The sequence below is a fragment of the Hyla sarda genome, chromosome 8 (genome assembly GCF_029499605.1).
Source record: "Hyla sarda isolate aHylSar1 chromosome 8, aHylSar1.hap1, whole genome shotgun sequence".
In the NCBI taxonomy this organism is placed as follows: domain Eukaryota; kingdom Metazoa; phylum Chordata; class Amphibia; order Anura; family Hylidae; genus Hyla; species Hyla sarda.
The window spans coordinates 6,902,038-6,974,126 of record NC_079196.1 but is presented as its reverse complement, the minus strand read 5'-3'; the positions used below and the strand labels follow the sequence as shown (position 1 = coordinate 6,974,126).

Here is a 72,089-nt window from a genome sequence, read left to right as displayed (position 1 = left end):
GGGGTCACTGTATATATATGGTATGTCGGGGCCATCGTAGGTCGGGGGGGGGGTCACTGTATATATATGGTATGTCGGGGCCATCGTAGGTCGGAGGGGTCACTGTACATATATATGGTATGTCGGGGCCATCGTAGGTCGGGGGGGGTCACTGTATATATATGGTATGTCGGGGCCATCGTAGGTCGGGGGGTCACTGTATATATATGGTATGTCAGGGCCATCGTAGGTCGGGGGGGTCACTGTATATATATGGTATGTCGGGGCCATCGTAGGTCGGGGGGTCACTGTATATATATGGTATGTCGGGCCATCATAGGTCGGGGGGGGTCACTGTATATATATGGTATGTCGGGGCCATCGTAGGTCGGGGGGGTCACTGTATATATATGGTATGTCGGGGCCATCGTAGGTCAGGGGGTCACTGTTTATATATGGTATGTCGGGGCCATCGTAGGTCAGGAGGGGTCACTGTATATATATGGTATGTCGGGGCCATCGTAGGTCGGGGGTCACTGTATATATATGGTATGTCGGGGCCATCGTAGGTCGGGGGGTCGCTGTATATATATGGTATGTCGGGGCCATCGTAGGTCGGGGGGTCACTGTATATATATGGTATGTCGGGGCCATCGTAGGTCGGGGGGTCACTGTATATATATATGGTATGTCGGGGCCATCGTAGGTTTTGGGTCACTGTATATATATGGTATGTTGGGGCCATCGTAGGTCGGGGGATCACTGTATATATATGGTATGTCGGGGCCATCGTAGGTCGGGGGGTCACTGTATATATATGTTATGTCGGGGCCATCGTAGGTCGGTGGGTCACTGTATATATATGGTATGTCCGGGCCATCGTAGGTCAGGGGGTCACTGTATATATATGGTATGTCGGGGCCATCGTAGGTCGGGGGGTCACTGTTTATATATACGGTATGCCTGGCCATCGTAGGTCGGGGGGTCACTGTATATATATGGTATGTCGGGGCCATCGTAGGTCGGTGGGTCACTGTATATATATGGTATGTCGGGGCCATCGTAGGTCGGTGGGTCACTGTATATATATGGTATGTCGGGGCCATCGTAGGTCGGGGGGTCACTGTATATATATGGTATGTCGGGGCCATCGTAGGTCGGTGGGTCACTGTATATATATGGTATGTCGGGGCCATCGTAGGTCGGGGGGTCACTGTATATATATGGTATGTCGGGGCCATCGTAGGTCGGGGGGTCACTATATATATATATGGTATGTTGGGGCCATCGTAGGTCGGGGGGTCACTGTATATATATATGGTATGCCGGTGCCATCGTAGGTCGGGGGGTCACTGTATATATATATGGTATGTCGGGGCCATCGTAGGTTGGGGGTCACTGTATATATATGGTATGTCGGGGCCATCGTAGGTCGGGGGGGTCACTGTATATATATGGTATGTCGGGGCCATCGTAAGTCGGGGGGGTCACTGTATATATATGGTATGTCGGGGCCATCGTAGGTCGGGGGGACACTGTATATATATGGTATGTCGGGGCCATCGTAGGTTGGGGGGGTCACTGTATATATATGGTATGTCGGGGGGTCACTGTATATATATATGGTATGCCGGGGCCATCGTAGGTCGGGGGGGTCACTGTATATATATATGGTATGTCGGGGCCATCGTAGGTTGGGGGTCACTGTATATATATGGTATGTCGGGGCCATCGTAGGTTGGGGGGTCACTGTATATATATATGGTATGTCGGGGCCATCGTAGGTCGGGGGGTCACTGTATATATATATGGTATGCCGGTGCCATCGTAGGTCGGGGGGTCACTGTATATATATATGGTATGTCGGGGCCATCGTAGGTTGGGGGTCACTGTATATATATGGTATGTCGGGGCCATCGTAGGTCGGGGGGTCACTGTATATATATATGGTATGTCGAGGCCATCGTAAGTCGGGGGGGTCACTGTATATATATGGTATGTCGGGGCCATCGTAGGTCGGGGGGACACTGTATATATATGGTATGTCGGGGCCATCGTAGGTTGGGGGGGTCACTGTATATATATGGTATGTCGGGGGGTCACTGTATATATATGGTATGCCGGGGCCATCGTAGGTCGGGGGGGTCACTGTATATATATATGGTAAGTCGGGGCCATCGTAGGTTGGGGGTCACTGTATATATATATGGTATGTCGGGGCCATCGTAGGTCGGGGGGTCACTGTATATATATATATATATATATGGTATGTCAGGGCCATCGTAGGTCGGGGGGTCACTGTATATATATGGTATGTCGGGGCCATCGTAGGTCGGGGGATCACTGTATATATATGGTATGTCGGGGCCATCGTAGGTCGGGGGGGTCACTGTATATATATGGTATGTCGGGGCCATCGTAGGTCGGGGGGTCACTGTACATATAAAATGTGATGGAACTTTTTATAATTCATTGTATACAGTTCAGTTACATAAAATCAGATAACCCCTTTAGGGTCTATTCACACGTACGGTCTCCTGTGCAGGATTACAAGTTTTGTTAAGTGATTTAGTTTACATTGAATTTCATAAAATCCTGCGCATCAACTCTGTGCAGCATACTGTAGGTGTGAATACACCCTATGGGCACATTCACACTTGCGCATTATACACTGCAGGTTTTCTTCAGTAGATTTTGCTGCCCCATGACTTCAATGGTTAACAAAATCTGCTACAGCAAATCTGCAGCAGAAAACATGCACATGTGAAAACATCCTTAAAGGAACACTCCGGTGGAAAACAAATGATTACAAATCAACAAGAGCCAGAAAGTTCTATAGATTTGTAAATTACTTCGATTTAAAAATATTAATCCTTTCAGTACTTATCAGCTGCTCTATGCTCCTCAGAAAGTTGTGTAGTTCTTTCCAGTCTGACCACAGTGCTCTCTGCTGACACCTCTGTCCATGCCAGGAACTGTCCAGAGCAGGAGAGATTTGCTATAGGGATTTGCTCCTACTCTGGACAGTTCCCGACTTGGTGTCAGCAGAGAGCATTGTGGTCGGACTGGAAAGAACTACACAACTTCCTCTGGAGCATACAGCAGCTGATAAGTACTAGAAAGGTTAGATTTTTAAATAGAAGTAAATTGCAAAACTTTAGAACCTTCAGCCACCAGTTGACTTGAAAACATTTGTTTTCCACCGGAGTTCCCCTTTAAGAGCTTAATCCAATCGGACACATTCTTCCAGTGGGGAGAAGATGAAAAGACTCCGAGAAGTTTCTGTCAGGTTGAAGAACTTCTGTAAACTTAGACTTTGCTGTTCTGTCCCCGGGGGCCCAATCATGATCTGAAGCGGGGAGTGAAGGGAGCGTCGCTCTGGGTAACCATCCGTCAATCACAGGGGTGATACATGTGATACGACTAGAAACCATGGAGCCCATTATCTCCTATAACCGGATCCTACAGAGGGTAATGGCCGCCCACATTGTCGTCTCCCCGCTCTCTATACTTTCCTCTCTGATTTTCCTCCCCGTGTTCTGCATTATTATTGTGTTTATTCCTTTCCTGGTAGTTTTATATAATATTCATGGAGCCCTCAGTATCTTATAGAACGCGGCTCCATACTGTGATCCGGCCGCCTTGAAAGGAGCCTTGAAGGATGAGACGACTTCTCGGGAACTCTCGGCTCCGTAGTCCGGGTCATGGGGACCGAGTGTTCTCCGCACTACGTCTTGTACAAACAGCTGCTACTCTGCGCCGATTTGACACCGACGAGGAAACTGGAAGATTCCAAATGACAGGAAATAATCCCTTATAATTATCTCCTTTATATAATGAATGAAGATGAAAACCATTTGGAATTATAACACATTCACATGTATTCATGAAAGATCCCCTTAAAGGAGTACTCCGGTGGAAAATATATATATTTTTAAAATGAACTGGAGCCAGAAAGTTAAACAGATTTGTATATTACTTCTATTAAAAAAATCTTTACCCATCCAGTACTTTTTAGCAACTGCAGCAGTGGTCGTGATGTTGTGACCACGCCCCCTCATGACGCCCCCTCCATTCATGTCTATGGGAGGTGGCATGGTGTGGGGTCATGAGGTGGCGTGGTGTGACGCCACGGTCACGGCCTCAGGCTCTGAACATACTGAACAAAATGTTCAGAACACTGGAGCACCGGAGTACCCCTTTAAAGAGACTGTTCCTCTATTAATTTATTCATTTTTTTATTTTATTTATTTATCTTAGCTCATTTTGCCCTTAAGAATCCAGCAAAGTTCCTTTTTGCACATACGTTTTTTTTTCTTGTACTACTTAAATAAATAAACACAAAATTGCCATATTCCGACCGATAACTGTTCAAAGACGCCCCACTCATGATGTCACGGCCCCCTCAATGCAAGTCTATGGGAGGGGGTGTGATGGCCGTCACACCCCGTCCCTTAGATTTGCATTGAATGGGCGGAGTGTGACATCACCAGGGGATGGGGCGACCACCGGAACCTGCACCAAGCTTTCAGAACTAATTGTTCCGATTGCTGGGGAATGGAGTACCCCTTTAAAATGCACCTTTATCCCTTACTAAAAAGAGAGAGTTGGATATGGATTTCCGGCTTTTGGTAGTTTCTCACATTTTATCAGCTTCTCATGGGTTTTCCCGTTGGTCAAAATTCCTGAAATAGGAGATAGAGGATAAGATGTCCAGGGGCGGAGTACCCCTTTAAGGCCCTGAATCCAAATGTCCAGCGATCCAGCTCAGTTTACTTCTGGTGCTGTAGAGTAGTGTCAGAGGGAAAATGATCATGGAGTTTATCCCATTTATTTGAATGGAGCAGTTTAGATCAATCTGGCACCAAAATGGAGATGACGGAACGATGGACAATCTGAATGGGGGAGGAAATCTTGCAGTGTTTCCTCATCCGGCCTGTAGAAATAACTGGGCACTTTGCCATCAGTTGTGACCGGTGATACTGCTTAGAATTTTAAAGGAACTTTCAAAAATTTTTACGCATCAGGAAAACCCATAAGAAGCTGAAAAAATTTGAGAAACTACCAAAAGCCGGAAATCCACATCCAACTCTCTCTATTTGGTAAGGTTTAAAGGTGCATTTTAAAGGGGAACTCCACTCTACAGCGTTCAAAACATTTACTTCCGAACACTGGATGCGGGTTCCGGTGGTCGCCCCATCCCCTGGTAACCTCAAACTCCGCCCCTTCAATGCAAGTATAAGGGAGGGGGCGTGACGGCCATCCTGCCCTCTCCCTTAGACTTGCATTGAGGGAGGCAGGGCGACCACCGAGGGGGCAGGGCAACCACCGAAACCCTCACTAAAAGTTCAGAATTCTGAGGAGTGGAGTACCCCTTTAAGGCAAAAGGTTTGTAAATATTTTGGAATGGGAACCTTTAGGTAGGGTAGGAAATAGTAGGAAGCTTTTTAGCCTATTGGTTTCCTGAAGAGACAGAAAGGCAACAATTACGGAAGGATAAGTCCTTTAAAAGCAAAGGGGGTGGGTGGGAGCCTCCTATAATGTCTATAAATTGGAGGACATCCATGTCCGGTCTTTAGTAAAAAGGGCTGAGTAAGATATTGTGCTATAAGAAGGAAAAGGCCTGAAGGCATCAGTGGTAAGGGGCAAGAATTGGAATACAAGAACACTTGAGGTAAACCAGCAGGTGAGGCACGCTGGATGTGATGTCCTAACTAGCAGAGGCATTACTTTCAAAATCTGCAAAAAATAAAGCTTTATAATACAGAAAACTGTCTGCTCTGTTGTCTTCAGCCCAACTTCCTGTCTGGTGAACATCCTGTAATGGACTTCCTGCTCCTGTATACAGAACAATCTAGCAAGGAATTCAGCCAAATTAATCAGGAGTTACAGTCAAGAAGGTGTAGTGGGAGGGAGATAGAGGTGACTAAATTCCCAGCTAGAGTGTTCTGTACACATGAACTGAACGTCCATTACAGGATGAACACCAGACAGAAAGTTGGGCTGAAGACAACAGAGCAGACAGATTCAATCAAAAGCAGAAGGAACGAATTAAGGACCAGAAAATGATAGTAAAATAACTTTATTTACCAATATATGTTCATTTATTTGTCAGTTAAAAATATGTTTTATCTACACTGAGTAATGAATACTACTATGTATGCTTCACTGCACAGAACTGAATGTACAGGGTAATGCATACAGTGTGGCTGCTTATCTGCAGGTGGTCATACACCTCATCTGCACCTGGCCCAGTGGATGTTCAGTGAGACATGAGGCTGAAAGAGTATAAAGTCAGTACTCCTCCAGCAGACTAGTGAGTGCAGCTCTGGAATATAATACAGGGTATAAATCAGGATCAGTACAGGATAATTAATGTAATGTATATACACAGTGACCTTACCAGCAGAATAGTGAGTACAGCTCTGGAGTATACTGCAGGATATAACTCAGGATCAGTACAGGATAAGTAATGTAATGTATGTACACAGTGACCTCACCAGCAGAATAGTGAGTACAGCTCTGGAGTATAATACAGGATATAACTCAGGATGATTACAGGATAAGTAATGTAATGTATGTACACAGTGATCTCACCAGCAGAATAGTGAGTACAGCTCTGGGGTATAATACAGGATATAACTCAGGATCAGTACAGGATAAGTAATGTAATGTATGTACACAGTGACCTCACCAGCAGAATAGTGAGTACAGCTCTGGAGTATAATACAGGATATAACTCAGGATCAGTACAGGATAAGTAATGTAATGTATGTACACAGTGACCTCACCAGCAGAATAGTGAGTACAGCTCTGGGGTATAATACAGGATATAACTCAGGATCAGTACAGGATAAGTAATGTAATGTATGTACACAGTGACCTCACCAGCAGAATAGTGAGTACAGCTCTGGGGTATAATACAGGATATAACTCAGGATCAGTACAGGATAAGTAATGTAATGTATGTACACAGTGACCTCACCAGCAGAATTCTGAGTACAGCTCTGAAGTGGGAGCCAATCAGTTGTGGGTGTGGTTCTGCTTCAGTTCAGCTGTGTGGTGGTGTCTGCTGTGCCTCCTGAGCTCCAGTGAATTACCACCTGTTCCACCTGGGACCTGCTTTCTCCTCCCCAGGGAGGGAGTGGGTTTCCAGGGATGAGTGAGGGAGGCGAGGCCCAGGCTTCTGCCTCCCGGAGTAGGCCGCAGGGAGGCAGGAGAGGCCAGCTAGCGGCCTGTACATCAGAAGATCTGGGGGTTAGGCGATCCACCCGGAGTCGCAGCAATGTCACTCCAACACCCCCCACAGAGGCAAGAGGCCGAAAGGTTTCTGGAAACGAGGATCCCAATTTGGGAAAGCTGGGTGCTGCCAGCAGAAAGCCAAAGTCATCTGGAGGAAGGCAGAGTACTCACGGAGGTGAAGCCGACCTCAGTGAGGAAGGCTGGGGAATGCTGAGGACCCGGGAGTCTATTTCCACCTATACTACCCGGGTCGTAAGTCACCTCCGTGAGTATGAAGACGCCAGCAAAGCTGTGAGGAGGCTTCAGGAGGAACTTCGCCATGTCCGTTCTAGGCTGGAGGTTACCCCAAAGAAGAAGAAGCCTGAAGTCCAGGCACAGATAAAAGGTCTCATGGCTGAAATAAATGCTTTGGAGGAAAGAAAGGAGGAATTGCTGGAGATGAGTGGACCATTTAAAGAAAAGCTGAAAAATCAAAAGCGTTTCAGAGAAATGGATGAAAAGAAACAGAGAAGGTTGATGGGGCTGCAACCTGAGAGCCAGGTGGATGATGAGGAGGAGATAGAGGGGGAACAACAGCCAGATCCACCTGGTGGCCTGTCGCAACAGCAGCAGGCCCCGTACAGTGGGCCCCCTGCACAGTAGCCAGTAGTATCACCTGCCGACTCAGGGGAAGACAGTGACAACAGCTACCAGGGAGGGGCGCTAATGGCCCAGATCCACATGCTGGAATCCCCAGTGTGTCCTCAGAACCTGATGTTTGGAGATGAGCTGCCAGATGAGGCACCTGGGGGTAAGAAAAAGAAGAAGACCAAGCCAAAGCAGCAAGAAGTGGTGAGTTACATCTACACCCCCCTCCCTGTAAACCCTGAGTCGGCTGCAGGGTCAGCTCATTGTGCAAGCCCCGTTACCCAGCCCAGCCCGTGTTCTGTGGTGGACTCGGTGCAAAGGAGCGGGGAGAGTACAGGTACTAAAAGGGCGCAAAACTCCATGCCTGTTTGCAGTAGCAGGGATTAGAGAAGGCACCGGCCGCAAGGCCGGACAGTGAGGGCAGCCCAGCAGTGGGCATAGGGGCAGACTCCGGGGCTGTAGTTCGCTCCCCTGTGGGAGGGGGGGTGACTCAGTGCCTGAGTTAGTCGCGGTGACTACAGATGTAACAGACGCTCCCAAAAGAAAAGAAAAAATCTTATTTTGTATTGGCGCCACTGATCCCATTGATCAGTGGCGCCCTGAAAAGACTGGAGAAATTGCTGATGAGGTGGAGGGCACTAATAAGAAAAGGGCTGGGGCCTCCTCTAGACTGGGTAAGCATGCTGCCCAGTCCCTTAAAGGGCCAGCGGAGGTTGTCCCAGCTCTAGTGCCCCGTGATGCCGAGGCACAACGGACTGAAAATGTATCTTCATCAACATCACCATTTGCCGGTTTACCTGTTGCTGGTACAGCCAGTGTGAGTGATGGGGTAAATGGGGTTGGGGGATGTATGACTGGGGAGAGGATGGAGATTGATGTTACTGGGGAAGGTGTTTTTGGGGGAGGTGGTGACCATGTTATTGGAGTTGGTGCTAATGTTGTCATTGGGGGTGGTGGGGATGTTGTCATCGGCAGTGGTGTAGGTGTAGGGTCTGGTCCGGTTGCCCCCCCAGTGGTGACAGACCATAGGAGTTATGCCAATGTCACTGCTGGGGGAAGTAGAATACTTTCCTCGTCTCCTGACTCTAGGGATGGCTTATTGCAGCGACGTCTCCTGGAAGCTCTGAAAAAGGGGGAAAGGTCGATTAATGTAGAGGGTAGAGCAGTTGATCTGTCCTTCTGGATAGAGAGACACGGTCTCTCTGCCTTCCGAGAGGAAAGAGGGGGTCGATACTGTGTGGTCCCTCCCAACAGCCGGGGCAGGTAGTAACCGTAGGAATGTAGTCCGTCTTCGGTGGCAGGGTGAAGATACGTGTCCTTCAAGGACCAAAGTGGTTGAGCTCTTGCTAAAGATGGGCTTCAAGGCAGTTGATATCTTTGCCTTGATACATCCCTACGGTGCTCCTGAATTCGATATCAGTTTTGTTCGGCCAGAGGGGCTTGAGCTTTTCTGGTCAAATTATGAATTGGTAAAGAATGAGCCTGGCTGGCGAGACTTTGCACTACAGGCATTGTCCCGTCAAAACGAAATCAAGAGAGTGACCGTTTTGACCCGTAACGAATCACTCTCTTGTGTTGACATCATCACTAGTGTTGCTCACGAATATTCGCAATACGAATTTTATTCGCGAATATCGCATATTCGCGAATATAGCGCTATATATTCGTAATTACGAATATTCGTTTTTTTTTTTCACAGTACACATCACAGTGATCACCCCTCTCTGTTCCAGCTTGTGTGGTGTAAAGAAGGCTCTAATACTACTGTGTGAGACTGGTGTGCGAATTTTCGCATATGCGGAAATTAGCATATGCTAATTTTCGCATATGCGAATTTTCGCTTTTGCTAATTTAGTATATGCTAATTTTCGCTTATGTTATTTTCGCATACGCGAATATTCGTATATTTTCGCATATGCGAAAATAAAACGAGAATATTACACATATGCGAATATTCGCGAATATATGACGAATATTCGTCCATATATTCGCGAATATTCGCGAATTCGAATATGGCCTATGCCGCTCAACACTAATCATCACCTGGTTAGGACGGTATGGCGAGGTAATGGGGGTCCCGCAGAAGAACAGGGACGAGTTTGGCATCTGGTCAGGAGCCTGGACGTTTTTGGTAAAACGTAAGCGTTCAGGAAATACAGTTATCCATATTCCATCCTCTGCCTTTCTCAGCAGGGATCGTATCCAGATTTTCTACCGGGGTCAGCCGAAGCTCTGTCACAGATGTGGTGACCCCACACACTTCAGTGCAAACTGTACGGTGCAGAAATGTGCCTTGTGTGGGGGTGTAGGCCATCTTGCCGCATCTTGTGCCGAGATTAGGTGTCACCTGTGTGGTGACTTAGGTCACCCATTCAGTCGTTGTCCTCGTTCTTTCGCTAATGCAGTCTTGTCCCCAGCGGGTGAAGATCACGAGCCGGAATCTGCTGGGGAGGGGACTAGCAGGGGTGGAGGAACTGAGGGGTCAGTGAGGAACAGCAAGAGAAAGACACCAGCCCATCTAAGACGTCTTGATAAACGCCAAAGGGATAGGGTGATGGGGAAAGCCCGAGTTACTGGGACGACCTCTCATTCTGTCCCAGAGGCCAACCTTGCTGCTGAGACCCTGAGGGATGGCGAGCTGAATGAGGAGGTCAGGAGGATCCAGAATGAGGAAGGTGCCATCTCCTCAGATAGCGTGGAGGAGGAGGATGGGGGATGGCAGAAGGAGACACGAAAGCGGGGTACAAGTAGAAAAAAAAGGGAGATTTAAGATCTTCTCCCACCCTGGTCCAGGTGCCAAAGGAAGGCAAAACTGACTCCCCTCTGGTTGGCCTTTCCAATCGATTCCGACCGCTCAGGGACATCTCCTCCTCTTCTTCGGAATGGGAGGATGAGGGGGAGGTGGCAGAGGGGCTTCCAGGGGGCGCCGAGTCCTCTTCCCCTGGGGAGGTTATGTCCTCAGGGGAAGGGACTGGCCTAGAATCCGGAGACAAGGAAAGTAAAATGACGTCTGGTGAGATGGACACTTCTATTTCTCTAAAAAGGGTGAAGAGTTCTTCTGATGTGGAAGGTGAGAAGGGGAGTGGGAAAAAGAAAGCTGTTTAACTCAATCACCCTCGATGGCGGCACCCTCTCCGTTGACGCTGGCGTCCATTAATGTCGCCAGCATTAAGTCAGATACAGCTCGTTTTGCTGCCTATGATTTTTTTGCCCATATTAATGCTGATATTTTATTTTTGCAGGAGACCAGGCTAACAGATATGTCATCTATCTACAAGGCTAAAAGAGAGTGGAGGAATGGGCCCTCCTACTGGTCTCTTGGGGCCGAGCCGTATAGCGGAGTGGCGGTCCTTTTTACTGCAACTGTAGAATGCCGACGGGTTATCGAGTTAGAAATGGGGAGGTGCCTGATCTTAGATGTCCTCATGAGGGGACAAGAACTTTGCCTTATTAACATCTACGGCCCACAGTCTAAGTGGGACCGGAAGTGCCTCTTTATGAGGATCAAGCCCTATCTTTTTACAAGTCGGCAGGTGGTCTTTGGAGGGGACTTCAATGCTGTCACGAGGCCCCAAGAGGCCAGAGACAAGCTGACTTATGATAGCGTCGCCCTTAATAGCATAGCGAGTGAGGCTCGCCTGGTGGATGTCCACATCCGGCACACCCCAGGCCACGCGGGATTCACCTATCATAGGGGTAGTTGTAGGTCTAGGATAGGCAGGTTTTATTTAAAGGAGGAAGCCGTCTCTTCAGCAGTGTCTGTTGTTGAGGTGGAGTTCTCCGATCACTGTTTAATTTTGTTTTCTCTGAATGTCACAGAGACCCCCCCGGATGGGCAGAGGCTATTGGAAGCTGAATTCGTCTCTCTTGGAAGAAGCGGAGATAAGACAGTCCTTTGAGGATTTTCTTCAGAGCAAGGTACCATTGCTGGGCCTTTGTAGCAGTAAGTCAGAGTGGTGGGAGATCTTCAAGGAAAGGGTTGCAAGATTCTTCCGCCAGCTCTCGGGCCTCAGAAGCCTAAACAGGTACCGCTTGTACCAGGGCCTGAGGAAGAAACTTGAGAACCTTGTCTCGACTGGAGGTAGTCGTGACGATATCTCCAGAGTGAAGTCCTTGCTGATGAAGTGCCAGTACGATAGGCACGCATCTTTGGTTTTTGAGAGGGATTACAGGAAGTACCGCTCGCCCGACCCTTACAGAAACTGCAAGATGTCAGTGAATAGTAAAGTAGTCTCAGGATTGATTGATAGTACGGGATCCTTGAAAAGGTCCAGATCAGGGATCCTGGAGGTCGTCAGATCCTTCTACTCACACCTCTTGGGAAGGAAGGATCTAGATCGAGATAAGGTATCAGCTTTCTTGGCTGAAACCGTCCCTGAACCAGGAGTAGACCCCTCTCTTGACGTTTTGACAGAGATGATCCGGGAAGAGCAAGTCAGGATGGCTATTGATGGGCTTGCCCTCAAGAAGTCACCCGGTCCGGATGGCTTAACATCTGAGTTCTATAAGACCTTTAAGGACATTTTGGTTCCCCTCTTGACCGCGGTTTTTAATGAGTGTCTATCCTCGGGCACTCTGCCAAAGTCAATGAGGAGGTCAGCGCTGATCATCCTGTCAAAGGGTAAAGACCCGTCCCACATTGAGAATTGGCGTCCCATAGCACTTCTCAATGCGGACAGAAAGATTCTGGCAAAAGTACTGTTTAACCGGCTGGTGGAGTTTGCACCCCGGCTCCTTTCGGGGGCTCAGCATTGCTCTGTTCCGGGCCGCAGTACATTTAGTGCTGTGCTCAGTGTCCGAGAGGCTGTGGAGCAGGGTAGGGCTGGCCACTGGAAGGGGTACTTGATGTCCTTGGATCAAGCAAAAGCGTTTGATCCGGTTAACCATGAGTACCTCTGGTCTGTCCTTCTGAGATATGGTCTGCCAGGGGGGTTTGTTGATTGGCTTAAGACCTTGTATGTAGGGGCAGAGAGTTTCCCGCTTGTGAATGGTTGGATTGGCCGCTCTTTTGAGGTTGGGTCTGGTGTCCGTCAGGGTTTTCCTTTGAGCCCTTTGCTGTACATGTTTGCAATCGATCCTTTCCTTAGGAGGATTGATTGTGGACCGTTGGCGGGGGTGAGAATGGACCTGGTGGTGCCGGATTCGGCTCTAAGGGCGGTAGCGTACCCTGATGATGTCACTGTGTTTGTCTCCTCACAAGAGGAGGGCAGATGGGTGATGTCAGAGGTGGACCGCTACTCGGAGGCATCCGGGTCCAAGATCAATCAGGATAAGTGTGAGAGTCTCTGGCTGGGAGGGGGAGATCCTGATTTTGATCTCCCGGACGCCCTTCCAGAGCCCCAGGAATCCGCAAAAGTCCTCGGCATCGAATTTGGTCAAGGGGATTACCCCAAACAAAACTGGGAAAGCAGGCTTAAGATCGCAGCTCAGAAGGTGGATCAGTGGAAGGGTTGGTCTTTGAACCTCCGGGAAAGGGTTAACCTGATGAATACTTTCCTGCTCCCTTTGCTGATATATCTGGGCAGTGTCTGCATGTTGCCAGAACCTCTTTGGACCCGGGTCTACAGTGTGTTCTTCCAAATGTTATGGGGCAATAGACTGAACCTAGTGAAGAGGGAGGTTACTTTCCGTACGAGGAGACTAGGGGGGTTGTGTATGGTCAACCCTGTGGTGTTCCTAGTGAATACTTTTCTTAAGACCAATATAGCAAACCTCTGGTCAGAGAGGGCTCCTCCGTGGGTATCCTCCTGTAGGGGATGGTTTCGGCCTTTCTTCCAGGAATGGGAGACAGGAGGGGAAGTGAAGGATCTTCGCACACCACACGGACATCTCCCGGCTTACGCTACCCCGGTTCTGAAGGTTATTCGTCGGTGGGGTTTGGGGATGTGGGAGATTAGGACTCTGTCGAGGAAATTCCTTGACAAGATGGTCCTGTCTTCTCATTTCCAGAGGTCATTGGCGCTCAAGGACTACCCAAGTCGGGATCTGGAGGTGGGTTTAGAGCTTTTGAATTCTATCAGGATCCCCTTGAAGTTTTGGGACTTGACTTGGCGCTGCTTCCATGGGAAACTGTGTGTGAGGGACAATCTGAAGTGCAGGAGCTCTGATGACCGGGGATGTCCCCGCGAAGAGTGTGGAGGCATGCTGGAAAGCATGGAGCATTTTCTGCTTCATTGTCGCTTTAACACAGAGGTTTACACCAGGGTGGGCGCTTCCATTGGTTGGCCTCGGCTGGCCAGTCTCTCCTATGCGGAATGGGCCTATGGGGCATTCAGAAACCTTGGAGGCTGGGACCGGTGCACTTTATTCCTAGTCAGCTCAGTGGTCAGGTATTACACGTGGAATGCACAGTGTTTAGTGTCGACGCAGCATAAAATCCTCCCTGTGGGTGAGGTGGTTAGGTACATTCTCGGTGACCTGGTGAAGGTGCGTTCTCTGGAGTACGAGAGGCTGGGTGCTGGCAGGGCCTCTCATCTGTGGAGGGGCTCTGCATTTAAAGTGCCTTAGCCTGTTGTCTCCCCCTGGTGGTGGGCTGATGCTGGCACATTAGTCTTTTTGTTTTGTGCTGTAGATATATGGTGATATAGGGCTTGCAGGCACTGAACTTGAGCTTTAGGAGTTTGTGTGATTGAAAAGCCTTATTGTTGTTTGTTGTTTGGTTTGTATAGTTTGTATTATTTTGTATATATTTGTTTTGCTTGTACATTTATATATATATATGTATATATATATTGTATTTTTTTTCTAGGGGTTGTGTTGTGTTGGGGTTTAGTGTTAGGTTGGGTGGTGGGTAGATGGGGGAGGGGGGTTTCTGTGTGGGACTTTTTATATATATATAAAAAAAAAATCCTGGACTGGTTCATGGACGTCTGTTATCATGTACTGGGGGCATGGGATGCGGGACCAGCTCAGGGCCAAAAAAAAACAAAACACTTGTATATTCTGTTTTTCTGTTTGCGGTGTTTGTTGGTGGTTTGACACATATTTATTATTTTGGGTGGGGAAATGCAACCGGACCAGTTTTTAGTTATTATTGTTGTTATTATTATTACTGTAAGTATTATTATTATTGTAGAGTGTTCAGTAGTTGTTGTTATTATAGTGGTGTGTTTGGTGATAATGAGGCTGGACCAGAAGATACTTGGATGGACATTTTTGGACTAATATGGACTCATTTTTTGTATATATTATACAGGTGTATGTTGTTTGTATTATTGTTATGGTGATGTTTGTTCTTTTTGTAATGTTTTATATTTTTTAATAAAAGATCTACAGGATATAACTCAGGATCAGTACAGGATAAGTAATGTAATGTATGTACACAGTGATCTCACCAGCAGAATAGTGAGTACAGCTCTGGAGTATAATACAGGATATAACTCAGGATCAGTACAGGATAAGTAATGTAATATATGTACACAGTGACCCCACCAGCAGAATAGTGAGTACAGCTCTGGAGTATGAAATTAGATGTGACTTAGAATTAGTATAGGGTGACAATATACTCTTTTGTTTAGGTAGAATCATTTCTTGAATAATCCATATAATGGTGAGAAGAGTTGTTATTAGATTTTATGTCCTTGGTTTATATTGTTGTTTTGTTTTTTTTACTATTTCTCAGACCAGAGCAGAATCTTGTTCTGCAGATCATACAGACAATACGCAGCGATTCTCAGACTATATATTCCAGTTTACTGCAATAAAATATCAAACAGCGTTATCTGCACCTGCGGAAAAATAAAGAAAACCTATTTTATGTCCTGATGCTGTAAAATCCTCTTCATAGAGTTCTCCATTGTGATTTAAGATACAAGAATATATATATATTTTTATATATATATATATATATATATATATATTTTTTTTTTATTTTTTTTTTATTTTTTTCTTCCTTTGGCCTGAACTCCAGCAGGAGAGAAAATATAATACTACATGTAAAATAGCAGGAATGGCTTAAAAAATGCTAAACTGTGGGGAAGCATAAGAGTTCAATCAGTTGTGCGGCTTTCTATTAGACTTTAGGTTTTATTTCATCACCGTATGCAAGAAACATTTGTTTACATAAAGAAGATAAGATGTAAACACAATTTCATTCTGTTACAATGTTTCCACACTATATTAAAGCCAGAGGTGAAGGATAAGAGGTGGATTGTCTCCATGAATATATTGTATCAAAACCGTCAACTGTGTGAGCAGCGATGGCCGGGATGGCGTTATTGTTAGAATATGTACCGTATTTTTCGCCATATAAGACGCTCCGGCATATAAGACGCACCCAATTTTAAAGGATGAAAACCTAGAAAATAAAGTTTCTGAACCAAATACAATGTAAAGTATAGGACAGTGATCTTCAACCTGCAGACCTCCAGATGTTGCAAAACTACTACTCGCAGCATGCCCGGACAGCCGTTGGCTGTCCGGGCATGCAGGGAGTTGTAGTTTTGCAACATCTGGAGGTCTGCAGGTTGAAGACCACTGGTATAGGAGGTTATACTCACGTGTCCCCGCCGCTCCGGACCCATCACCGCTAGTCACCGCTGCCCTGGATGTCGCCCCCCATCGCTGTTGCCGCGTCCCCGTGGTGTCCGCATTGCTCCAGAATGTCTGGAACATCTCTGCTGCCCGGTATCCTCGCTCTCCGTCGTCGCCATCACGTCGTTACGCACGCCGCCATGCACGCCGATCCTATTGGATGACGGGACGGTGTGCGCGACGACGTGATGACGACGAAGGAGAGCGCCAGCCATGCAGGGGATCCCGGCACGGAGCAGACACCGAGGAGGCAGTTATGGTCCCTCCCGGTGTCTTGTAAGCTGTTCGGGACTCCATGATTTCACCCCGGTGGTCCCGAACAGCCCAACTGAGCCGGGTTAGTGTCACCTTTGCTTCAGATGTGGCGGTCAGCTTTGATCGCCGCGTCTGAAGGGTTAATACAGGGCATCACCGCGATCAGTGATGTCTTGTATTAGACGCGGGTCCGTTGATGGCCGCAGGGACCGACCCGATAGGACAGGGTTTTAATGTGTATTTGCCGTATAAGACGCACCAACTCCCACCCCCCACAGTTTTGGGGAAGGAAAAGTGCGTCTTATGCGGCGAAAAATACAGACATTGCAGATAATTTAGTCAGGCTACATTGTTGCTTATTCATATGTTATTCTTATATGTAACAAACAGGAATCACTGACAAAACTAGACCTCTGGTCAATTACGATAAAGATCATAAAAAAAAAGTCATAAAAAGATAAGAACAATAATAGCTATTATACGCAATATTTGTAAAGGTTGGGGATGTTTGGGGGTAAAACATAGAAATAAAGACTGTTACAGCAGATAAGAACCATTCACATCATCAAGTCTGCCCAATATTCTCAATATTAGTTAAAGGGGTACTCCACCGCCCCAGCGTTCACAACATTTTGTTCCGAACGCTGGGTGCGGGCTGCAGGGGTTGTAATGTCATAGCCACACCCCTTCAATGCAAGTCTATGGGTGGGGGCATGGCGGCTGCCATGCCCCCTCCCATAGACTTGCATTGAGGAGGCGTGGTTTGACATCACGTGGTCGTGATGTCACAAACCCTGCAGCAAGCACCCAGCGTTCGGCTCAAAATGCTCCGAGCACTGGGGCAATGGAGTACCCCTTTACAAGTAGTAATTCTAATAACAGGACAAGTAAATGTCCACAGCCAGGACATAGGTTTGTAAGTTTTTAAGATGTCTAAAGAACAGTGAACATGTGTAACAACAGAGAGAGAACACAAAACTAATATAACATGGATATCATGTAAATGACTTATAAATAATATGTAAATTGCTCTTGCGGGGGCTCAGAAATAGATATTCAGACAACTAAACCTCATGGCAGAATAATAGCTATCAGCATATAGTGCAATACATAAGACGTATAGTAGACAGATTAGACATAGATACAAGAATGCTATTAAAAGTGTGGGACTAGGCTTTATAATCGTTATAGTTAAAACACTTACTGCAGTGAAATGTAAACTTATGTAAGAGATCCATCTTGTTGCCTATGAAATGTATAAATGTCAGGCAGGAAATAGCCAAGCCCTGAGCTCACCCACAGCCATTTTCTTTTGCCTACTTGACAATCTGCCCTAAGCGACAGACCCCCAACTGGTTGACAGTCCCTATACTGGATAAATGCCGAGCATAGCTATGTCAAAATAATAATGAAAACAGTGGTCCCTCAATTTATAATATTAATTGGTTCCAAGACGACCATTGTATGTTAAGACTAGAGATGAGCGAATTTTTAAAAAATTTGATTTGGCCGATCCGCTGAATTTTTCCCCCAAAATTTTGGTTTGGTCCGAATTTATTTGCGGCAAATCTGTATTAAAAAATTGCTATTTCTGGCCTACAGAGATCCTCAGTAGGGGTGAAGAACACTTTGCCTTGCTGTAACATGCATAGGGTTTGTGCTGTGTTAGTGAAATAATACTGTTATTCAGTATGAAATTCAGAATAGAGGCATTGCTATTAGAATCACTGTCACAGAATGGCAAAATGACAGATACTGGAGGTGGCATCAGCATGAGGAGACCATATAGTGGCTGAAAGACAGAGTGTGGAGGTGGTGGCAGCATGAGGAGAACATATAGTGGCTGAATGACCCAGCCTGGAGTTGGCATCAGCATGAGGAGACCATATAGTGGCTGAATGAGAATGCCTGGAGGTGGCATCAGCATGAGGAGACCATATAGTGGCTGAATGAGAAAGCCTGGAGGTGGCATCAGCAGCATCAGGAGTCCTGAAAGTGACCCGTTGACAGAGTGGTGCGGTGGGTGGTAATATCAGTACCCGGTGATGAAGGTGGTTGACAAAAGGAGAACTTGGCATCAGATGTGTGGCATCAGGTGGGTGGCAGGATCAGAATAGTAGCTGAGGCAGGTAGGCAGAAGAAAGCCATCTTTTTGTAAATGTGTTAGTGTGCACAAGTATTGCGGATATTTATTACATAAAACTTAACTTTTAATAATATGCCTACGATAAAATATATGGACCCAATTTTTTTTTTTTTAAATCAAACAAAAGGAAAGTTTTGCAAAAAACACCATGTGCCACCTACACCACCAAGTATTGATGTGATGCAAAGACCTCTAAAAGGTGGAAGGGAACAACGTATGGTTCATTGTAACAGGTGGGGGTAAAAACTTCCCCTGTAATGCCCTACTATCACATTATTAATTCCCTTCTTGGCAAGTGTTACTCGCCCTAAAAAGGGTGGCCCCACACAGGAACCTCTCCCTATTTCTACCTGCAATACACTGCCATGTCCCAGAGTTTTTAGGTGGAAATAGGGATTGGTTCCTGTTTGGGGCCACCCTTTTTAAGTCAAGCAACAATTTCTTTGAAAAGGTGGAAGGGAACAACGTATTGTCCATTGTAGCAGGTGGAGGTAAAAATTTCCCCTGTAAGGCCCTACTCTCGCCCTATTAATTCCCTTCTTGGAAAGTGTTACTTGCCCTAAAAAGGGTGGCCCCACACAGGAAACCAATTTCCACCTAAAAACCCTGGGAAATGGCAGTGTTTTTTTGTGGAAATAGGGAGAGGTTCCTGTGTGGGGCCGCCCTTCTTAAGGTGAGTAACACTTGCCAAGAAGGGAATTAATAATGTGAGAGTAGGGCCTTACAGGGAAAGTTTTTACCCCCACCGGTTACAATGAACCATACGTTGCTCCCTTCCACCTTTTAGAGGTCTTTGCATCACATCAATAGTTGTTGGTGTAGGTGACACATGGTGTTTTTTTGCACACCTTTCCTTTTGTTTAATTTCAAAAAAAATTTGGGCACATATATTTTATCCTACGAAAAGTTATGTTTTAGCTAATGCATATCCTCAATATATACTTGTGGCCTGATGCGGAGGAATGTCTGTAACTGGGGAGCAGCACCTTAAATCTGTTTTGCACTATCCATATTTGTTCAGTGTTGGTGTGGCACCATAGTCAATCTACTCTGATGCATCAGGCATTGGTGGGTGGAAATCCTGCCTGATCCATCCCTGATTCATCTTGACAAATGTCAGTCTCTTCAAATTTTTGGTGGACAGACGAGTTCCCCTTGGGGTGACCATGGCCCCGGCCGCACTAAACACCCGCTCTGATGACACACTACTGGCCGGGCAGGACAGCTTTTCCAGGGCAAACTCTGCTAGTTGCGGCCACAAATCAAGTTTGGCTGCCCAGAAGTCCAGCGGATCTTCAACAGTTGTTGGCATGGTCATGTCAAGGAATGCCACCACCTGCTGATTCAGGTCCTGCTCCATGTCTACCTGCTGCTGATGAGTTGCTTCACTATGCAGGTTAAGGAAGCTACTCACCAGCGACTGTAGACTCAGACTGCTGCTGATTGAGCTGGTACTGCTCCTGCCACCCCTCCCCTCCCCAGCAGCCATGGCAGTGGAAGGTGAGCGCCGGGGGCCCCCGAGTCAGACCTGCGAGAGGATGGACAATGGTGCAAATAGGCTTCGGCCAACTGACTATGTAGGATCTCTCTGTAGTAGATCAGTTTGTCCTCCCTATCAGTGGGTGTAAAAAAGGCCCCCATTTTGGGACGGTAGCAACGGTCTAATAAGGTGGAGACCCAGAAGTCATCCCGCTGACGAATAATGACAATTTGATGGTCACTACGCAAGCAGGTGAGCATGCATCGTGCCATTTGCGCCAGTGACTCAGAGGGACTCCCTGCCTCCATCTCCGCTGCATACTGCCACGGTGTGTCTGGGTCCTCTGTCTCACCTCATAACCCTCTAGCTCCTCTGGCTGCTCCTGCTCCTCCTCTTCTGTCAGATGACTAGAAAAACCACCCATCAAAAGTAATAAAGATCTACTGTGAGCTGTGTCTATGTAGGGAGGCGCTATCAGAGGAGAATTCAGTGCATACGCTTCAGTAATACAGGTGTTTTACCAGTGAATGCCCATTCTGATTGGTCCGTTCTTCCAGCCAATGAGATGATTCCCATATCTGGACTGTTTGTAGCATTGTATGTTGTGTCTGGTTTGAAGTTACAATGGTCCAGAAAAGACCAGAAAAGACCATTGTATGTTGAAACTATTGTACACTGCTCAAAAAAACAGCATGAGACGGAGTCTACAACCCACACAAGTGGCTCAGGTATTGCAGCTCATCCAGGATGGCACATCAATGCGAGCTGTGGGAAGAGGGTTTGTTGTGTCTGTCAGCGTAGTGTCCAGAGCATGAAGGCGCTACCAGGAGACAGGCCAGTACATAAGGAGATGTGGAGGAGGCCGTGCAAGGGCAACAACCCATCAGCAGGACCGCTACCTCCGCCTTTGTGCAAGGAGGAGCAGGAGGAGCAGGAGGAGCACTGCAAAATGACCTTCAGCAGGACACAAATGGGCATGCAGAAGAGGCAGAAGATGTCACTCACCAGCATCCAGACCTCTGTGCAGTGAGGAAGATAGGGGGGGAGATTTATCAAAATTTGTGAAGAGGCAAAGTTGCCCAGTTGCCCATAGCAACCAATCAGATCGCTTCTTTCATTTTTCAGAGGCCTTGTTAAGAATGTGAGAAGGAATCTGATTGGTTGCTATGGGCAACTGGGCAACTTTGACTCTCCACAGGTTTTGATAAATCTCCCCCAGGGAGCCGATCATTTACGATCTACTGCACTTGGAAGTCTTGTAAGGTAGGTACGTCTGAGCATTTATATGACAACATCCATCTAGTTCAAACTAATTTATACCTAACAATCATACAGAATTGTAAATCTGGACACATCCATTAACTTTTGTTGACACAGCATATCCTACACCTGCGCCCATTTTGGCTTGTTTACGTTTTTGTCCGATTTTCATTGAATGGGAAATGGTGGTTGACATATTTCTACTATACTTTAATTATTATTATTATTTTGTCGCACAGAAAGTCGCAGTCTAAATATGTGCGACTTTTCTGCGACTTTTGCTGTAGAGGATTTTTAGAACATGATGCATGCAAGTCTATTTTAGACTGAAATGCACTGGAAAATGCATTGGTGCTGAATTTATCAAGTGCGACTTTTGTGCGACAAGTCGCATCTGCCCAAAATACGCTGAAATGTCCGACCATGTTGGAGCAGGTCTAAATGCAGTTTAAGCTGTAGACCCTGAAGTCTGAGCACAGAATTTATCAAGGGCTGTGAGACCTATAGACAGGAGACGACCACATACGCTGGTCTATAAGCATTCCCAGAATAGACTAGATTAGGAAATGTCCCCCTTTATTTTTATTTTGAAATCCGGCCACTAGGGGTCATCCTCCTAGTGGCCGGCTGCAGCCTGTCGTGACGTCACGCCTGAATTCGGACTGATGCTGGCCGGGTAATCAGTCCGAATTCATTCAGCCTGCGCTCGCTCCCTGCCTGTCAATCAGACAGGCGGAAGCGAGCGCTGAGAGAGCATTGGCTCCCTGGCCTTACACGCCAGCTCCGCCTCCTGCTGCTGCCTCAGGATGGACTGGACTTCGGTATGTCTGTTTGGGGTGAGGGGGGAGGGGATTTTAGCGCCGCGGCCATGACATTTATAACTATCAGTGGGGGCCGCGGCCATGAAGTGTATTGCTTTGAGCAGGGGGGGGGGGGAGGTAGAGCCACGGCCAATAACAGCTATTGTTTTCGCCTGTACAGTATGCCTCCATTTGTTTCATCACTACAACTCCCAGCACTTCCATCTATTGGCTGTCAGGGCAAGCTGGAAGTTGTAGTGGTGAAACAGCTGGAGGCACCCTGTAGAGGTGAACTAAGGGCGGAAGTGTCGGCCCCCTGCTGGGGAAGTCTGCCTGGTAGTCAGCACAAAAAACACCATAGTGAAAAAAATAATGGCAGGGAGGGGGTTAGGGATATATGGGCAATAGGCAGGGACAGAAAAAAAAAAAAAAGAAGGATGGTGGGATTGTATGGACAATCATGGAATATTATGCGTGATGCGTCCTCCAGAATTTTACAATTTGACGTTGAAATTGCTGATTCTGGCGCCAAGCTTGGCAATTTTGGCACAGACAAAAATTCAATATGGCAGCAAAAAAAAAATTTGATTTGGCGTCAAATTCACCAAATTTGGCACAGAAAAAACAAAAGTGGCACGAAAATGAAGTCTCGCATATTTTTATATTTTCAAAGCAGCACAAGAGACCTTTGAAAAAACTAATATAAATTATATTAGTGTAACAAAAATTGCAGTAGTTTTACCTGAATGGTTGAACCTTGTGCAGTGGCTCCACCTCCTCCCTTGCAATTGCTGGAGATGTCCCTCAGAGAGCAGCTCTTACCTGTTATGTCTGCCTGCACCACTGGGGGGCACCATATCTTCTACACACCAGGCATAATATTTGCTCTCAGAAGATGTATTGTGTTGGAGCCCAGTGGGGCCCATATAGTGTTGTACAGTAGGACAGTATACAGTCAGCGCCAACCATACAGTACCAACTACTGAGCCACCGTACAGTACTTAGCACTCAGATATCATACAGTACTAACCACTGAGCCACCATACAGTGCAAACCATTGAGCTAATTTACAATGCTAACCTCTTAACCACCATACAGTGCTAACCACTGAGCCAATGCACAACGTTAACCACTGAGACAATGTATAATGCTAACCACTAAGCCAATGTACAATGTTAACCACTGAGCCAATGTACAATGCTAACTACTGAGCCAATATACAATGTTAACCACTGAGCCAATGTACAATGCTAACCACTGAGCCAATGTACAGTGCTAACCACTGAGCCAATGTACAATATTAGCCACTGAACCAATGTACAACATTAACAACTGAGCCAATGTACAATGTTAGCCACTGAACCAATGTACAACATTAACAACTGAGCCAGTGTACAATGCTAACCACTGAGCCAACGTACAATGTTAACCCCTGAGCCAATGTACAATGCTAACAACTGTGCCAATGTACAACGCTAACAACTGAGCCAATGTACAATGTTAACCACTGAGCCAATGTACAATGTTAACCACTGAGCCAATGTACAACTCTAACCACTGAGCCAATGTACAATGCTAACCACTGAGCCAATGTACAACGTTAACATCTGAGCCAATGTACAACATTAACAACTGAGCCAACGTACAACGCTAACCACTGAGCCAGCATACAATGTTAACCACTGAGCCAAAGTACAATGCTAACAACTGTGCCAATCTACAACTATAACAACTGAGCCAATGTACAATCATAACCACTGAGCCAACGTACAATGTTAACCACTGAGCCAATGTACAACTCTAACCACTGAGCCAATGTACAATGCTAACCACTGAGCCAATGTACAATGTTAACCACTGAGCCAATGTACAACGCTAATCACTGAGCCAATGTACAATGTTAACCACTGAGCCAATGTACAACGCTAACCACTGAGCCAATGTCCAAAGCTAACCACTGAGCCAATGTACAATGTTAGCCACTGAGCCAATGTACAACGTTAACAACTGAGCCAATGTACAATGCTAACCACTGAGCCAATGTACAATTTTAACCACTGAGCCAATGTACAATGTTAACCACTGAGCCAATGTATAATGCTAACCACTGAGCCATGGTACAACATTAACTACTGAGGCAATGTACAATGCTAATCACTGAGCCAATGTACAGTGTTAACCACTGAGCCAATGTACAACATTAACCACTAAGTCGATGTACAATGCTAACCACTGAGCCAATGTGCAACATGAACCCCTGAACCGTCATACAATACTAATCACTGAGCCAATGTACAACATGAACCACTGAACCACCATACAACACTAATCACTGAGCCACTATGCAATGCTAACCAGTGAGCCACCAAACTATGCTTACCACTGAGCCACTTTACAGTACTAACCACTCAGATATCATACAGTACTAACCCCTGAGCCACTATACAATGCCAACCACTGAGCCACCATACTGTGTTAACCACTGAGCCACTATACAGTGCTAACCACTAAATCACCATACAGTGCCAATCACTGAGCCACCTTACAGTGCTAACCACTAAATCCCATACAGTGCCAACCACTTAGCCACTGTACATAAACTAGCATACAGTGCAAACCACTGAGCCACCGTACAGTGCCAACCACTAAACCAGCATACAGTGCTAACCACTGAGCCACTGTACAGTGCTAACCACTAAACCACCATACAGTGCCAACCACTGAGCCACCATACAGTGCCAACCACTAAACCACCATACAGTGCTAACCACTATACCACCATACAGTGCTAACCACTAAACCACCATAAAGTGCTAACCACTAAACCATCATACAGTGCTAACCACTAAACCACCATACAGTGCTAACCACTGAACCACCATACAGTGCCAACCACTAAACCACCATACAGTGCTAACCACTGAGCCACCATACAGTTCCAACCACTAAACCACCATACAGTGCTAACCACTAAACCACCATACAGTGCTAACCACTAAACCACCATACAGTGCTAACCACTAAACCACCATACAGTGCCAACCACTAAACCACCATACAGTGCCAACCACTGAACCACCATACAGTGCCAACCACTGAACCACCATACAATGCTAACCACTAAACCACCATACAGTGCCAACCACTAAACCACCATACAGTGCTAACCACTGAACCACCATACAGTGCCAACCACTGAGCCACCATACAGTGCCAACCACTAAACCACCATACAGTGCTAACCACTGAACCACCATACAGTGCTAACCACTGAACCACCATACAGTGCTAACCACTAAACCACCATACAGTGCTAACCACTAAACCACTACACAGTGCTAACCACTAAACCACCATACAGTGCTAACCACTAAACCACCACACAGTGCTAACCACTAAACCACCATACAGTGCCAACCACTAAACCACCATACAGTGCTAACCACTGAACCACCATACAGTGCTAACCACTGAACCAGCATACAGTGCCAACCACTAAACCAGCATACAGTGCCAACCACTAAACCACCATACAGTGCCAACCACTAAACCACCATACAGTGCCAACCACTAAACCACCATACAGTGCCAACCACTAAACCACCATACAGTGCTAACCACTGAACCACCATACAGTGCCAACCACTGAGCCACCATACAGTGCCAACCACTAAACCACCACACAGTGCTAACCACTAAACCACCATACAGTGCTAACCACTGAACCACCATACAGTGCTAACCACTAAACCACCATACAGTGCTAACCACTGAGCCACCATACAGTGCCAACCACTAAACCACCATACAGTGCTAACCACTAAACCACCATACAGTGCTAACCACTAAACCACCACACAGTGCTAACCACTAAACCACCATAGAGTGCTAACCACTGAACCACCATACAGTGCCAACCACTAAACCACCATACAGTGCTAACCACTAAACCACCATACAGTGCTAACCACTAAACCACCATACAGTGCTAACCACTGAACCACCATACAGTGCCAACCACTAAACCACCATACAGTGCTAACCACTAAACCACCATACAGTGCTAACCATTAAACCACCATACAGTGCTAACCACTAAACCACCATACAGTGCTAACCACTGAACCACCATACAGTGCTAACCAGTAAACCACCATACAGTGCTAACCACTAAACCACCATACAGTGCTAACCACTGAACCACCATACAATGCTAACCACTGAACCACCATACAGTGCTAACCACTGAATCACCATACAGTGCCAACCACTAAACCACCATACAGTGCCAACCACTAAACCACCATACAGTGCTAACCACTGAACCACCATACAGTGCCAACCACTAAACCACCATACAGTGCCAACCACTAAACCACCATACAGTGCCAACCACTAAACCACCATACAGTGCCAACCACTAAACCACCATACAATGCCAACCACTAAACCACCATACAGTGCTAACCACTAAACCACCATACAGTGCTAACCACTAAACCACCATACAGTGCTAACCACTGAGCCACCATACAGTGCCAACCACTAAACCACCATACAGTGCTAACCACTAAACCACCATACAGTGCTAACCACTAAACCACCACACAGTGCTAACCACTAAACCACCATACAGTGCTAACCACTGAACCACCATACAGTGCCAACCACTAAACCACCATACAGTGCTAACCACTAAACCACCATACAGTGCTAACCACTAAACCACCATACAGTGCTAACCACTAAACCACCATACAGTGCTAACCACTGAACCACCATACAGTGCCAACCACTAAACCACCATACAGTGCTAACCACTAAACCACCATACAGTGCTAACCATTAAACCACCATACAGTGCTAACCACTAAACCACCATACAGTGCTAACCACTGAACCACCATACAGTGCTAACCAGTAAACCACCATACAGTGCTAACCACTAAACCACCATACAGTGCTAACCACTGAACCACCATACAATGCTAACCACTGAACCACCATACAGTGCTAACCACTGAATCACCATACAGTGCCAACCACTAAACCAGCATACAGTGCCAAGCACTAAACCACCATACAATGCCAACCACTAAACCACCATACAGTGCCAACCACTAAACCACCATACAGTGCCAACCACTAAACCACCATACAGTGCCAACCACTAAACCACCATACAGTGCCAACCACTAAACCACCATACAGTGCTAACCACTAAACCACCACACAGTGCTAACCACTAAACCACCATACAGTGCTAACCACTAAACCACCATACAGTGCCAACCACTAAACCACCACACAGTGCCAACCACTGAACCACCATACAGTGCCAACCACTGAACCACCATACAGTGCTAACCACTAAACCAGCATACAGTGCCAACCACTAAACCACCATACAGTGCCAACCACTCAAACAAAGTACAATGCTGACCGCTGAGCCAATGTACAATGTTAACCAGTGATGATCATGGTGCCATGCCTGACATCATGGGGGTCCCCAGCAGCGAGATCCCCGCGATCAGACATTTTATCCCCTATCCTTCAGAGAGGGGATACGATTTTTTTCGCCGGAGTACCCCTTCAAGGCAACTAATTGTTGGGAACATGAGAGATTTATCAAGCGCTGTCTGATGTATCACATTGTATCCAGCTCTTTGTCAATCTCATTAGGTCTGTACATGTTTTTAGGCTCCAAAGCAGTTTTCCGGGGGGGGGGTCAATTTTCCTATTGGTTGCTCGGGATGTTGTTTATAACCTCTGACAAGTGTATTTACATCATTCTAATTGGCCCACAAGTGAAAAGAAGGAAAATGTGCATATGGGGAAAAACGAATATTCACAATTTCGAATATATAGCGAATATATTCTGAATATTCTTGAATTTGCGAATTTGCATTATTCGCGATAAAAATTTGAAATGCAAATATTTGCGCCCAACACTAATAATGGTAAAATATGGAATAAGGTACTTTATAACTATTTCAAGAGTTCTTCTTGCTCTCAGGTGAGGGTTTGTTACAATGTATCATTCTAAGTAAGCAGCCTTAGCTGTTGGCTGTCAGGGCATGCTGGGAGTTGTGATTTTGCAACAGCTGGAGGCACCCTGGTTGGGAAACACTGCTCTAGAAAATCTTAATTCATCCATTGGGCTCTCCAGCTGTTGTAAAACCACAACTCCCAGTGTACATGGACAGGCGCATGCTGAGGGTTGTAGTTTTGAAACAACTGGAGAGCTGAGTGACAGCAAACAGAGACCTAGGTGCAGAACTCAACCAGTACATATATATATACATACAGTGGTCCCTCAACATACAATGGTAATCCGTTCCAAATGGACCATCGTTTGTTGAAACCATCGTATGTTGAGGGATCCGTGCAATGTAAAGTATAGGACAGTGGTCTACAACCTGCGGACCTCCAGATGTTGCAAAACTACAACACCCAGCATGCCCGGACAGCCAACGGCTGTCCGGGCATGCTGGGAGTTGTAGTTTTGCAACATCTGGAGGTCCGCAGGTTGAAGACCACTGGTATTGGAGGTTATACTCACCTGTCCCCGCCGCTCCGGACCGTCACCGCTCGTCACCGCTGCCCTGAATGTCGCCTTCCATCACTGTCGCCGCGTCCCCGAGGTGTCCCCGACGCTCCGGCAAGGCCTCTGCTTCCCCGGCATCCTCGCTCTCTGTCACCGCCATCAGGTCGTTACACACGCCGCTCCTATTGGATGACGGGACGGCGTGCGCAGTTACGTGATGACGACGATTGAGAGCGCCGACGATGCAGGGGATCCCGAAGAGGACGCGCCGGAGCCCCGAGGACAGGTAAGTGATCGTCAGCGGACCACACGGGGCACCGTAAGCGGCTATCCGGGGGCAGCTGAAGCAGTCTGCGCTGCAGGATAGCCGTTTATGCGATGGCCCCGACATACAAAAGCATCGTACGTTGATGCTGCCTTCACCATGTGATGTCCTCTGAGAGTGATCGTATGCTGAAATGATCGTATGTCGGGCCCATCGTAGGTCGGGGGGTCACTGTATATATATGGTATGTCGGGGCCATCGTAGGTCGGGGGGTCACTGTATATATATGGTATGTCGGGGCCATCGTAGGTCGGGGGGTCACTGTATATATATGGTATGTCGGGGCCATCGTAGGTCGGGGGGGGTCACTGTATATATATCGTATGTCGGGGCCATCGTAGGTCGGGGGTCACTGTATATATATGGTATGTCGGGGCCAGCATAGGTCGGGGGGGTCACTGTATATATATGGTATGTCGGGGCCATCGTAGGTCGGGGGGTCACTGTATATATATGGTATGTCGGGGCCATCGTAGGTCGGGGGGTCACTGTATATATATGGTATGTCGGGGCCATCGTAGGTCGGGGGATCACTGTATATATATGGTATGTCGGGGCCATCGTAGGTCGGGGGTCACTGTATATATATGGTATGTCAGGGCCATCGTAGGTCGGGGGGTCACTGTATATATATGGTATGTCGGGGCCATCGTAGGTCGGGGGGTCACTGTATATATATGGTATGTTGGGGCCAGCATAGGTCGGGGGGTCACTGTATATATATGGTATGTCGGGGCCAGCATAGGTCGGGGGGGTCACTGTATATATATGGTATGTCGGGGCCATCGTAGGTCGGGGGGTCACTGTATATATATGGTATGTCGGGGCCATCGTAGGTCGGGGGGTCACTGTATATATATGGTATGTCGGGGCCAGCATAGGTCGGGGGTCACTGTATATATATATATATATATATATATATATATAATACGCATATAACAGTATGACAGATATGTGATACTTTTGGTTGGATTCCGCCTTCTGTGATCCCCTCCCCATATACAAGGCTATAGATTTCCCTTCTTGTTATGATCCCATCGCCCTGCACTGTATACGGGGGATATGACAGCTGCCTGTTTGATAAATCTCGGCCCTTGGGGTAATCATTAAAACCCCGAGCAGCTTTTTTTTCACTTATATTAGCGGGTGACTCCATTGACTGCAATAATGACCCCGACAGCCGCTTTGCTCTGCAATCAATTATCCCCCGAGGCGCTGAGCTCCAACTCACAAGACGTTACCCAAAGTCGCAGCCGCCATCTTCTGGCTGGAATGTTCCCTCTCTCTTCCCTTTACAGCCGTATATTTCTGTATTGTGTGTATATATTCCTTTGTATGTTTATATGACCTTGAGTAACATTGATACATCATGGATACACACTTACATGTTCATTGTCCTATTTTTATGGCGCGGTTCTGGATCTGGGCTGTTCGCCTCGCACTCGTCTTCCTCCGTACATCACGGTGATGGGAGACGACAGGACATAGTGAAGATATTCCGGAGGAGCTTCTCTTCCTTGTCAGAACAGATCTGATTTCTCCGTCCCAGTCGCTCATGATGACTTTGAAATTGTTAAGTCAAGAAGTTCTCGGTAAGTTACACCGATCGTATCAAGATGGGTTGTCACCCGAGGAAGAGTAATCGCTGCAACACTGACACGAACCTCAGGCGTCACACGGTGCTTCATAAGTTACATGGGGGACATATTAAGGAAACCGGTGTAATTCATGTTACACTAATATTAGTCACGTCTTTTCTCATCACATTTTCATACCTCTTCTGTGCTGCTTTGAAAATATATGGGGTTTCGGTTTAGGGCCACTTTTTTTCATTCTGTGTCAAAATGTCTCATGTATGCGCCAATTTAAAATCCCGCAAAAATTTAGATGGTAAAAGTGCAATTAATGAGAGACTTAAAGGGGTACTCCACTGCTGGGGACCTCTACGATCTCCCTTCTGCACCCGGCATTTGTTTATAGCGTCGGATTCAGCGCCGGAGGCTCGTGATGTCATGGTCATGCCCCCTCAATGCAAGTCTATGGGAGGAGCCATGAATGCCGTCATGCCCCCTTCCATAGACTTGCATTGAGAGTGTGTGGCTGTGATGTCACGGGAGGGGCGTGTCCGTGACGCCACGACCCTCTGCCCCGCATTGCCAGTCATCCGGCACGTAGTGAAGTTCACTCCGTGCACCGGATGTCTGGGGTGCCGCTGCCGAGATCACGGAGATCCCGCCACTGTGGACCCCTTAATCTCGGCTGCGGCACCCCAGACATCCTTTGGATAGGGGATAAGATGTCTAGGGGCAGAGTACCCTTTTAATACAGGTTTATTGCTCAATAAGGTAGAACTCAGGTGAAATCTGACCGTGCTGCTGCACCTCCCCCTTACTGTAGGCTATATACACAAAAAGAAGGTTGCAGCAGCACTCTTGATTGGAAAATGGAGGCTCTTAGTACACTTTTTAGATCAAAACGTGTCCCACAGGTGGCCTGTAGGCCTTAGATGACCTTCTCTTCACATGCTGCAACAGTTTCTTGAATGTGCCGTAGGGGCCATGCACATGCACATGCCTTTACTTATAAAGCCAGTATGCGCTCATGATTTTTGTCCTCCTCCAATCCCTGCCAGGCACAACCTATATGAGAGCACTCCTCCTTTCCTGTGGTGCCTGAGAAATATTATAGTATCTACAAGTAAAGGTGACTATTCCCTTGTTCCTGACTAATATACCTGTGTCTGACCTGAGCCTGATATCATGACCTTCCTTCTTCTTCATCCCTGGTACCTGCTTGATTCTCCTGTGTAGGACCTGGATTTATGGTCAATGATTTACCACCGACCACAGTCAGTACCACCATTATGTGCAGCCTTTAGTTGTACTGCCATAACACTCCCATCCATTATTATTGGCCCACAGCAGAAGTGGCAGCCACAATGTGCCCCCCAGTGCTGTCACCAAGAGACTCAACTGTACCAAGCCAAGGATATTATGTCCCTGCACCGGCAGCGTGGTGCAACATCACACATGCTGGCTGTCCTCAGGATGATCTGCATTCAGAGGAACTGCAGCATAGGAGTCGGGGAAAGTATGCCCCCCCCCCCTTAATCAAGTGGTTATATACTGTGCTTAAACACTTTAAAAAAGCAAACTAGAGTGTGGGGGCACTATTGTGGGGATTACCTACTGTATGGGGCACTAGTTGGAAATTAAATACCATATGGTGCACAATTGGGAGGATTAACTACTGAGTGAGAGACTATTGTATATAGTCTACTATAGTAACTACTGTGTCAGGCACTATTGGGGCAATTTATGTACGGTGTGAATCTTGGGTGTTAACTACCATGTGGGGACATTAAATGGGGGACATTAAATCTCAACTAATGTGATGAGACACTATTAGGGGCCCCCATACTGCATGGGTTACAAAAAGGGGCATTAATATTATTTGGGGCATTATAGATATGAGTTTGTATAGAGGCGTGTGTAGGGGTTGTAAAAGGGCAGAGCCCAAATTTTTTTTACTAACAAATTCTGCAGATAGGGATGACATAAAGAAGCCATCATGGTGGGAGAGATGAGCCTCCGATCAGAGAAGACGCCCCCTGTGAGTCATTGGATGTAACAGCAATTATTAGAAGTAATGATGTGAGACGGAAGGATCATGACCGGAGGATCAGACTACCAAGGATTTGTTTGTAGTTTGTTACCATGGAGACACATATTTCTGTATAGTGCTGTATACACAAAACAATACAATACATTTAATGGAAGTTGCTTCATTTTTTTTATTTTAGCTGCAACTTAAAATTGTCTATGAAGGTTTTGCCTATAATATGTTTCTATGTAGACGGACTGTGACTTCTGTCCAGCCTCATCCCCTGAGCTGCAAAGAACAACTACAGAAGTTTTCCCCATGATCCCGGGCGGTGGATAAACCATGATACAGAATAGTGAATAATAAAGATGTATTTTTAGCTCTGAAGCTTATCTGTACCTCTCTGCGGTCTGGGCAGTCACTGTAAGATGTAACCTCTGGGGACCTTGGAGGATTTGGCTGAAGGCTCCTATTGTTTCTCCATCTCATGAATGTTACATTGTAGAGACATAAAGGGCACAAATCCAGGACAAGTCAAGTTTATTCTAAGAATACTCTTCTAAAATTCCTGCAACAATGTCAAAAGCAACTTGACTTACCTAAAGGACAGAGGCCGCTGAGACCGTCCATGTGGCTACAATGAGGCTCCAGAGTGTTCCCTCTTTATTGTGAGCTCTGTGTCTGCACAGGTCTCCCCTTCTTCAATACTGCATCAATGTAGCCAAATAGGTAGAGGGACAAAAGAAAGTAATAGGGCCCCTCACCAAATCCATGTCAATGTAACTGAATAGGTAGAGGGACAACAGAAGGTAATGGGGCCCCTCACCAACTCCATATAAGTAACCAAAGGGGTAGGAAAGAGGGGTTGGAGAGAGAATGATGAAGGATCATATGACCTCAGGAAATCCAATATTGCCTTTTAAACCCAGCTAATCGGGAGACAGTATATAGGTGATGCCACTATAAAGCCTTTGCACATAGCTTCAGTAGCAATCATAGAGATAGCAGGTGTTAGGTGAAGATCTCTGTGAGGGACAGTGAGCCGTTACCAATTCAAATAGGAGATGGTACCACATATATAATCGTTGTAGTGAAGCAGCAAATAGTGTTTTATATCTGTCTTCTGCTAGCGGAATTCTGAAAGCGGAAATTCAGAAGTGTGAATAGGAAGGTGGAATCCCATAGAAGTCTATTGGGCTTTCATTTCAGTTGGAATTCCATAAGCAGAATTCTGCATGTAAAAATTCTGCTGTGTTAATAGAACCTAAAAGGGAAAATCCACACAGTGACCTGCATCCTCAGTTTTCACATGTATTCCGATGCAGAATATGTGTTGGAATAAGCAGGAAAGATACATTGCGTGACCATGGAATCTGTGCGCAGAGAGAAGTGTATCTATGATTACGAGGATTTCTTCATCATCCATCTATATGGCTCCAATTTATCTTCCTATATTTACTTTGTTTCTTTGTCTCCTTGATACATTTTGTTTCTTTCCAGGCGCCTCTCAGTTTTACAATATTCCGTATGAACTCATTTCAGCTTTTTGCTTTGCAAAGTGCAGAATTTATGTTCCTCTTTGCAGAGCAAAACTCCCAAAAATCTATGGGGCCGTTTGGTTTTGTTGCGAGTCTTAATAATCCACTATCTTCATTTACCATAAGCATAATAATCTCTTAATCAATGCTGAAATGTGTATAATACTAAAACAGGAGGGAAATCAATACCTCAAGCACAAAGTAATCAGCCAGCGCAGGAGCTTTGTCCCCATTATGCCCAACAGACCTGAGCCAATTAAGGCAAACATGCCCGAGATTAGCATTACTTAAAGGAAATGTTCAGAAACATCAACACAACTTAATTAAAAAGCCAAAAGAATAGTTCACGAATACATTTACTGTAGTCATAAAGGCATTACTATCCATAACGGGGAGCGCTACATGGCGTGTAGTGGAGATAAGGAGATAAGCACAGCGAATATGGAGAACATCGGGCGCCATTAATTTACCGAACACAATATGCAAGCGCATAAATGGGGGAAGAGTTCATGTGCCGTACGAAGAAGAGCAATGGAGCTGCTGCCAGGAATGAGACCGCACTCTGTGCATAATGCAGAACAGACTGGTGCAATGTTCCCAACCTGTGGATATCCAGATGTTAAAGAACTACATTTCCCATCATGCTCTGGCAGCCAAAGGCTGTCAGAAAATGACACACTTATCATGCAAACACACACACACACACACTTATCATACAAACACACATACTTACCAATCATACACACACTTATCATTCATACACACACTTATCATTCATACACACATACTTGTCAATTTATACACACACTTATTCATACATACATACTTATCATTCATACATACATACATACTTACCATTCATACACACACTTATCAGTCATACATACACTTATCATTCATACACACATACTTGTCATTCATACACACACATATTCATACATACTTATCATTCATAAATACTGTACATACTTACCATTCATACATACATGCTTATCATTCATGCATACATACTAATCATTCATAAATACATACGTATCATGCATACATACATACTTACCATTCATACACACACTTATCATTCATACACACATACGTATCATTCATACACACATACTCACCATTCATACACACACTTATCATTCATACACACACACTTATTCATACATACTTATCATTCATTCATAAATACATACTTATCATGCATACATACATACATACTTACCATTCATACAAACTTCATACAAACACTTATCATTCATAGATACACTTATCATTCATACACACATACGTATCATTCATAGACACATACTCACCATTCATACACACACTTATCATTCATACACACATACTTATCATTCATATACACACACTTATCATTCATACACATATACTTGTCATTCATACACACACATATTCATGCATACATACTTATCATTCATAAATACATACCTACCATTCATACACACATACACACACTTATTCGTACATACATACTTATCATTCAAACACACATTTATCATTCATACATACTTATCATTCATACACACACACTTTTCATTCATACACACATATTCATACATACTTACGGTATCATTCATACACACACTTATCATTCATACATACATACTTATCATTCATACACACACATTTTTCATTCATACGCACACATATTCATACATACTTATCATTCATACACACACACGTATCATTCATATACACAATAATCATTCATACAAACACCTTCAATAATTCTTGCAAATATTCTCAGTATAAAGTTGGAGACCTCGGTGGCTGAGATATTGATTCCTCATTGTTTTAGTATGATGCACAATTCAGCATTGATTAAAAGATTATTATGCATATGGTAAATGAGCAGACGACATTGTTAGAGATTTTATTCCGCTTGTTTATTATGTTGTTTGTCTGCTCTAACTACCACAGGCAATTGCATCTTTTATGCCTAAGAAAACAATACTGCAAATCTAAGGTGATGGCGTCTTTGCTCTGCTGTGGTTTAATTGAATAAAAGTATTGTATAAGGGAATATAACATATCATGGACTGCTGTAAGGGCATGCTGGGCATTGTAGTTTTGCAATAGTTTAAAGGGGTACTGCACACCTAGATATATTATCCCTTATCCAAAGGATGGGGGATAAGATATCTGATCACGGGTGTCCCGTTGCTGATCACGGGGATCTCAGCTGCGGCACCCCAGAAATCCGGTGCATGGAGCGCTAGCTCGTGACATCAATGCAGCGGGCCTCCAGCACTGCGCCAGATGCTGTAAACGAACGCCGGGTGCAGCAGGGAGATTCCGGGGTTCCCAGAGCCGGGACGCCCGCAATCAGACATCTCATCCCCTATTCTTTGGATAGGAGATAAGATGTCTAGGGGCAGAGTACCCCTTTAAGTGCCACAGTTTGGGAAGCACTGCCCTATAGGAACTGTATTGGATGCCTCGTAGCCTCTATCACCTGATCTCATGCACCGTATTCCAGAGATAGACATGAGGATCAGAAGGTAGGGATGACCAGGACAATACTGACAGAAGACGGGTCTTGTAGGGGTCACTGTACATGTGAACAAATATTTCCACCATATAAGATACACAGGACAGGGCAACTTCAATTAATGATATAGAACAATAGGACAAAGCGTTTCAGCGCTACCCTGTCACAGCTGCTGCTTTGTAGAAATGTAAAATAAATGAGAGAACATTAAAGGGGTATTCCTTTTTTTTTATTTGACTGTGCTACAGGGGCTGTAAAGTTAATATAGTTCATAATATAGTGTCTGTACCTGTGTTTCATGGTGGTCTCACTATTCTTCAGTGATTCTTGACCCTCCTTTTTTAACCGTATCCAAAATGTCTTTTCAGGTTTTCCTAGGTTGCAGTGCGGCCTGAAACATTACATTACTAGTACGGTGTTCAGAGGGAGCCTGTCTGTGCTTCAATGGGTGGAGTGACCTCTGGGTGGGAGATCATTCTGAAAGAATTTGCAACAGCTGAAGGCACCCTGGTCAGAAAACACTGGTCTATTGCAATGCGACAGCTCAGGTGTGTTTCAATGTGTTGAGTGGCTGATTTGTAAGAGGAAGAAAAGTGACCTCACACTTACAAACAAGGAATTATGGGATTTGTAGTTTGAGAGAACGAATTCCAACAGGAAATGGCCAGTTCCCAAAAAGATAACCACAGCTTTATGGTATTCTCACAACACAGCTATTTAGCCCCAAAACAAGCATTGATCCTTCCTAAGCATGTCCATTATTGTCTGGCAGGTATGTTCAAAAATCACTTTATGGTGGAGAACCCCTTTAACATCTACAAACTGCAATGAATAGGACCTGACAGATGACCCAAATGGGTTCAGATGAAGCTCAATATAACTGAAGAGAACAAGACTGCATGATGTGTGGCCTCTTCAGCCTTAACATATACTTAACCCCTTAAGGGCCCATGACATACCGGTACGTCATGAGTCCGCTCCCGATCATAGCGAGTCGGGACCGGCCTCTGGCAACGGCCGGGACCCGTGGCTAATAGCGCGCGGCATTGATCACGGTGCTGCACGCTATTAACCCTTTAGACGCGGCGTTCAAAGTTGAACGCTGCGTCTAAAGTGAAAGTAAAACCATGCCGGTTAGCTCAGAGAGCTGTTCGGGATCGCCGCAGCAAAATCACGGCATCCCGAACAGCTTACATGACAGCCGGAGGATCCCTACCTGCCTCCTCGCTGTCCGATCGCCGAATGACTGCTCAGTGCCTGAGATCCAGGCATGAGCAGTCAAGCGGCAGAATCATCGATCAGTGGTTTCTTATGAGAAACCATTGATCAATGTAAAAGATCAGTGTGTGCAGTGTTATAGCTCCATATGGGACAGCAATGATCAATGTGGGCAGTGTTATAGTCTCCTATGGGAGCTATGACACTGAAAAAAAAATGTGAAAAAAAGTGAATAAAGATGATTTAACCCCTCCCCTATTAAAAGTGTGAATCACCCCCCTTTTCCCATAAAAAAAAAAAACTGTATAAATAAAAATAAACATATGTGGTATTGCCGCATGTGGATATGTCCGAGTTATAAAAATATATTGTTCATTAAACACGGTCAATGGTGTATGCGCAAAAAAATTCCAAAGTCCAAAATAGTGCATTTTTGGTCACTTTTTACATAATGAAAAAAGGAATAAAAAGATCAAGAAATCCTATCAATGCAAAAATGGTACCGCTAAAACTTCAGATCACGGCGCAAAAAATGAGCCCTCATACCGCCCCATAGGCAGAAAAATAAAAAGTTATAGAGGTCAGAATATGACAATTTTAAACGTATAAATTTTGCTGCATGCAGTTATGATTTTTTCCAGAATTACGAAAAAAATCTAACCTACATAAGTAGGGTATCATTTTAATCATATAGACCTACAGAATAAAGAGAATGTGTCATTTTTACCGAAAAATGTACTGTGTAGAAACGGAAGCCCCAAAAACTTACAAAATGGCGTTTATTTTATTTTATTTTTTTTCAATTTTCTGTTTCGCTGTACATTTTTGGGTAAAATGACTGACGTCACTGCAAAGTAGAATTGATGGCGCAAAAAATAAGCCATCATATGGATTTTTAGGTCAAAAATTGAAAGAATTATGATTTTTTTAAAGGTAAGGAGGAAAAAACGAAAATGCAAAAACGGAAAAACCCCAGGTCCTTGAGGGGTTAAAAGGGCACTTTGATGTCAAGTAAAAACAGATAAAAATTCTGCAGAAGCAAACAACATTGCTTACCTGTCTCTTCCCTGTTCTGAAACCACCAATAATTAGTTTTGTACATCTGTATTCCTGCTCCCACTTCCGGGTTGAGCAGTTCAGCTCGAATTTTCCCCTCAGCTTTTTAGCACTACACCCCTGCCACAACTGCTGCAGAACATTCCTCTACACAGCAGAACAGTCAACAGCACAATATGCTTCTTACTTCACTACTCCACTTTTTTATTGTGTCCCGTTGCTTTTTGTGCAATTTTTTTTACCTGTTGGCCAAAATGTGCAACTTTTTTGTAATGCTGCCCAGGGCCAGTTTTGGACGGTGTAGATTGTTGGTGTAGATTTGTGCCTCAGTTAGCATAGTTGTGCCAAAAGATGAGACAAATTGAAAAGTCGCATAAACTCCTGACCACCAAATGATATCAACTGAAATCACCACTTGGTATGTTCTTTTTGAAAAAACTTCTAAATGAAAAGTCACAAAACTTTGGCACAAAAAATCACTGAAAAGGACAGAACAACACAACTTCCTGTCAGAAGAGAGGGAGGGGCTGAACAGCTGCTGAGGCAACACCACAATGACCAAACTACACAACTTTCTGTCAGGTGAGAGGGAGGAGCTTGGGAGCTGGAGACAACATCACACTGACAATGAGAGGACTAAAGCTGGTTGGACTTGAACCAAGGACTCCATGGCTTTAAGGCAACGGTGCTAACCCCTGAACCAATGAGCTGCTATGTGCTGATCTAGGACCATGGGCTATAAAATAGAAAATCTTTGGTCAAGTGTTAAAGGGGTATTCTGACCACACACATCTTGTCCTCTATAGGGGATAAGATGTCTGATTGCCCCCCCCCCCCCTTGCGAGCTCCATGCAGCACCCGCGTTCTATGCCAGGTTGTTTCTCCAGTCTCGGAAACCTCTGTGTTTCCGGGACTGGAGACGTCATGCTCCCTTGTGACGTCACGTCACACCCTCATGTGATGTCACACCACACACACTCCATTCATATCTATGGGAGGGAGTGTGATGACCGTCACGCCCTCTCCCATAGACATGAATGGAGGGGACGTGGTGTGACACCACAAGGATAGGGGATAAGATGTCTGAACACGGGGGGCCCATTGCTGCCCCCCCCCCTGCGACCATCACGCCCCCTCCCATAGACATGAATGGAGGGGACCGGTCGTGACATTGCGAGGATAGGGAATAAGATGTCTATGGCTGAAATACCCCTTTAAAATTGATCATGACATTGAGCTCCTGTAGCCCATTCCACTTCATTATCCATTTTTACAGTGTAACGGCCGTGCTGTTATGGGGGGGGGGGGGGGTGGAGGTTTGACTTTCTGATGACCTCAGAATCGTCCTTGACCTTGACTGTAGGAAGACGCTGAAAATATAAGCAATTTAATTCTTTACTCCCGAAAGTTACAATGAAAACAAGCAATGAATGTCCTTTAACTCTGCTCTTAGCTGTAGGGAAAGTAACAAATTTTGAGCAAACAAGCTGGCGATACAGAAAGCCATTTCATTCCCGAATACAAGAGCCAGAGACGCATCGTTCAATTATTCACCAGGCCTAGAGGGTGAGACAATGTTAGCAAACTAGTTTTTAACCCCTGGCATTCATAAACAAGAGAAAAAAAAATACAAAATAAAAAATGGAAATAAAAAATAAACAAAAATGGATGCAAAATCTACAATATACTGATAAGAGGAAAGAATATTACTTATTCTGAGGTAGGAACGCTGCATCACCGATGGGGCAGCCGCGATTTTAATGACAGGAATTCCCTATCGGATTGCAGATTCACCTCTCCGCGCAGTGCAGGAGTATCACTCATGCATTGTATATACAAATAGCACAATGTATAATTCATGTGCTGAATCCTAATAATCTAAGAACTAAGAACACACAAAAAGTTTCCAGGTTTGGTTAAAGTTGTGTGTTTTGTCTTTCTAGTGATTGAGAGAAAATCGAGGGAGCGAGGTCTGGTTCTGGGATATGGTTCGCTATTGGGAATTTTTAAAGTTGTCAATTTTTTTTTTCAAAGGAAAGTTTAAAAATTTGTTTAGTATTTTTTTTAGATAGGAAAAACTTGAATACTAATAAAAAAAAAAAAATATATATATATATATATATATATATATATATATATATATATATTTGTAGAAAGATTAGAGGGCACTGCTTTAATGTCCTATTGTATAATGTATTACAGAATATAGAGGAGTGATTGCCGTATCAGTGGCCGTAGTTGCGAATATTTCCTTTCCCTGCCGGGTTGCCAAGTGATCAAAGGTAGTAGACATTCATATATTTGCAAATGAGAAAATTCACTTGCTCTCACAGCTGTGTGCGAAAACGGCTGTTAGCCTCTGAGCACCATCATCCATAGATCTCCCAGCACCACGGATTATCCGAAACACAAATATCCACTGGACCAGTGAGTGCAAGGGAATTTTCTCATTTGCAAATATATGTATATATATATATATATATATATATATATACATACATACATATATACAGTACAGACCAAAAGTTTGGACACACCCTCTAATTCAGAGTTTTCTTTATTTTCTTGACTGAAAATTGTAGATTCACACTGAAGGCATCAAAACTATGAATGATCACATGTGGAATTATAGACATAACAAAAAGTGTGAGAATTTGTCATATTCTAGGTTCTTCCTTTTGCTTTGATTACTGCTTTGCACACTCTTGGCATTCTCTTGTTGAGATTCAAGAGGTAGTCACCTGAAATGGTCTTCACTTCACAGGTGTGCTGGTGTGGAGGAGGAGGTGTGATGGTGTGGGGGGAGGTGTGCTGCTGTGAAGGAGGAGGTGTGATGGTGTGGGGGAGGAGGTGTGATGGTGTGAAGGAGGAGGTGTGATGGTGTGGGGGAGGAGGTGTGATGGTGTGGAGGAGGATGTGAGATGGTGTGGAGGAGGAGGTGTGATTGTGTGGAGGAGGAGGTGTGATGGTGTGGAGGAGGAGGTGTGATGGTGTGGAGGAGGAGGTGTGATGGTGTGGGGGAGGAGGTGTGATGGTGTGGGGGAGGAGGTGTGATGGTGTGAAGGAGGAGGTGTGATGGTGTGGGGGAGGAGGTGTGATGGTGTGGAGGAGGATGTGAGATGGTGTGGAGGAGGAGGTGTGATTGTGTGGAGGAGGAGGTGTGATGGTGTGGAGGAGGAGGTGTGATGGTGTGGAGGAGGAGGTGTGATGGTGTGGGGGAGGAGGTGTGATGGTGTGGGGGAGGCGGTGTGATGGTGTGAAGGAGGAGGTGTGATGGTGTGGGGGAGGAGGTGTGATGGTGTGGAGGAGGATGTGAGATGGTGTGGAGGAGGTGTGATGGTGTGGAGGAGGAGGTGTGATGTGTGGGGGAGGAGGTGTGATGGTGTGGGGGAGGAGGTGTGATGGTGTGGGGGAGGAGGTGTGATGGTGTGGAGGAGGAGGTGTGATGGTGTGGGGGAGGAGGTGTGATGGTGTGGAGGGGGGTGTGATGGTGTGGAGGAGGAGGTGTGATGGTGTGGAGGAGGAGGTGTGATGGTGTGGAGGAGGAGGTGTGATGGTGTGGAGGAGGAGGTGTGATGGTGTGGAGGAGGTGTGATGGTGTGGAGGAGGTGTGATGTGTGGAGGAGGACGTGTGCTGGTGTGGGGGAGGAGGTGTGATGGTGTGGAGGAGGAGGTGTGATGGTGTGGGGAGAAGGTGTGATGGTGTGGAGAGGGGTGTGATGGTGTGGAGGGGGAGGTGTGATGGTGTGGAGGAGGTGGTGTGCTGGTGTGGGGGAGGAGGTGTGATGGTGTGGAGGAGGAGGTGTGATGGTGTGGGGAGGAGGTGTGATGGTGTGGAGGAGGAGGTGTGATGGTGTGGGGGAGGAGGTGTGATGGTGTGGTGGAGGAGGTGTGATGGTGTGGGGGAGGAGGTGTGATAGTGTGGAGGAGGAGGTGTGATGGTGTGGAGGGGGAGGTGTGATGGTGTGGAGGAGGAGGTGTGCTGGTGTGGGGGAGGAGGTGTGATAGTGTGGAGGAGGAGGTGTGATGGTGTGGAGGAGGAGGTGTGATGGTGTGGAGGGGGAGGTGTGATGGTGTGGAGGAGGTGTGCTGGTGTGGAGGAGGTGTGCTGGTGTGGAGGAGGAGGTGTGATGGTGTGGAGGAGGAGGTGTGATGGTGTGGAGGAGGAGGTGTGATGGTGTGGGGGAGGAGGTGTGATGGTGTGGGGGAGGAGGTGTGATAGTGTGGAGGAGGAGGTGTGATGGTGTGGAGGAGGTGTGATGGTGTGGAGGAGGAGGTGTGATGGTGTGGAGGAGGAGGTGTGATGGTGTGGGGGAGGAGGTGTGATGGTGTGGAGGAGGAGGTGTGGAGGAGGAGGTGTGATGGTGTGGAGGAGGAGGTGTGATGGTGTGGAGGAGGAGGTGTGATGGTGTGGGAGAGGAGGTGTGATGGTGTGGAGGAGGTGTGATGGTGTGGGGGAGGAGGAGGTCTGATGGTGTGGAGGAGGAGGTGTGATGGTGTGGAGGAGGAGGTGTGATGGTGTGGGGGAGGAGGTGTGATGGTGTGGGGGAGGAGGTGTGATGGTGTGGGGGAGGAGGTGTGATGTGTGGGGGAGGAGGTGTGATGGTGTGTGTGTGTGGGGGGGGGGGGGCTTTGCTGGTGACACTGTTGGGGATTTATTCTGAAGGCATACTGACCCAGTATGTCTACCACAGCATCTGGCAGCGGCTGCTATTCCATCCGGTTTGCGTTTAGTTGGACCAACAGGACAATGACCCCAAACCCCTCCAGGCTGTGTAAGGACTATGTGACCAAGTAGGAGAGTGATGGGTGCGGCCCCAGATGACCTGGTCTCCACAGTCACCGGACCTGAACCCAATCCAGATGGTTTGGGGTGAGCTGGACGCAGAGTGAAGGCAAAAAGGGCAACAAGTGCTAAGCATCATGGGAACTCCTTCAAGACTGTTGGAGACCATCTCAGGTGACTACAGATCATCAGGAGAATCCAAGAGTGCGAAGCAGGAATCAGAGGAAGAACCAGAATATGACAGATTCTCACACTTATTGTTCTGTATATAATCCCACATGTGTGAATTCAGAGTTTTGATGCCTTCAGTGCGAATCTACAATATCCTTTTTTTAGTAAGCAATGCTTTTTATTTTTAATATAATCACTTTTAGGATAAAACAGGGGTGTATGTATAATTTTTTTTTTTTATTCTAATAGGACATTTTCAAAAATATGTATACATTTTTGGATTAGACGGACGATGGGGTTCAGGTGTGTACACCTGTTTACAAACGGAGGAGCGAACAGATGGCGACTCAGATGTATGGGAATGGTCACAACTATCAACAATCGGAGTGTCGGAAACGAATTGCTGATCCCTGCGGACTCCGTCGCTCCATGTGGGGAAGTAATAATGTCAATATTTATAGAGTTTAAGTCTGTTATTTGACATTTTGACAGATTTGATATCACATGACCGCCCATCTACCCAATCATGGGTGGAGGGTGGACACAATGTCTAATGTTTAATGTAATGCACCTGTATTGTCACCAATCATGTTCCTTCACTACATATATAAGTTTGACCCATTGTTATTTGCACTATGCTTGAGAAAGGCTCACTTTTAGCCGAAACGTTGCTGTTATTGATGCAATAAACATCAGTTTGCTACTATACTGGACCTGGCGATTGCTGCTGTTTCCTTTGGAGAGATTGTGAAGTGTACCCGTCTTTGGCGTTCGGGTGGATTACGGGCACATCCCCAGTGGTCATCCAGTGCTGGCTCCCTTTGTGTTTTTACTTGGACTGCCTTGAACCTTGCACAGGATTGGACTCTCCAGTAAGCAACTGAGACATAATGACAACCCCACCAGGAGGTGGGAGTGCACCGCAAGGTGCAGGCATCATGAATACCTTCACGTATTCCGAACAAGAAGCCACAAGAATCCTAAGTACCATACAAAGGGAAGCTACATTTCTGAGTGTCCCGTCGATTGATGTACTAAGGAGAAAGTGGGATGCAGAATCTAAACGCCTCATCACATTGGAACTACACTTAGTGACCCTAAGTGAATATTACCGTGAACAAAGAATACCACGGGGTATGAGGTCACATATGAGCCCTAACCTGTTTCCAAACAATGACCTTTTCCATCAGAAGTTCATCCAAATTTCTAATAAGTACGCATGTGATGTGATGCTTCTAAATATGGAATTTTTACAGATGGACATTGATAAAACTAAAATGAAGTGCTTGGAAATAGAGGAACACTTAAAGTCTCTCCTTACAGCCCAGGACTACCAAGAGTCCAAAGAAAAATTGGCTACCAGACTCTTGAAACATCAGCAAGAGCTGGAAGAAGCCAAAAGAATTAAATGGCATCGCGATATTGAAGATTATGCCAACGGCAAAATTTACACATGGCAGACACAGTTCCAGCAGGAGAACAAAAGACGGAGACGTCGCCCACGAAACATGAACCCAAGGACAGCGGCCCCAAAAACAGACGGGTTTCTTTCCACTGCTTTGGATAGCGACTCATCGGATGTCTCACTCCAACACCCTTTTCTAGTCAAAGGCCCCCACGGAGGACGAGACGAGGGGGGCGAAAACATCACAAGAGGGGTTCAAACTCGACAGAAGGTGAACAACAAACCCCCAAGAGGCCGGGCGAACAAGAAAGGACATTAAAGACACTAGTGGTAAATATCAGCTCTGTTGATCTCACTGACATTGAAGTTAATGTGTTGGAGAGGGGACTCTCCTACTGTCCCAACACAGAGGTGGACTGGCTCTCTTTACATGTTGATTTAGAAACCTTCTTTCGAAGGTTACGGTTGAAAAGTTTTTTTTCACAGATTGGGGAAATTGAGCATAAGACCCCTATTGTTGGACAGGCCGACCTCACACTAAAGGGGGCCGGTCTGCACAACAAGAGCAGTTTCCAACCCCCGAGAGATCATAATGGGGTTGAAGCCTTTGTACAAACGGTTATGTCACAAATAGAGTCCTTAAAAACATCCTCTAGAGTAGAACCAAATTGGCATAATGTATCCAGGGCAGAAATGTCAGCTATTAAAGGTTTACAACAAAACACTGCAATTACCATCAAACCTGCGGATAAGGGGGGTGCCATCGTTGTGATGGACACCCCCCAATACCTCGCGGAGATTGATCGTCAATTGAGTGACAATACGGTCTATACTAAAATTTTGATTGACCCTTTGAAAAGTATACAAGATGAGATCTATGGTGTCCTATCCCAAGCACTTGAAGATGGCATCATAGATGAAGATCTGCATCAATTTTTGGTTAAAGAATATCCATGTACACCAGTGTTCTATACACTGCCAAAGATCCATAAGAACCTGCGGAGTCCCCCCGGTAGACCTATAGTCTCCGGGCGGGACTCCGTATTCTCCCCTATTGCAGTGTACTTAGATAGGGTACTACATAATTTTGCCACCAGTGCTATATCGTATGTACAGGACACCACTGATTTCCTCAACAAAATTCACGATTTACAATGTCCCCCACACACCGTGTTGGTATCATTTGACATCGTTAATTTATATACATCTATTGACCACAACCGTGGCATTGAAGCTGTATCCAAATGCCTGAATGGATCAGAGATGACAGAGGGTGCCTGTTCCCTTGTTCTGGACCTATTGGGGATCATCCTCAGACGGAATTATTTCCTGTTTGGGGATGATCTCTATGTCCAGAACAGGGGAACAGCCATGGGCTCAAATGCGGCACCATGCTATGCGAACATTTACATGGCGGACATTGAAACTACTTACATATACCGATCGGCCCTGTTCAGACACATACAGACGTGGCTTCGTTATATTGACGACACGTTTGTCGTCTGGACAGGGTCAATTGTGGAATTGGACCAATTTTTTGTTGAAATCAATAACATTTTCCCAGAATTGGAGTTCACAATGGTGAAATCCACCGAATCACTTCAATTTCTCGATACAACTGTATATCTATGTGACCAGAGATTGACCACAGATCTATTTACAAAGGAGACAGATAGGAACAATTTGTTATTTTTTGACAGTTTTCACCCCAGACCCATGGTTAAATCCTTACCATGGAGCCAGATGTTGAGGGTGAAGCGAATCGTTTCACCCTCTAAACATCTGGAAGATAGACTGGACGAAATGTGTTCTAAATTCAAGAAAAGAGGTTATCCCCAGAATCTCCTATCTAAACATAGATCAAGATTATCTGAGATCACTAGAAGTGAGTTATTACAACCCAAGATAAAGAACACCACTGATAGAATACCTTTTGTATCTACGTTCACCACGCTGAGTAACAAAATTGCTGCCATAATAAGGAATAATTGGAGTATTATACAACGTACAACTAACCTTGCTAACCCCCCTGTAATGGCGTACCGCAGAGGGCGCAATTTCAGGGATATGCTAGTAAAATCTCACATTGGTAGTGACAAACAGAGAAAAAAACAAGAGACACAGTGGCTGGGCAGAAAGAAGGGAAATTTCCCTTGTTTTGGCTGCAGCCACTGCAACAATATTATCAAAGGGGACAGTTTCTCTCATCCACAAACAGGAGAAAGATTTACCATTGAGAACCGTTTCACATGCAGGTCATCATTTGTGGTGTACCTGCTACAATGCCCTTGTGGGCTATATTATGTGGGGGAGACCACAAACGAATGCCGCATTCGGCTCAATGGTCATAAATCTTCCATTAGGACAGGCAAAGTGGACCTCCCTATCCCCCGACATTTTCTAGAGAAGGGCCATAATATTAGTCAGTTACGCTTTCGGGTCATCGACCATGTCCCCCCGCTTAGACGCGGTGGGGACAGGGAGAGGATCCTGAAACAAAAAGAACTTAAATGGATCCATAGATTAAACACTTTGCATCCACAGGGACTTAATGTAGATTTTAATTTGAAACCCTTTATGTGAAGTGGATTCATGGGTGACTTCTAACTGTTTCCTTTATTCATTTACTATCAATTTTGTTTCATTTCCAATTTTCATTTTCATATTTATTTATATCCACTTTTTTTTATTATTTATTTTTTATTTTTTATTTTTTCATTCATTTTTCATTTTTTATTATTTATTGTTTACTTTTTATTATTTTTTATTACTTTTTATTTATTATTTATTATTTATTATCATTATTTTTCATTTTTTATTTTGTATTTTTTATTTTTATATTTTATTTTTTATTTTTTATTTTTCATTTTTTATTTTTTATTTTTTATTTTTACTTTTTATTATTTATTTTTTATTTTTTTTTATTATTTATTTTTTATTTTTTATTATTTTTTATTTATTTTTATTTTTCATATTTTATTTATTTATTTATTTTTTATTTTTTGTTTATTTTTCATTGTTTATCTTTTATTTTTTATTTATTTTTTTTATTTTTATTTTTTAATTTTTATTTTCTATATTTTATTTTTTATTTTTTATTTTTTATTCTATATATTCATTCATATTTATTTTTATTTATTTTCATCTTTATACTGATTAATCTTTTTTGGTTTCTTTGGTTTTTTTCGTCCATTTTTATATTTATTTTTATTTATCTTTGTCTTTTTGTTTTTTTTGTTTTTTCGTTTTTTTGCTGTTTATTTACACTTTTTATTTTTTATTTTTTTCACTTTTTCTCTTGTTCTTTTTTATTCTTCTCTGTACAGGAATACGTGAATACTTTCTTTATAATGATAAACGATGGGAGGCGTTGATTTTATTACATTTTAACTTTGTGTAATTTTTTGTATTTTTGTATCATTTTTAGACACCTTGTTCACACCTAACCCACATGGAGCGAGAAGACGCACGGAACTTTATGCAATTCTACCGAAGAATACACACAACCCCCTCTTTTTTCACTATATATTGTCGTCAGTTTTCAGTCTGTCCTATAAGTATTCCTATTGGCCATGATCCTGGTGAATATAGTTCACAGAGCTGCTGCATTTATTGACAGCGGTCTCTGTGCACTCACTGCAGGACGGCCAGAATCGATGCACGGAGCACCCGCGCATGCGCAGATTGTTCACTGACGACACTATGGAATGAAGGCTGGGCGGAGATCCATGTGTGATCCGCGCAGCCGCATCTCCTTTGTTTACAAACGGAGGAGCGAACAGATGGCGACTCAGATGTATGGGAATGGTCACAACTATCAACAATCGGAGTGTCGGAAACGAATTGCTGATCCCTGCGGACTCCGTCGCTCCATGTGGGGAAGTAATAATGTCAATATTTATAGAGTTTAAGTCTGTTATTTGACATTTTGACAGATTTGATATCACATGACCGCCCATCTACCCAATCATGGGTGGAGGGTGGACACAATGTCTAATGTTTAATGTAATGCACCTGTATTGTCACCAATCATGTTCCTTCACTACATATATAAGTTTGACCCATTGTTATTTGCACTATGCTTGAGAAAGGCTCACTTTTAGCCGAAACGTTGCTGTTATTGATGCAATAAACATCAGTTTGCTACTATACTGGACCTGGCGATTGCTGCTGTTTCCTTTGGAGAGATTGTGAAGTGTACCCGTCTTTGGCGTTCGGGTGGATTACGGGCACATCCCCAGTGGTCATCCAGTGCTGGCTCCCTTTGTGTTTTTACATGGCTGATGTCAGGCGTATTGAAAGGCAGCTGTCCAGGGTGCTGCTTGGCTTTTTTGCATATCATCCCATAGACTTGCATTGAAGGGGTGTAGTGTAACCTCACAAGGGTTGAATGCTGGGGCTGTGGAGTACCCCTCTAAGGATGGTGTTGCCTGAAGTGATATTCACACTTTGCCTCATTCATGGTGCAAATGTTCAATAACAGAATGAAGCATTTTCCTCCAAATATATCTTAAAATTAGCAAGAGGTTGTCTCACTATTCTTTCTCCTGGATGATGGGAACATGGGGTGAACAATTGCTCAGCCCCCCTTTATGATAATCCGTCAATGCGCTATAACCCGACACAAGGCAGGAGCCTCAGTGACACTTTTACTATCCGGACAGTTCTCTTTTATGTACAACCCAAAAAAGGACCAAAAAAACTGTCCCATATTTATGAAAACATTCATGAGAATTAAAAGTTGCTACAAAAAAAGGCATCATATTTATTTTTTCATTTATTTAAATTTTTTTTTTTTTGAGTCACAATTTCAGTCATAAACAAAAATCATTTTCAAATTAAGGCAAATAAAGGCTGAAAATATGATTGAAAATTAAATGCAGCCATATATTTTAGACAATGTGAGCAGACCCTAAAACCATGTGGATGGTTGCACCAAATGTATTAAAGGAGAAGTCTTGTGGAAGAAAACTTATCCCCTATCTGCAGGATAGGGGATAAGATTTAGTATCGTGGGGGGGTCTGACCGGTGGGGCCCCTTCAATCTCCTGTATGGAGCCCCTGCTCTCCTCCACGGCGGCGTGTTACAAACCTCGCCCAAAGCGGGGGCCACCACGCCCCCTCTATATAGGTCTGGGGAAGAGCCGAAGATGGCCGAACGGCTCTCCCATAGAGCTACATGGAGAGGGCATGGCGGCCCCGCTTCGGGCTGGGGTCATGACACGCCACTGTGGAGGATAGCCAGGGCCCAATACAGGAGATCACGGGGGTCCCAAATGCTCAGACCCACCAGGATCTAGAACTATCCGGGGATAAGTGTAGGATCACGGGGAGGGTCTGACCATTGGGACCCCCTGTGATCTCCTGTATGGGACCCCAGCTCTCCTTCTAAATGGGGCTTGTCGACCACCACATGTAGTGATGGCCGACACGTCCCCTCCATGCAGCTTTATGGGAGCGCTCCAGCTTTACCATAGAGATGCATTGAGGGTGTGTGGTCTACATGTCCCATTTAGGAGGAGAGCTGGGGCCCCATACTGGAGATTGCTGGGGGTCCCAGAGATCGTACACAGACCCCCTTCTCCCCCGTGCGATCTGACTCTATCCTAAGTTTCTCTATCCTGGAGATCCCCTTTAAGAGACTCTCTACATTTGATGCATCTGATATTATCTCCTAAGAATAAATAGGAAAGTATTTTAATAAATCCCAAATAGATTTGGAATCATTGTATAAGCAGAAGAGAAAATGGTACAAATTATGTCTTAAATTGACATCTACTTATTGAACCTTTTTTATGTGCTCCATTTATGATTAGGAATGCATTGAAAATCACAAACATTTGTGTCAGTGTTTCCGTCTCCCCTCTTAACCATCACCTTTCCTCCCCTTATAATACAACTTAATTTTAAACTAAAAACCCAAACTGTCAATTATATAATCAGATTTTACACTTGACATTGAAATTTATGACGTTCATTATTTCATTCGGCACCAGATCTCAACAAACCATTGCGGCTCGGCAGCGATACTTAGCAGATTGCCATTGACCTTAAATCATGCATAAAAAATTCTGAATTAATGCCTGGCCACCGCGCGGTGACTGCGGGATCGCTTCCAATTTATGTTTCACAAAATAGATTTCCAAACCGAGCTGGAATGAGTCTGAGATGTTGTCTTCATAATGTTCTCTATTTCAATTGAAAGTTGATTGTTGAGTAAGTAGACGGAGCCCCGGGGGACACAGCAATGGGGCCCCTAATGAATTGATATAGCCGGCTGGAGCGTTGGCTTGGACAGGTTAATAGAGGAGCGTTCGGCGTTCATTGGCCGGGGATCCTGATCGCAACATAAATCTGATCTTTGAAACATTCTGGGAAAATCAATGCTGGCTCTGGAATAGAACGTTTATCAGTTACATAGAATATCTATGAATAGAGAAACAATAAAGACACAAATGTAACAAGAGCCGGACCTGAGAGCGGACGGACGTGGATGCATTACAGATTGGTATTATGGCGCCCATAGTATGATCTGTACTGAATTCGTAAGAAACAATGGCATGTAGCAGTGTCAAGGAATTCACTGTCCCGCGATGTTAAAGTATATATTTTATTCAGATAAAAGGATTTGACCCCTGAATATTTTGTACGTTTGCCCAATGACAAAGAATTGATCTATCTTATTGGTCAGTTTATTTAAACAGTGAGAGACAGAATAATAACAAGAAATCCAGAAAACATATTTAAAGTAAGTTATAAATTGATCTGCATTTTACTTAGTGAGATAAGTATTTGACCCCATAAATCATCAAGATTTCTGGTTCCAGGTGCCTTTGATACAGGTAATGAGCTGAGATTAGGAGCACTCTCTTATAGGGATCACTCCTAATCTCAGTTTATTATCTGTATAAAAGACACCTGTCCACAGAATCAATCAGATTCCAAACTCTCCACCATGGAAAAGACCAAAGAGCTGTCCAAGGATGTCAGGGACAATATTGTGACCTACACAAAGCTGGAATGGGCTACAAGACCATCGCCTAGCTGCTTGGTGAGAAGTTTACAACAGTTGTGGAAGAAACAAAAAATACCTCTCAATCTCAAGCTCCACATAAGATCTCACCTCGCAGAGTCGCAATGATAATGAGAACGATGAGAAATCAGCCCAGGACTACACGGGAGGATCTTGTCAATGATCTCAAGGCAGCTGGGACCATAGTCATGAAGGAAACAATTGGTCACACACTACACCGTGAAAGACTGAAATACTACAGCACCCGTAAGGTCCCTCTGCTCAAGAACGCAGAGGTGCAGGCCCATATTAAGTTTACCAATGAACATCTAAATGATTCAGAGGAGAACTGGGTGACAGTGTTGTGGTGGGATGAGACCAAAATTGAGCTCTTTGGTATCATCTGTATTTGGTGTGTTTGGAGGAGGAGGATTGTTGCCTATAACCCCAAGAGCACCATACCCACCGTCACACATGAAGCTGCAAACATTACGCTTTGAGGGTATTTTTCTGCTAAAGGGACAGGACAACTTCAGTGCATCAAATAGATGATGGACGGGACCATGTGATGTCAAACCTTGGGTAAGAACCTCCTTCCCTTAGCTAGGTCATTGAAAAGGGTTGTAGATGGGTATTTCATCATGACAAAGACCCAAAATACCAAGGCAACAAAGTAGTGGCACAAGAAAAAGCCCATTAAAGTCTTAAATTGTGACCTAGCCAGTCTCCAGACCTTAAATGGGTACTCTGCTCCCTGACATCTCCCTATCCTAAGGATAGGGGATAAGATGTCTGATCGCTAAGGACCCGCTACTGGGGACCCATGCGATCTGGGTTGCGGCACCCCAGACATCCGATGCACGGAGTGAAGTTCGCTCCGTGCCGGATGACTAGTGATGTGGGGCGGAGGCTTGTGATGTCAAGGTCACACCCTGCTTGTGACATCACGGCCATGCCCCCTCAATGCAAGTCTATGGGAGAGGGCGTGATAGCCATCACACCTCCTCCTATAGACTTGCATTGAGGGGGCGTGGCTGTGATGTCACGAGTGGGGCATGCCCAGGATATCATGAGCCTTTGGTGCTGAACCCGGAACTCTAAATTAATTTCAGGTGCAGCAGAGAGATTTCAGGGGTCCCCAGCACCAGGACCCCCACGTTCAGACATCTTATCCCCTATCCTAGGATAGGGGATAAGATGTCTAGGGGCAGAGTACCCCTTTAATCTGCTAGAAAATCTGTGGAGGGAGCTGTAGGTTCAAGTGTTCAAACATCAGACCCTGACCGATCAGTGAAATGAACCAGAAGAAGAGCACACTAAGAGCATTCTCTCCCAGCTCTGTGCTATGTGACTAAGACAATCTTACAATGTAAGTCTATGGGATTGTCTTGATCAGCAGAACAGAGAGTGCAGAGAAAAGCGAATACACAGGCCCTGACAGATGAAAACTTTTGGCATGTCTCTAGGGCATTAAAGGGGTACTCCACTGCCCCAGCGGCCGGAACATTTAGTTCTGAATGCTGGGTGCGGGCTGCGGGGGTCGTGACGTCACAGCCATGCCCCCCATGATGTAACACCACACTCCCATCAATGCAAGCCTATGGGAGGGGGCGTCACACCCCCTCCCATAGACTTGCATTGAGGGGGTGTGGCGTGACTTCACGACCCCCGCAGCCTGCACCCAGCATTTGGAACTAACTGTGTCCCAGACGCTGGGGCAGTGGAGTACCTATTTAAAATGGGTGGAAAGTCCATCCTCCTCTCAATGCATCTCCTTTTTTTCCAGCATCATTATCAGAATATACAACAACCTCAGAACCTGAAGAGCGTGGATGAGTCTCACACATACTGTTCATGTCTGTCTCTAGGGCAGGTCAAAAGGGAGAGGGGCACAAAATAATTGCAAAAACTTACATAACAGTTAAACTTTTGTTCTTTCTTTCAGATTTTTGCTAATTCTTCGTAACTTGTTATTCCTCATAAAGACTTGAAAAAACACTTGTCAGTCCCAGGTAGAAGGTGTGTGGAAACTTGATAAGAGGAATCTATAAATAAAACTAAAAAAAAAAAAACAGCAAATGTATAAAGAAAACTTATGTTGTGTTCAGATATCAAGAACTTTCTGAGCGATAAATTCTCCAAAGGAAACAAACAAACTATCTCCACAAAACACTTATGGGAAGCGGCTCATGAACATCAAACAGTTAAACTCCCCTCTCTTATGAAATAGTTGAGGCAAGCCTGGGAATATTTTTTATGGAAAGTTGAGATTTTATTCTTTATTTTTTAATATTTAAATGAAAATGAGATGAAGACATAGAAAAGCTAAAGTTGTATAAAAAGTATATGAGACATTTCGTCTAATCTTTATGGTGACCCCAAACCTCAGACCAAATCATTATGGGCTCCCTAATGGACGCTGGCACCTGGTTAAGAAGGAAAAGGGTTTCCCCAGAATGTTCCATCTTGTTATCGGCTGCTCAATAAAGAGTCCACGATTTCCATCCCTTCAGCTCTTGTGAATATAAGTGACCTCAGGCTCCACAGTTTGATGATCTATCAGTATGATGCACATTACATGATACATTTCACACAACAGAATATTAGATTCATTTCTAAATTCCTACCTTTGAACTATGATTTTTATTTATGCATGATTCTTTTCCTTAATGTTTATTTCTCCTTTCTCTGTAATTCCCATCCTTTCCTCCCACTGTTCCCTAGAGTTTTCTTCCTTCCATACATCCTTTCTTTTTTTATCAGTATTTCTTTTCTCCCTCATAAGCTTTATTTCACTAATATTTTTCTTCTTCCTTTCGCGAGTGTTTCTTTTAGTTTCCTTTCTTTGCCCAGTGTTTGATTTTCGTTTGTTCCTTCCTTCCTTCCTTTCTTTTTTCCCCAGTATTTTATTTTGTTTCCTTTCTCCCTTCCTTCCTTTCCCCAGTGTTTTATTCTCCTTCCTTCTTTCCTTCCTTCCTTCCTTTCCCGAGTATTTTGTTTTGTTTCCTTCTTTTCTTTCCCCAGTATGTTGTTTTGTTTCCTTTCTCCCTTCCTTAATTTTTTCCTTCCTTCTATCCTTCCTTTCCCCAGTGTTTCCTTCCCCAGTGTTTCTTTTTTGTTTCCTTCCTTCCCTTCCCCAGTGTTTTGTCTTCCTTTCATTCATGCTTCCTTTCCCCAGTGTTTCCTTTATTTCCCCGGTGTTTCCTTCCTTTCCCTAGTGTTTCCTTTCTTTCCCCAGTGTTTCCTTCCTCCCTTTCCCCAGTGTTTTGTTTTGTTGCCTTCCTTTCTTTCTCAAGTGTTTTCCTTCTTTCCTTTTTCTTTCTACCATACACTCTTCCTTTCCTTAATGTCTCCCTTCTTACTGTAGCATTTCCTTCCTTCTTCTCTAAAGTCTTCTTTTTTATACCATCCTTCCTTTCTCTAGTATTTTCTTTCATTTGTATATACTTCCTTTCCTTGGCGTTTTCACCTTTCCTTTAGGTTATCTTCCTTCCTTCCTTTCCCCAGAGTTTAGTTTAGTTTTCTTTTCTTTTTTCCTTTCTTTCCCCAGTATTTTGTTTTGTTTCCTTCCTCCCTACCTTCTTTGTTTCCTTCCTTTCATCCTTTCCCCAGTGTTTCCTTCCTTTTCCCAGTGTTTTTTGTTTTTGTTTACTTCCATCCTTCCTTTATTCAGTGTTTCGTTTGGTTTCCTCCCTTCCCCCATGTTTTTTTTCTTCCTTCCTCCCTTCCATCCTTCCTTTCCCCAATGTTACTTTTCTTCCTTTCCCCAATGTTTTGTTTTCCTTCCTTCCTTCCTTCCTCCCTTCCTCCCTTCCTTTATCTTTCTACCATACTCTCTTCCTTTATCTTTCTACCATACACTCTTCCTTTATCTTTCTACCATACTCTCTTCCTTTATCTTTCTACCATACTCTCTTCCTTTATCTTTCTACCATACTCTCTTCCTTTATCTTTCTACCATACACTCTTCCTTTATCTTTCTACCATACTCTCTTCCTTTATCTTTCTACCATACTCTCTTCCTTTATCTTTCTACCATACACTCTTCCTTTATCTTTCTACCATACTCTCTTCCTTTATCTTTCTACCATACACTCTTCCTTTATCTTTCTACCATACACTCTTCCTTTCCTTCCTTTCTCCAGCATTTTGTTCCTTCTTCACAGTCTTCTTTTTATACCATCTTTCCTTTCTCTAGTATTTTCTTTCTTTTGTATACACTTCCTTTCCTTAGCGTTTCCACCTTTCCTCCTGGTTATCTTCCCTTCCTCCTTCCTGATAGCCTTTTACAAGTATTTATCTCTTTTTCTTTTTACTTGTGATGATTTATTCCTTCTTTTCTTCCCGTCAGCTGTGTCTATACAATCATCTTTACTTACATTCTATTCCTGCAGTAGGATTGATGGAATACAAGAGATTGGACATTACAGACAGAGATTTCATGTATTATATTATAAATAGGAGTCCGGGTATTCGGTGGAGTTGGTTACTCTGTAATATGCCGATAACTACCACAACGCAGGGAGAAGCTAAATGAGGTCAATGAGTCTTTTCTTCATAAATCACTCGGCCACTTGAACGCGTGATCTGATGTTTCTTCATATTTTTACTGAATATAATAAGAAAATGTTTTTGTTCTGCAGACGTTACAGGAATGCTGTCACTTATGGCATTTCCAATATACTGTATTGTGACACTTAATGTCAGCGTTGCTATAGAAACTATTTAAAAATAAAGTTAGAGATGGATTTAAGGAGAATGTGTTGTGACAAAGTGATGGTGTCCGGGCCCCGAGAGCTGAATGATGTCCAGGAGGAAGTGAGAAGAGTCTGAAAGTTTAAATAGTTTACATTTAATTATGTATTAATTATGACTCCATGTTTTATACCTGCGTTTGTTCATGTTTATTAGATCCAGCACCTGATACAGGTAGGAAATACATTATAAGGGGAATTATGAAGAAATGATAATATTTCAGATAAAACCAACTTCACTGGAATCCATTGCATGATAGGAAATCTTATGTCATTTCATTCTTGGTGTCAGTAGACTTCCTATTATACTGTTCACCATATTCATATATATCATCTACGGAACCTTTAAAACATGATTATATTATCAGTGATGTCATACAGGGGGCGGGGCTGTGATCATACGTCATTATATTACTATTATATCAGTGATGTCATACAGGGGGCGGGGCTGTGATCACATCTTATTATATTACTATTATATTATATCAGTGATGTCATACAGGGGGCAGGGCTGTGATCACATGTCATTATATTACTATTATATCAGTGATGTCATAGAGTGGGAGGAGCTGTGATCACATGTCATTATATTACTATTATATTATATCAGTGATGTCATACAGAGGGGTGGGGCTGTAATCACATGTCATTATATTATATTATATCAGTGATGTCATACAGGGGGCGGGGCTGTGATCACATGTCATTATATTACTATTATATTATATCAGTGATGTCACATGTCATTATATTACTATTATATTATATTAGTGATGTCATACAGGGGACGGGGCTTTGATCACACGTCATTATATTACTATTATATTATATCAGTGATGTCATACAGGGGACGGGGCTTTGATCACATGTCATTATATTACTATTATAATATATCAGTGATGTCATACAGGGGCGGGGCTGGGATCACATGTCATTATATTACTATTATATTATATCAGTGATGTCATACAGGGGGCGGGGCTGTGATCACATGTTGTTATATTACTATTATATCAGTGACGTCATAGAGTGGGAGGAGCTGTGATCACATGTCATTATATTACTATTATATCAGTGAAGTCATACAGGGGACGGGGCTTTGATCACATATCATTATATTACTATTATATTATATCAGTGATGTCATACAGGGGGCGGGGCTGTAATCACATGTCATTATATTATATTATATTAGAGATGTCATACAGAGGGCGGGGCTGTGATCACATGTTATTTTTATTACCATAATATTCCATCAGGGATGTCATATAGGGGGCCTTTATACATGTTACAGGGCTGCTTGTCTGCAGTAAAGGATGAATAGCCGATCCTGTAGTATACAGTCTGTTCAGTTTATTGTTTTACTATGTTGAAGGAATCAGAGACAATCTCTACCTCCCGCCGGTGAGGGATGTTGTACATGTTCTTCCATACGTACTTTCTCTTGAGTGTATAGTATTTTCTTATAACAATAAGATCTGAATTATACATTTCAGGATCTCATCCTCCATTAGAGATCGGGATGGGAGTGAAGGATGAGAAGCGGCGCTAATTACGGTTCAGTGAAGAACTCGGAGGACGCGCTGGGATTTCCCTCGGCGCTTCGAGGAAAGTGTTTAGAATTCATGAAGAGAAATACAAGAAATATTTGTTTATTGAGCGAGTCCTGGGAGCGAGACGACTCTGAACTAATGTTTGTTTCTACAAATTTCCATCCCCGGCCTTCAGATATTGTAGCAGCCGATTACACGAAATAAAATAAATATATAAACATCAGTATGAATATTTTTACTCCTTATTATTTCTATTTTACTCTTTTTCATATTTATTCTCAAATTATAAATTTAAAAGCCAATTTAGTTTGTTTATTATTCATATTTTGTATCAGTCAGATGGGCTCGATGACTGTACCCACAACAAGTAGAAAATATGTTCAAAATTTTGTTTATTTCCTTAGAAAATGTTTTGCTTATTTTTGATGTTGGCCCTTGGGGCTTTTCAACCTTGTTCCCAGAAGTCAACAGTGAAATGTATCCTAAGGGTCTATTCACACAGCCTCAAATTAACCCCTTAACGACCACGGACGTAAATGTATGTCCTGGTGCGGAGGTACTTAGCGCACCAGGATGTACATTTACGTCCTGTGTATGACCGCGAGCATCGGAGCAGTATTCGCGTCATACTCTGCAGGTCTTGGCTGCTATCAGCAGCCGGGGAACTGCCGGTAATGGCCGACATCCGCAATTGCGCAGATGTCTGCCATTAACCCCTCAGATGACGTGACCAATACAGATAACAGCATCTGCGGCAATGCGCATATTAAAAAAGATGATCGGATCGCCTGCAGCGCTGCCGCGGGGATCCGATCATTTGTAATGGTGGCAGAAGGTCCCCTCACCTACCTCCAGCCATCTCCCGGCGTCTTCTGCTCTGGTCTGAGATTGAGTCTCAGAATAAAGAACACCTGTCATTTTAAGGTAAAGTGTACAGTGTGAAAATGAAACCCTCCAAAATGTGCAAAATTGTGGTTGTCATTTCAATTTCCTCCCTTAAAAAAAATATTCTTTTGGGTTCACTGTACATTTTTTTGTAAAATAAGAGGTTTCATTACAAAGCACAATTGGTCACGCAAAAAACGAACCCTTATAAGGGTCTGTAGATGGAAATATAAAAGAGTTATGGATTTCAGAAGGCGAGGAGGAAAAAACAAAAACGCTAAAATAAAATTGGCCTGGTCCTTAAGATCAAAATGGGCTTGGTCCTTAAGCTCATAGTCTTCTATGGGATTCTGCACTCCCATTCTACCTTCTGAAATTCCGCCTGTGGAATTCCGCTAGCGGAATTCCGCAAGCGGAATTGCCGAATGTTGAATGGGAGTGCAGAATCCCATAGAAGTCTATGGGCTTTGATTTGAGGAAAAATTCTGCCGTGTGAATAGACCCTAAAGGTTCGGTCCCATGTAGCGTTTACACAGTGTAGAACTGCTGCGCAGCGGTAAATATGCTGCATATTCTCTGTTGAGCATACAAACATAACTAACGCCGGCACGTGGCTCCGCCTTCAAACCTCACTGAATGCCGAGGGCTGCTGCCTGGTAGTCCTGTGTGTATGCTCAATGGAGAACAAGCAGCGTACTTACCACTCCACAGAAGATTTTGCAAGGCATGAACTACACTGCGCATGCGCTATGTGGGACTGTAGCCTTAAATGGGGTTTTGTGGTCACATCATTATCTTTCTATTAGGAAAGACTTGGACTTGTGACTCCTGGAGCTAAACTAGATAGCTACTAATGAATGCAGGTTCTATCTCTGACAACCTAGCCTGTACATGTGTGACATGGTTGGCCATACAGTACTAGCCATCATGTAACAATTATTTGGCCAAACATGGCTGCCTGTATGACCAGACACAGACCCTCTTGGAAATCAAAGTGAATCAATAGGGATTAAGAAGGCTGAACAATCAGGTGATTTCTGAGCTGGATTCCCACTGGATTCCCATTTTCATGATACAATCCCTTTAAATGGTCACTTAAACTTTGTATGAACCAATTGCAAGCAAACATAATACATCTGGCATTATATTTCCCCTTAACAGGCTTTTTTTTCTATTCCTATTTCTCTTTAGAAGCTACTAAAATCTTTAGGAAGCATGCTTACATCCATCCCCCCCCTCCTCTCCCGGGTTTACAGTTTACACTGCTTAGTATTGTTTTATAATGTCCTTTATGCTGCTGCCTCTAAGGGTGTGCTTTAGAGAAATAATGGACCAGGATTCTACATCAAGGCCCGCTGATAAAAGTAGGTCCCTAAGCTAATACTGGAATAGTGCCGGGCAGCGACAACCACCGCTTCAACACAAAGTGCATAGGGGAACGACCCAGTGGCCTCACAGACCCACTGCTGCCCGTCCAAGCGCCAAGCCACCCCACCCCACAGATGAAGCATCACAGTCACAATGGCTGCCGCAAAGCAACACAATATTGCGAACACCTACCATGTGCTCCCTGCCAGAGGAATGGAAGAAATCTAGGAGGAAACCCATATGCAGTCTCATGCAATCACCTGGGCTGAATGGGTGGAGTGAAGGAGGAGACGACATAAGAGTTTCCTCCTGGCTTTCTCCCAGCTCTCTGGCAGGTAACACATGGTAGATGTTTGCACCGGTTTGGTGCTCTTCAGTGGCCATTGTTGCTGTGGTTCTCTGTCTGTGGGGTGGTGTGACCCAGAGCAGGGGGCTTGGTCAAGAAGTAGGGGGCTACCTGGCCACTGGGTCATTTCCTCTGTGGTCTTGGTGTCACCGCAGAGATGGTCACTAACCGACACTATGCCAGTGTTTAGGGACCCACTCTTATCAGGTGGCCTTGACGTGGTGGTGGAATTGAACATTTTGATCAGAAGCAACAAGAAAGCAACAAGAAAATTATTCTGAGAAACAATTAGACCATAGTACAAGTTGTCGACGTGCGGCCATGTTCTGTTTGTGAATTTGTGAGTTATGTATTTTTTTATTGTTTTGCCTTGATATTATGATATTTTTGTTTTCCTCAAGAACAGTTTGGTTGTAGTTTTGTACAATTTTTTTAAGCATATGCATGTGTAAATTATCATATATTTAGTAAATTCATGGTTTTTCTCTCTCTTTCTTTCTCCGGTGATGTCCAATTGTGAAATCGGACATTAATAGAGCTGGACAGGTGCCCACTATTTTTCATAATTGTAACAGCAGAAAAAATATATGACATGCAGGATTTTTTTCCCTCCGCTTAAAGAGGTACTCCGGCACTAAGACATCTTATCTCCATATCTGGGTCTGATGACTGCCGATTACAGCGCCGGAGTATTGTGACATCACGGCTTTGCCCCGTGTGACGTCATGGCTCCGCCCCTGTGTGATGTCACGCTCCACCCCCTCTATGCAAGCCTATGGGAGGGGGCGTGGCAGCTGCCACACCCCCTCACGTAGGCTTGCATTGATGGGGCGGAGCGTGATGTCCCACAGGGGCGGATCCCTGACATCACAATACTCCAGCCCCGTGATCGGCAGTCATCAGACCCGGAGTGAACATGCTTCGGGGGCTGATGGAAACGGGGTGCAGCTTGAAAGACCACGGAGGTCCCCAGTGGCGGGACCCCTGCAATCAGACGTCTTATCCCCTATCCTTTGGACAGGGGATAAGATGTTTTAGCGCTGGAGTACCCCTTTAAGTCCCATTATTTCAATGGAATCATTGAACGGTGCTCCAAATACTGTTGTGAACATAGCCTTAGATCTATCTCTGGTATTGGTAAAGTAATCTTATTTTTTTGTTATGTGATATTTATTTAGAAAACTGTCTTAACTTAATTGTTTATGCAACATTCAATAATTTCTATATGTGCTTCTCAAATGTTTCCCTATAACGATAATAATAATTAAACATAATATAAACATAAACATAATATAATAATTAAACATATTAATATTTGTATTAATGTTGTTATTATTATTATTATTATTATTATTATTATTTTTATTATTATTATTGTTGTTGTAATAATAATAATAATAATAATAATAATAATAGTAATAATAATAATAATAATAATAATAATAATTATTATTATTATTATTATTATTATTATTATTATTATTATTATTATTATTATTATTATTATTATTACCATTATTATTTAGGACAGAGGCCACCGAGCAGCTGTGTTGAGAAAATGCAGAAATGCCTCCTCCTTGTGATATCATTGTGGTGGAATCCTACAGATTAACAAGGGACAGAAAATCCTTGAAATAATGTTTTCTTAAATATGTAATAGACTGAGTTAAATATGATCCATCTCCTATACATTATATAATGATCGGCCAGATCCAGCCATTCTGCATTATGTTCAATGATTTAACCTGCTAACCTCTCAGCTATATATGAACTAAAATATTTAGGGTATAAAAAATGGAGAATATGGAAAGAAATATGCTAGTAATAAAGCTGCAAGGTGACACATTACACTTGGGTCACTGACATCAGGAACATCGCTAGAAACGCCAACGGAGCCGACACATCCAGTGTTATATCTCATTAAATGTGTTAAATGGATGTGGAGAGAGATTATCAATAGAGAAGAAAGGATTAATGAACACGACCTTTGTATACAGCGACCTCTGAGCACAGAGATGTGCGGGCTATAAGGACGAAGATGACATATATATATTGTACAACAAAAATTGTTATAGGAGGCAGTATTATAGTAGTTATATTCTTGTATATAGGAGGCAGTATTATAGTAGTTATATTCTTGTATATAGGAGCAGTATTATAGTAGTTATATTCTTGTATATAGGAGCAGTATTATAGTAGTTATATTCTTGTATATAGGAGCAGTATTATAGTAGATATATTCTTGTATATAGGAGCAGTATTATAGTAGTTATATTCTTGTATATAGGAGCAGTATTATAGTAGTTATATTCTTGTATATAGGAGCAGTATTATAGTAGTTATATTCTTGTATAAAGGAGAAGTAATATAGTAGTTATATTCTTGTATATAGGAGCAGTATTATAGTAGTTATATTCTTGTATATAGGAGGCAGTATTATAGTAGTTATATTCTTGTATATAGGAGCAGTATTACAGTAGTTATATTCTTCTATATAGGAGCAGTATTATAGTAATTATATTCTTGTATAAAGGAGCAGTATTATAGTAGTTATATTCTTGTATATAGGAGCAGTATTATAGTAGTTATATTCTTGTATATAGGAGCAGTATTATAGTAGTTATATTCTTGTATATAGGAGCAGTATTATAGTAGTTATATTCTTGTATATAGGAGCAGTATTATAGTAGTTATATTCTTGTATATAGGGGGCAGTATTATAATAGTTATATTCTTGTATATAGGGCAGTATTATAGTAGTTATATTCTTGTATTTAGGAGCAGTATTATAGTAGCTATATTCTTGTACATAGGGGCAGAATTTTTAAACTTATATTCTTGCAAAACTCAAGTTTCTAAATATCTTAGTTTTTCTTATGATTATTTTCCCTTTTTTTAATTTATTTTTTTGCTTTTTCTAACATTTCTTTTTTGGGAGGAGTGGGCAAATTTTTTCATTGAAAACTAATCATGAAAACATGATAAAAAATAAAGTGACAATTTTTTATTCCAAATGTTTTTACAATGCTTTTTTTCCCCCCACCTTTCATCACATTTCAAAAGGACTTTGTGCTGAAAGCTGTCATGTAACCATATGGAGGCATCGATTAGGCGGTATAAAGACTCGGCACGCTTCTGTCACAGACAATTCTCTTTAACTCGTTTTTGCTGTAACAAACACATTTTTATCATGTTTTTTTTTCCGGGGTAATGTTGTCGCAGACAATCGCATCACTGCTCATGGTTGAGGATCTCTGTCATGTCGCTACATGGAATATCTTTAGTTTTATTCTTATACTTTAATATTTAGATATTTGTTTGATTTAGGAGATTTAGGATAAGAAACCAGACGAATATCGCCACCTCCCCTTAGATGTCCACTAGACGTCCACCTACTAATGTTCTCCATTGTCAAGTAGGCAAATTGCCCTTCAATCAAAGGTTCACAGTTCCGGTTGGGCTTGTCCCTCACCCATTATTAGTAAGTCAAGAATTAGGCTCCTATTCTACTGTATAGTAGAACGTTATATTGGAATTCCACGGGATCCAATGAAAAACATGTGGGCTTGGGATGAAATAAGGTTGTTGAAGGTGGGAGTAAGAGGTCAGGTGCTATGCCTGCAAGTCCTGTAAATCCCGCACACGCCTGCCCCAAATACCCCGCCCCTATGACAAACACCCCGCCCCTATGACACTTTGATAATTTGGTCTCACTACTGATTTAAAGTGGCTGCAACTCCAGCAGCCTGTTCAGGATCAGCAGCAGGGGCCACGGCCACTTTAAATTAGTCAGCGGTGGCGGCTGCCAGCACTGAAGAGTGATGCCCCTGACTTCATGTTACTGAGGGGGACAACATCACTCATCAGTGCAGAGCTGAGAATGTTTGACTGGCCAAGGCCCTGCCCCTGAGCCTGCAGGAGCGGGGCTGGGGGTTCCTGAAATGGCACACGGGGGAATTAAAATGGCACAGGGGGATGGGGTGAGGGCAGTTAAAAGGGCACGTGGGGGCATTTTAGCAGGCTGGATTGGACAAGTATGTTGCAGGAGCTGAAATGGATTGGACACACATGGTGCAGGAGCAAGCGGGAGTGGAACACAAACCTTGCCGGAGCCGGTGGCAATGGTAAAAAGTTCATCAGGAATGGCATTAATGTTCCTGTGTATGTCTGCACTTTCACTGCACTGATATTTACATCTGTGTATTTGTCTTTTTCTTTACATACCTTCTTTACCTGCATTGTGTTTGTCTCTCCACTAGAGGACATCTATATACCCTGAACAGTACTCATTTCTCATTAAGTCTACATATGTGGCAGCCACGTGTGAAGCAGTGAGTCATGTGACCACTGACACATGACCTGTCACCCCAGTCTTCCAATTAACTTGTTAATTGCGCCTGCATCATGCGGTTAAGTGAATCATGTGATCTATTACGTAGTCACCGGGGGATGTAGTAATATGATCAGGGTTATGCTGGGTGCAGTAGTCTCTTATATGTAGTGCCAACCCAATTTACTTCTGTGACCCACTTCTTTTTGTCAAGGACGGCTGTTCGCACATGCAGAGCACAGGAAGAAGACTTCTGATTCTGTAAAATAACTTCTATACTTTTTACAAATCCAGAGAAATCAAGGTACTTGCGTAAAGGTTTGTTGAATGCAGCTTATGAGCCAGGAGAGCATACATTTTGTAACTGTCCCTTTAATTAATGCTGTTAGAACTTTGCATGAACATGTCTCCTGCAGGTGTATGTGCCGATGTATGTGCAGGTATATGTGCAGGTGTATGTGCCGATGTATGTGCAGGTGTATGTGCCGATGTATGTGCAGGTATATGTGCAGGTGTATGTGCAGGTGTGTGTGCTGATGTATGTGCAGGTGTATGTGCAGATATATGTGCAGGTGTATGTGCAGGTGTAAGTGCCGATGTATGTTCAGGTGTATGTGCCGATGTATGTGCAGGTGTATGTGCAGGTGTATGTGCCGATGTATGTGCAGGTGTAAGTGCCGATGTATGTTCAGGTGTATGTGCCGATGTATGTGCCGATGTATGTGCAGGTGTAAGTGCCGATGTATGTTCAGGTGTATGTTCAGATATATGTGCAGGTGTATGTGCAGTTGTATGTGCAGGTGTAAGTGCTGATGTATGTGCCGATGTATGTGCAGGTGTATGTGCCAATGTATGTGCAGGTCTATGTGTCGATGTATGTGCAGATGTATGTGCAGGTGTATGTGCAGGTGTATGTGCAGGTGTATGTGCAGGTGTAAGTGCCGATGTATGTTCAGGTGTATGTGCAGATATATGTGCAGGTGTATGTGCAGGTGTAAGTGCTGATGTATGTGCCGATGTATGTGCAGGTGTATGTGCCAATGTATGTGCAGGTGTATGTGCTGATGTATGTGCAGGTGTATGTGCCGATGTATGTGCAGGCGTATGTGCAGGTGTGTGTGCTGATGTATATGCAGGTGTATGTGCCGATGTATGTTCAGGTGTATGTGCTGATGTATGTGCAGATGTATGTGCCGATGTATGTGCAGGTGAATGTGCAGGTGTGTGTGCTGATGTATGTGCAGGTGTATGTGCAGGTGTATGTACCGATGTATGTGCAGGTGTATGTGCAGGTGTATGTGCAGGTGTATGTGCAGGTGTATGTGCAGATGTATGTGCAGATGTATGTGCCGATTTATGTGCAGATGTATGTGTCGATGTATGTGCAGGTGTATGTGTCGATGTATGTGTCGATGTATGTGCAGGTGTATGTGTCGATGTATGTGTCGATGTATGTGCCGGTTTATGTGCCGATGTATGTGCAGGTGTATGCGTCGATGTATGTGCAGGTGTATGTGCAGGTGTATGTGCAGGTGTATGTGCAGGTGTATGTGCCGATGTATGTGCAGGTGTATGTGTCGATGTATGTGCAAGTGTATGTGCCGATGTATGTGCAGGTGTATGAACCGATGTATGTGCAGGTGTATGTGTCGATGAATGTGCAGGTGTATGTGCCGATGTATGTGCAGATGTATGTGCAGGTGTATGTGTCGATGTATGTGCAGGTGTATGTGCCGATGTATGTGCAGGCGTATGTGTTGATGTATGTGCAGGTGTATGTGTCGATGTATGTGCAGGTGTATGTGTCGATGTATGTGCAGGTGTATGTGCAGGTGTATGTGTCGATGTATGTGCAGGTGTATGTGCAGGTGTATGTGCAGGTGTATGTGCCGATGTATGTGCAGGTGTATGTGCCGATGTATGTGTCGATGTATGTGCAGGTGTATGTGTTGATGTATGTGCAGGTGTATGTGTCGATGTATGTGCAGGTGTATGTACAGGTGTATGTGCAGATGTATGTGCCGATGTATGTGCAGGTGTATGTGCAAATGTATGTGCTGATGTATGTGCAGGTGTATGTGCAGGTGTATGTGCCGATGTATGTGCAGGTGTAAGGGCAGGTGTAAGTGCTGATGTATGGGCAGGTGTATGTGCAGATATATGTGCAGGTGTATGTGTCGATGTATGTGCAGGTGTATGTGCCGATACATGTGCAGGTGTATGTGTCGATGTATGTGCAGGTGTATGTGCAGGTGTATGTGCAGGTGTATGTGCCGATGTATGTGCAGATGTATGTGCCGATGTATGTGCAGGTGTATGTGCAGGTGTATGTGTCGATGTATGTGCAGGTGTATGTGCAGGTGTATGTGCCGATGTATGTGCAGGTGTATGTGCAGGTGTATGTGCCGATGTATGTGCAGGTGTATGTGTCGATGTATGTGCAGGTGTATGTGCCGATGTATGTGCAGGTGTATGTGCCGATGTATGTGCAGGTGTATGTGCCGATGTATGTGCAGGTGTATGTGTTGATGTATGTGCAGGTGTATGTGTTGATGTATGTGCCGATGTATGTGCAGGTGTATGTGCAGGTGTATGTGTCGATGTATGTGCAGGTGTATGTGCCGATGTATGTGCAGGTGTATGTGCCGATGTATGTGCAGGTGTATGTGCCGATGTATGTGCAGGTGTATGTGTTGATGTATGTGCCGATGTATGTGCAGGTGTATGTGCAGGTGTATGTGTCGATGTATGTGCAGGTGTATGTGTCGATGTATGTGCAGGTGTATGTGTTGATGTATGTGCCGATGTATGTGCAGGTGTATGTGTTGATGTATGTGTCGATGTATGTGCAGGTGTATGTGTCGATGTATGTGCAGGTGTATGTGCAGGTGGTGAAGTTCACTGTCTCTCTAGTTCAGAGTTCAAATTACTGGAAAGAGGTGGAAGGTGCAAAACAGGATTCCACTTTTTACCCTTTGGCAGTAACCTGTGACACAACACTCTGAAAGGCGCACCCAGGGACTGACCTAAATATAAGTACAAAATAAAATAGTTTAAAACAGAGAAACCCTTGTACAACTTCTTCTCTCTTGACAGATAAAATCTTACCCTAGTTTGGCTGTATTGTGGTAGAATGTATCCTCGCAGTGTGGACTAGAACAGGAATCAGGAACAGCTTCATTATAGATCAGAGCGGGGACATGACAAATGTGTGACCTATGGGTAAGGTATGCCTGACTTTAGTAAACCTAGGTCCACTAGACTTGGTCTCCTCAGTAAGAACAGAGCTGAGGGAAACATATGTAGCTCGGATAAGACCAGGCCAGAACTAACTGGATCATATCAGATCATAGCAGAGCGTGTTGGTAGTCATGGCAACCTGGCTCAGGCTATCTGCGACTGCGCACAAAAGAGCCAGTGTAGCTGGGCCATATCAGAATGAGCTCCGAACTCCGCACATGCACAGAGGAGCTGTGGAAATGGAAAGGTCATATTGGAAGCCGGTAAAAAGTAATAATAATAATAAATAATAATAAAACACGCTCTGCTACTGGACATGACGTGATTTGCGCGCGTTCGTGCCGTCAGAGGTGCGCGACACAGATGATTGTTTACATGCTAGGAATTACTAATGATGTCCCGGTGAGTGGGCGCTCCCATGGTCACTGTATATATTGTTTTTTACATACACAAGGATGTTATACATAGGTAATTAATGTCTAATTATTGGTGTTGGCACAAATACAGCACTTGGTTGTGTATTCACAACTATGTATATACACTTTTGATCCCTATATATGAATTGCATGTATACTATATGATACTTGTTCACTGATGATCATTTTTTATGCATTTTATTAATGAGTTTTTACACTGATTGTATAATTATTAGCACTATTGGTACCAGATTGGTGCCTTATATAATGTGTGATCTTCACTATATATACTGAGCTTGAAAAAGACCAAGAGAACTGATAGAAACGTTGTTCTTGGACACTCTGTTTTGATGGAATAAACCACCTTATTTTTTCACGGATTAGTTGTGCTGCAGAAATTCTTTCTTCTGTCTATACATAGAACCCTGACCCAGGCCTGGTCTCTGCGTGCACCATTTTTGGATTTCACTATATATAGGAGGTGCTGTTTCTCTTCATTGTATCTATCCATCTATCTATCTAGCTATCTATTTTATCTATCTATCTATCTATCTCATATCTATCTATCTCATATCTATCTATCTATTTATCTCATATCTATCTATATATCTCATATCTATCTATCTATCATCTATCTATCTCATATCTATCTATATATCTCATATCTATCTATATATCTCATATCTATCTATCTCATATCTATCTATCTCATATCTGTCTCATATCTATCTATCTCATATCTATCTATATATCTCATATCTATCTATCTCATATCTATCTCATATCTATCTATCTCATATCTATCTATCTCATATCTATCTATCTATCTCATATCTATCTCATATCTATCTCTCTCTCTCATATCTATCTATCTCATATCTATCTCATATCTATCTATATCATATCTATCTATCTATCTATCTCATATCTATCTATCTATCTCATATCTATCTCATATCTATCTATCTCATATCTATCTCATATCTATCTCATATCTATCTATCTATATATCTCATATCTATATATCTCAAATCTATCTATCTCATATCTATCTATCTCATATCCACAATGAAGTCCGCAGCACTCAGGGATGTGTGAAGTAATGTGGCTTTATTCACCAAAACATCACAGACGCGACGTTTCAGCCGTCTCCCACGGTCTTTGTCAAGCTTGACAAAGGCCGTGGGAGACGGCTGAAACATCACGTCTGTGATGTTTTGGTGAATAAAGCCACATTACTTCACACATCCCTGAGTGCTGCGGACTTCATTGTGGATGTATTGGACCCTGACCAGGTTACTCCAGCTTGCACCAACCATTTAATTTCAGTGCTGCCCACTTTCTGGATACTATCTTATATCTATCTATCTATCTATCTATCTATCTCATATCTATCTATCTCATATCTATCTATCTATCTCATATCCAATCTATCTATCTATCTATCTATCTATCGATTTATCTCATATCTATCTATCTCATATCTATCTATCTCATTTCTATCTATCACATATCTATCTATCTAATTCTATCTATCACATATCTATCTATCTATCTATCTATCTCATATCTATCTTTCTCATATCTATCTATCTATCTACCTATCTCATATCTATATATCTATATGATATCTATCTATCTATCTCATATCTATCTATCTATCTCATATCTATCTCATATCTATCTATCTCATATCTAGCTATCTCATAGCTATCTCATAGCTATCTATCTCATATCTATCTATCTATCTATCTCATATCTATCTATCTCATATCTATCTCATATCTATCTCATATCTATCTATCTCATATCTGTCTCATATCTATATATCTCATATCTATCTCATATCTATCTATCTCATTTCTATCTATCACATTTCTATCTATCTATCTATCTATCTCATTTCTTTCACATATCTATCTATCTATCTATCTATCTCATATCTATCTATCTATCTCATATCTATCTTTCTCATATCTATCTATCTATCTCATATCTATCTATCTATCTATCTCATATCTATCTATCTATCTATCTCATATCTATCTAGCTATCTCTCTCATATCTATCAAAACTTTGTCATTTCAGCCACCCACCAACCCTCTATTGAGTAGCAGCTGGGACTCCACTGATGAAGAATGCGTCCAAGTTATCATCGTTTTTCATTCAGTTCAGTTTAATGTAAAATGATCAATGATCGACTCCAGCGGTCACATGTCCATGTCGTGAGAATCCAAGAAGTAGAGACCTTTGGTCGACCTGGTAAGTGTCAAAATTAGGGAAGTGGGAATCGAGAAGGTAGGTACTAATTCTTTCTCTGTATCATTGGAATATTGTGAAACATTTCTAGAAGAAAAGGGAAGAAAATGGTGACAAATATTGTTTTGTTTTTTATTGAATATCTGAAAATCTACAGAAACTGTCGTCATCAAATCAACATGGAAACATAATAAATTGAGTGTCAGGCAGTACTTCTTATAATGGTCTTTGTGCTTTATAATACACAATGGTGGGGGTTCTGCAGTCACGGACACCCTGTCATTAGCTCTGTTTAGTTGCTATGCCGTGATATCCGTAATTGCGTAGGAACCGCTCCCAACTATAACTGTAATTTCAGGATCATTAATGGGAAAAATTCTCAACTTACGTTCAATACAGTATTTATGTAATGTGTGACTCCCTGCTGGGGAAAAAAGTGACACT

The 72,089-nt window shown here is 43.8% G+C and overlaps 1 long non-coding RNA gene across 1 annotated transcript; it reads left to right on the top strand.

Moving 5' to 3' along the window:
* Positions 1–21,429: 21,429 nt before the first annotated feature.
* On the top strand, positions 21,430–59,000 carry LOC130284206 (uncharacterized). Its single transcript, XR_008846947.1, has 3 exons — positions 21,430–21,524; positions 37,215–37,394; positions 58,745–59,000. It is a non-coding gene; the product is annotated as an uncharacterized LOC130284206 (long non-coding RNA).
* The last annotated feature ends 13,089 nt before the right edge of the window (positions 59,001–72,089 follow it).